Source organism: Gracilinanus agilis, chromosome 3 (genome assembly GCF_016433145.1).
Source record: "Gracilinanus agilis isolate LMUSP501 chromosome 3, AgileGrace, whole genome shotgun sequence".
Lineage (NCBI taxonomy): Eukaryota > Metazoa > Chordata > Mammalia > Didelphimorphia > Didelphidae > Gracilinanus > Gracilinanus agilis.
Window position 1 is genome coordinate 270,550,884 of NC_058132.1, and position 72,089 is coordinate 270,622,972.

Consider the following 72,089-nt stretch of genomic DNA (forward strand, 5'->3'; position numbering starts at 1 on the left):
ATAGAGCTACCGATTGCTGATTGCAGCATGACTTCAGACATGTTATTTAACTTCTCTGGACCTCAATAGCCTCATCTATAAAATGAAGAAATTAATACCTTCAATATCTACCTGGAAGATTATTGTGAGGTTTAAATGAGATACTATATGTGGACTTTTGGGTAAACTTTAAAGGGCCCTGCAATTTTTGCTTATGATTATTATAGCTATCAATTGCCAAATGTTTGATAACTATAGATAAATTCTAGAGAGAGAATAAAGAGGGGAAACAAGAGAGGAAAGAAGGGAGAGGAGAGTGACAGACAGAGACAGAGACAGAAAGAGAGAAAGACATATATTTAAAGACATATGTATATATCTTTCTTTCTGTCTTTTTATGTCTTTATAAAGACATATATATGTATATAAGTCTCTCTCTCGCCCTCTCTCTCCATATATACATATATATATTACATATATATGTGTGTGTGTGTGTGTGTGTGTGTGTGTGTGTATACACACACACCCACAGAGAAATCTTAGTTAACACTGGAGTGATTACTATGTACCAGGTTCTGTGCTATGTTCCAGGGCCAGAAAGAAAGGCAAAAACCATGGTCCTGACCCTCAAAGAGCCTACGTTCTGATGGAGTAGTCAGTGCAAACAACAATATCCATACAAGGTGTATACAATGTAAATGTGAGATCATCTCATAGGGAAGGTGCTGGCAGAAGGAAGTTAGGGGTGCAATTTTTTTTTTTGTAAAAGGTGGAATTTGAACTGTTTTGGAGAAAACTAGGGAAACCCGGAGGCATAGGTGAGGTGCAGAGGAGCATGTTGGCCTGGAGTAGATAGGAAAAGTTTTACAGAAGAGGAGAGATATGAATGGGATCGTGAGTGATGCATAGGATTTGAATAGGAAGAAGTCGGGGATGTGAATGCCATCAGAAAGGGAGAACAGTTGATATGCATGACAAGATGGTAGCAGCTACTGTCAGAAGTACAAAAGAACACCCTGGCTTTGCTCTAAATCTCCCTGCGTGCAGCAGTTAAAAGGAGGATGAGCCTGGGTTTCTGGGTTTGTTTTAGCTGATTATTAAATTGTGATGGTCAAGTTGGGATCTTTAGAAGCAGAGAGACTAAAAAAATGAGGTGAAACCTCTTTTATCAGTGGTACTAAAGGTCACTTTAATTGACTCTGATGAGTTGGGTAACTCTCCTTTGGTGGCTGTGTTTTCTCCTGTGTCACATTGTCCCTGGGAAAATCTTGGACAGTGGATTGTATTGCGATCTTTTAGCGTTCTTCAGTATAGAATATGCCAAATTCCTAGGCAGGGATTTCTGCATCACTAGGTCAGATACAGGAACATGCTTGATAATATCTTGTTTAATCCTTCCTGTTTTGGGGTGTGCCAATAGCAGAGGGAACAGAACTCTTGAAGCTAGTGGTTATGAGATCATGACAGGGTGAACAGTCTGGGTAACTAGAACAATATGAATGCTATCACAGAGGTGAGAAATCTAGATGTATTGAGGACAATGCATCAGGTGGTTTGGGCAAGGCAAAGGGTTTAGAAAAATTAAGTGATTGGAAATAAGCCTGGAAGGTTCCACACTTTGGAGAGCCCTGAATGTCAGTCTCTATCTTGTTAGGACATGATTGGGTAGAGGTAAGACCACTGGATTCCTATATTGGCTCTGCTGCTTTCTAACCCTAATGGGCAAATCATTTGACCTTTTCAGATTTCAGATTCCTCCACTACAAAATTAGAGAGGCGAATCAGATGCCCTATAATGCCATTTCTAGCTCTAGATCTATGGTCTTATTCTAATCAAGGACCATGGAGGGTTACTTAAACATCCTCCAGCCTTCTTTATATATCTGGGATCATTTCTGTGTCTTCTTTGAAGTTTGTATTTTGTAAAAAATAATCAGGGAAAGTACACAAAAGTACTAAGGAAAGCGGGACAAGGAATATCAGAACATCAGTGAAGCTGCTTCTGACTCATTACTGAACTGAAGACAAGCCAATAGTGTATCTTGCACAGGAAAAAAACCCTTGATGGGTGCTTTGTCCTCCAGGACATCATCATCTAAATACACTACCCTATTCACTGTCTATTGTGTGCATAGTGCTGGTCTGGGTGTTTGTTTTTTCTTATGGTTAGCTGCACACTGTGCCTGCCATCAATCATCTGTAATAGGTGTGCCACTTAATTGCAAGCTCACAAGATCTCCTGAAATCACCTTGCCACATGCATTATTTTTCTGTTCTTTCCACAGGTGATGGTGAACTGACTTTGTTGATACTAAGGAAACAGCTGATGGCCGTACATTCTTTTGTTTTTGTCTCCTAATTTTAAAGGAGATGATGATTTTCACATTTAGGAATACATGCTGGCCTTGAGAGATTTATTATATAGATCTCTTTAGAGTGATTATCTGTCTTCCCGTGCCCTTTTCCTGCATTTTCAGTCTTCTTACTCCTCTTACACCTTATCTTCTCCTCTTCTCTACCATCCAGTGACCCTGATCTGCTTGCTTTTCCTCTTTATCCCTTGACTGAATTTTCATTAGCTGTCTCCTTTATTTTTTTCTTATTCCATGTGAACTCTATTGGTCATTTATTAGTCTGAGAGTGCAATGTTTCATAATGGGTAGAGAGGCAGCTTTGGAACTAGGAAAACCTGGGTTCCAGTGCTGTCTCTGACAGCTACTTGCTATGTGACTCACTTCCCTTTTTGTTGCTCTGGATGACTCTCTGATGCTAAGTAGCAGAGGCGACCCAGACTGGCATTTGTTAGGGGGAATTTTCTCATCCAGTAGTTTCCAATATCAAGGAAATTTCAGATCCATCCCTAACTTCCATCTATATCATGGCTTCCATGAATGGTATTATTTGCCATCTGGGGGAATCTTTTGTTAATTCTTAACTATAATCTCAGCCACAGGTGCTAGGATTTGCCAAAGTTTGGTAACTGACACTGAGCATCCTGACTCCTCCAGGGTTTGTGTGAAGCAAATAAGCAGAACATTTACTACAAGAGAGCAGATAATATAAAAAAATTATAAGCCAATAACATTCATTAGCAAGCACAATGAATATGGGATTTAAAATAAGTAAATCCCCAGATGAAGAACAAAACTAATTACTGAATAACGACTCACATCTGTATTAAATCATTCCCTTAAAACTGCTTTTATTTAAAGTATAGATAGCCCTGTCAGCCAGTGTCATTCAGTCACTGACTGTCACCTACTTGACAGGCTTCTGACAAGATCCAGAGGGTCAGTTACACTCACTGCCATTCTGTTTTCCTTTCAACCTAAGTTAAGGGTTTATTAACTTAGCAGCACTGAAGATATTTCTTTCAGTTGCAATCAGGCTCTATAGAGCCTGGAGTATTCCATTCTGTAAATTTCCTCACAGACCACTTTCAAACTGTCATCTCCTTTAGCATCCTCATTCAGAATGTATATACTCAGTCTGATTGCTATTTAACCTAGTTAAGATTTCCTTAGCTTAACTAGGCTACAGATATATAATTTTTTTTTAGTGGAGCATTACTCAACAAGTTTGTCTTGATACACAGAGTTGTCCTCACTTTGCTAGGAATTTCTGGATTTTCCTCCAAGGCTCTTGTCAACTTGTCCTGTCCCTATGTTTAATGCCTCCTTTAGAGACAGTATTAGCATCATTCAATAAGATTAAAATGATTACCTTGGTGAACAGTCTATTAACTGAATTCCTTTTCCCTAAACTATTTCCCCTAAAAACTAAATTTTCCTAAACGAAAATTGGCATCATTTAGATTTAGATTTGTTTCAGGTCTTTTGTGCTTTGTTAGACAAAGCTTAAAAATTGCATTCCAAACTTCACATCTGAAAACCAATCCTCCCCCTGTAAGAGCACACTAACATAAAACCAAATTTCCCAATTAAAATCATAAATATACTGGTGTGAAAGATAGTATGATTTGACCTGCATCCTTCTGACTCCAACTGTTCTTTCTCTGGAGGTGGGTAGCATTCCCTGTTATAAATCCTTCAGAAGTGTCCCAGATCCAGTATTGCACTTCTGAGAGTAGAGTGGTAGGATTCTTGATGACATTTAGGAACATTGTCTACTTTCCACAATAGACATACAACTGGAGAGAGACTGAGGTTTCAGTGCTTTAGGTTTTTCTGCTCCAGGCACTTTCAGGGGCAACTGTCATTTTCACCTACATTTTACTCTACTAAATCTCAGAATAATTTCCTCTCACTACAATATCTAGGCAGGTTTGATTCAACTTACTCTGGTCCTCTTCCCATTTCTTGGTTCCATGATATGTTCTAGTAAAAGCTTCAATGTAACCAACCTCTATTTGGATTATTAGGATATTGTACAAAGTAAAACCTGTGCCTTCTTTGTCTTCTTTATGCCACAGCCTCACTTTCTCACTCCTAAACGGACATATAGGAACTCAAATTCATTTTGAGGAAGCAGACTACTTAATACACTCAAATTGAAATTAAAGTTAGTGGTTAACTTCCCTTATTTAAAAACAAAAACCCTCCTTAAGTAACAAATCAGTTTTGTGTTAGGGGGACTGTAGGGAGCAAAATAAAAGATGTAGTCCATAAGAGGGACTCCATAGTCTATTCAAGTTCATTTCAAGGGACAATTTTTATTTTTTTGAGAAAATAGGGAGGACAATCTACAAATTTAAAGCCAGAATAAAATGTTTTTGTTTCAGATGGAAAATCATAGGGAACAAAACTAGAGTAAAATTCTAATTCATCAACATATAAAATGAGTGTGAATAATTAATTGTGTTAACCTCAATGCCTAGTAAGATAATTGAAGGCAGAATGTGATCCTTCAAGGCAGACTGTGATACTCCATAGTTCAGCTAAGATCAGGGGCAAATACAAGGACTGAAAAAAAGTGTGCCTGATCAGTAGAAATAATATAAGAGAAATAAGAGAATATATTTGCACAGAATGTTAGCTAATTACTTTGGTTCTGAGAATATTCTTTTACATTTATTTAAAGAAAATTAATCTGAGTGATATTTCTGCTTCTAATGTCTATTAAGAACTGGCCATGTCAATTCAAAGTTATATTTTGTCAAAAGAAAGGTAGCATGTTTTGATAGTGACACGGCCTGTAAATCAGGAAGACCTGACTTCTTGCTCTACTTCTGACACATGCTGACTATATGATTCAGGGCAAATTATTTAATTCCGCAGTGTCCCCATGCAAAGAAGAATGCAAGTTAAAGAAGAGTTGCTTATGTGGAGAGGTTGAGGAAGTTTCTCCATAAGCTTCTGTAAAGTTTAATATGATTTAAGAAGTTGGGTTATGTTTCTGAGTTGAAAGAACACTTACCAGAACAGAAGTAAGTTGCTGTTGCTAGTTAATGTTAGGAAGGTCTGAAGAATTCCATTTAGTGGCTATTTGTGCAAAGTGTTGGCACATGACAAGCAACTTAAAAAAAAAGTTCCAATGATATGTCTCATATATAGTGATAAACAACTCTGAAGGCCTTAAAGAAGTGCATCTTAAGCATATCTTAATTAGCTACTTATATATTAGATTATCCATATTAGATAATAATAAACAATCTAGACTTCAAATGTATTTACTCATTCATTCAACATTTATCAGGCATCAAAAGAAGATATGAGACACTGTCTTAGGTGAGGAGGAATCCATTAATATAAATAAGATGTGGTTCTGTCCTCAAGGAACTTATAATAATTGTTATGACTTTTCTTCTTTTCACATTTTCTTTCATTTCATTTTGGGAAGAAGTTTTAGATTACAGATCTAAAGATGAAAGAGATTTTAGAGGCCATTCAAATCTATTAATTTCACAGATGAAGAAATTCAGACCCAGTGATGCTTAGTGACTTGCCATCACTGGGATTCCAACTCAAGTTCTTTGCCTCCAATTCCATCACTCTTGTCATTATGTCAGGAGTCCTGCCCTCCAGGTTCTAAAAGTTCTGAGGATTATGGAATTTCTTGGGTTGAAAATTCTAGCAAATTTATAATTGTGTTTATATATGAAAGGAAAATTTATGGTCAATAAACAGCTCATTTTTTTCCAGTGGCTAAACTGAGATAATTTTCTGCTCACCAAAATAACATATAATAGTTCCCAATTTATGAATGTTGTATTCCAAAAGATCACAAAATTATATTTAATTTAAAAAGCAATATCAACTAATGCTACTCTAACATGAATAATGTGTGGTCTCCTCTCATACTACTTTGCAACATAAATATAACATTAAATTTACTATCATTATTGATAAATGTAAAAAATATAACATATTTAAAAACCTTTGTTACTTCAGTTATTTAGTCATTTCATATGTGTGTTCATGAAGGCAGAAATAAATAGCTTTAGAACAATCACTTTGTGGGGAAAAGAAGTCCCAATTGAATGACGGTTGAAAGATGGTAAAAGCCAAGTGAAGTCAGTAAGTGCTTGGGAAGAGGGCACTCTGAAATAAGAATGTGGTTCCAAAAGAGGAGTTGAGAAGATGCTTAATAGATTTTACTTATTTCAAAATTTGACTTAGGGGTAACTATACATCTAGTAAAAGGAAAGAACCACTGTTTCCTATTCCTCTATTTTGTCATACAAGGTTCCAACTCTTAGCAATGAAAACTCAAGCTAAAATATATATATATTTTAACATTTAATATTTATTTTTTAGAAAAGTTAACATGGTTACATGGCTCATGCTCTTACTTTCCCCTTTACCCCTCCTTCACCCCTCCCCCATAGCTGATGCGCATTTCCACTGGTTTTAACATGTGTCATTGATCAAGACCTATTTTCATATTATTGATAGTTGCATTGGTGTGGTAGTTTTGTGTCTACATCCCCAATCATGTCCGCCTCAACCCATGTGTTGAAGCAGTTGTTTTTCATCTGTGTTTTCTCTCCTGTAGTCCTTCCTCTGAATGTGGGTAGCATTCTTTACCATAAATCCCTCAGAATTGTCCTGGGTCATTGCATTGCTGCTAGTACAGAAGTCCATTACATTCGATTTTACCACAGTGTATTGGTCTCTGTGTACAATGTTCTTCTTCTGCTTCTTTCACTCTGCATCAATTCCTGGATGTCTTTCCAGTTCACATGGAATTCCTCCAGTTTATTATTCCTTTGAGCACAATAGTATTCCATCGCCAGCATATACCACAATTTGTTCAGCCGTTCCCCAATTGAAGGGCATACCCTCATTTGTAAAAATATTTTTTCCTTATATGTCAGTTACATTTTTGTGTGCTAGTGGGAAAGTAGGATTTTACAAAGTAAACTTTTGGAATACAACTTATTCTCAAAATGTTAGGAAACAAACTTATTTATGCAATTTTCCAGGAGCAACTAAACTATATGCTAGCCTGTACTTTCCACCATCATTATTATATGAAGAAAAGTTGAGGGATATCTTATTTGGTTAAACAACAGTGAAAATTCAGGGATTCTGAATTCTAGTCTTCTATAAATATGTACCAAAGCATGAGAGAATTCAATTGCCCTTAAGGCAGTGTGTGGTTATCCAGGTGGTAACATATTGGAAGGGAGTGATACTTGAGGTTTGATCTCTGGAGATTTTCAGAAAGAAAATGGGCAATGATTTGTCTTAAATGGTTTAGAGATCCATTAGCCTAAAGGCAGACGCTGAATTAGATAGCTTTTCAGGAGCATTCTACTCTGCTGATTCTATGATCAAGCTTCCAAAAAGCTTGAGAAAAGCAATTTAATCTCTGATAGCCTCATTTTCCATGTTTTTGTGAAAGAAATACAAAGTTTTGAAATGTTTAACTGTCACAATGACAATAACACCTCATTCTCCAATCTGATGATAGCTGCCCTCAGACTTCATGAATGATGTATTTTGAAACACTCTAATGAAACAATTTACTGTTATTTCCACATTGTAACATACTATATTATAGTTAACAAAAGTCCTACTCTGATATCTCGTTAAGACATGGAATTGACCCTGGTCTTCTGAAGGCTAAATGAGAGGAGTTCAAGTTCTGGCAGATTCTACCAAGCTAGAAAGCCTTCAAGTTCTAAAGGCAAAATATTGTTTTCTATAAATTCTACCTACCAGTTCCTAATTTTGCCCTCTGGTCAAAGAATTCTAATCTCTTTTCCACATGCGAAAACTTCAAATAATTTAAAGCTGCTAAAATATGGCTTTCCAAGTCTTCTCGTCTCCAGCTGAAACATTTCTAGATACATCAATTACTCTTTATACCCTCAAGTTGTCTCACCCTCCCGGTGACTGTTTTTTGGATATGCTCCAGTTTGTGAATGCCCCTTTTAATATGCCACTCTTGGAACTTAGTCCAATACTCTAGATATATTCTTTTAAGGGTAATGTATGCTAAGACTATCAGATCCTTCATTCTGGATCCTGCAATTATATTAATGTAGTATAACATTCTACTAGCATTCTTAACTGCTACTTAAGAAGGAACAGTGGCAAAACCCATGAATTTGTAGTGAGAATACCTGACTTCAAATCCCATTTTTGCCTGTGTAACCCTGGTCTCTATAGGTTTTAGTTTCCTCCCCCATAACACAAGGAGGCAAAACTAGATGACTGATGAGGATCCCTCAAGCTCTAAATCTATGATTACAGTGCTAACACATTTTGTACTTGTTCACTAAAATCCCTTCGTCTTTTGCTCAGCTGATTTCTAACCATGTATGTCTCATCCTATATTTGGGCAGTTGCTTTTATTTCATATTCAAGTGCTAGTCAACTTCTAATATTCATTTTGACATCTAAGTGATCTGGATTTCTTAAAGGCTGTAACAGTGGAGTTGTGAGTAATTTTCCATGTCTATTCTGGAAGGTTTTGCTAAAATGGAAAGGCTTTGAGTATGGGTCTTGTAACAGACTGTGACTAGTGTCTGAGGATTAGCCTTTCTTATTACAGAGAGATTTATACTACTAGCAAGTGATGAATTCTTTGACTATGGAAATTTATGGAACAGGTGCGTACAACTTTTGATTTAATCATTGAAAGGAACTCCTGGTTAGGAAACCCCCTCTTCCAATGGACATTGACAACTTTTCTCCAATTTACATTTTTAGAGATTTAACTGAGATATTGAGAGTTAACTTGCTTGTCCAGCATCACATCTCCAGTATGTGTGTTAGGTGGGTTTGAACCCAGGTTTTTCTTATTCTAAGACCAGCTCTCTATCTATGATTATATTCTTGAAGCAGATAAAAATACAGCATGCTTTTTAATTTTTGTGGTACTCTTCATCAGTATAAGGGACAATGTACTATTCAGACTTAAAGTGGAAAAAGTAGTCTTTATAGATGGTAAAAAAGTCTTTCAAATTCCCCTTTTTGGTGAATAATAATGTACTCATTCCATTTGAGTTCTGGAATATCTCTTTGGAACTTAAAGTCACATAATTCAAGGATGTCTATATGCCCTCAAAAGAAATTACTCCACCTAACATACAGAGGAAGAATAGATGAAGAATACACATTGCCCAGATTATTAGTGTCATTAGAAATGGCTGAGAATCTTTATTTATTTTAACATTTAATAATACTTATTTTTTAGAAAAGTTAACATGGTTACATGGTTCATGCTCTTACTTTCCCTTTCACTCCCCCTTCACTCCCCCTCCCAGCCAATGCACATTTCCACTGGTTTTAACATATGTCATTGATCCAGACCTATTTCCAAATTGTTGAGAGTTGCATTGGTGTGGTAGTTTCAAGTCTACATCCCCAATCATGTCCGCCTCAACCTATGTGTTCCTGTAGTTCTTCCTCTAAATGTGGGTAATTTTCCAGTTTTTTGCCACCACATAAACCACGGCTATAAATATTTTCATACAAGTCTGTTTATCTATGATCTCTTTGGGGTACAAACCCAGCAATGGTATGGCTGGATCAAAGGGCAGGCATTCTTTTATAGCCCTTTGAGCATAGTTCCAAATTGCCTTCCAGAATGGTTGGATCAGTTCACAACTCCACCAGAAATGCATTAATGTCTCAATTTGGCTACATCCCCTCCAACATTCATTACTATCCCCTTCTATCATTTTAGCAAATCTTTTAGGTGTGAGGTGATATCTCAGATTTGTTTGGATTTGCATTTCTCTAATTATTAGAGATTTAGAACACTTTCTCATGTGTGTGTTGATACTTTTGATATCTTTATCTGAAAATTGCCTATTCATGTCCCTTGCCCATTTATCAATTGGGGAATGGCTTGATTTTTTCATACATTTGATTTAGCTCCTTGTATATTTGAGTAATTAGACCCCTGTCAGAGTTTTTTGTTATAAAGATTTTTTTCCCAATTTGTTGTTTCCCTTCTGATTTTGGCTGCATTGTTTTTGTTTGTACAAAAGCTTTTTAGTTTGATATAATCAAAATCATTTATTTTACATTTTGTAATTTTCTCTAACTCTTGTTTGGTTTTAAAATCTCCTTTCCCAGAGATCTGACAAGTATACTATTCTGTGTTTGTTTGACTTATTTATAGTTTCCCTCTTTATATTCAAGTCATTCACCCATTCTGAATTTATCTTGGTGTAGGGTGTGAGATGTTGATCTAAACCTAATCTCTATCATATTGTTTTCCAAATTTCCCAGCACTTTTTGTCAAATAGCAAATAAAAACTCATAACAAAAAAATGACAAATGTAAAAAAAAAGAAATGGATGAGAAAACTATTAAGTACACATACCTTGGAAAGACAATATAGATGGTCAAAGAGATGGCTTTCTAATTGACTCAGAAGAGAATGGGCAGGAACACTTATGGAAAAGTGTGCCATGTTTTTGATGATATCAAAATTTTCTCTGCTGCTAAAGCAATTTATATTTTAATATCAACATTGTCTTAATGATGTTGTATGGCTATACATTATGGAATACCATAATCTTAGAAGAAGTAAAACTGTAGATGACCATAAGGGCAATAGGAAAACCTATGGTAGGTCTATATAGTCTGCTGTATATTACCAAAAATCACATTCACATAAGAAAAGTCTTATTAAGATTACACTGAAACCATGCATGAAAGAAAAAGGAGGCTGGTTATGAAGTGAGAGTGAGAGAAAATGTATGGGCAACCTCAATGTTGCAAGAGTATTCATAAAAGTTTAAAAGTCAAAGAAGATTTTTCTTTAATTCTTTGAGTAAATAAGGAATATTTATGGAAGACCAGAGACAAGAGTTAATTTCACATACTAAGAAAAAATAAGCGAGTTTTGATCTCTATCAAGAAAGCAGCAATTTCATAGCTCCCTTTAAGATCCAAAAGAAGTATTGAATAATTATTAATTCTTCATTAATTCTTCATCTTCCCAAACGGATTATGAGGCTTTGAGGCAAGATTGTTAGTTTTCTTCATACTTTGCATGATGCTATGTATGCAATAGGTGTTTAATAAATATTTGACAAATACTCTATATGAATAGCAGGATATACATTCCTTTTTTTCCATTCACTTTTATCTGTCCAAATCATTAGCTTAATAATATATTTGAATAATTTGCAATGATTACTTGTCCTACAATGTTTTCCCATCTATTTTAGTTCTTATTGGTTTCTTAGTTCTCTGTGACAGTGATTTTTTTTTTCTGGATGTACCATAAAAGTAAACTTGTCCCTCCTAGAGGTGTTAAAACAGATCAGAAAGAAAGAATGTTCCATGACAAGAAAACAATAAGTTCATTTGTATGCACTGAAAACATGATCATAGCTTATGAAGTAAAGGTGAAGATGAGCTTCAAGGGAATAACAATGAGTTATTGAGCATATCTGTCAAAGAATAAAGGAAACGTTTTCTCAAAACTCGGGAATCTATTGAAATTTTAACACTGACTTTTTCTTTAGCCTATTCAACCACACTTGGTTATTTTAGACCTTTATATATGAATATGTGGCAAAGGTTTACTGTCTCCGTACTAGTCATCAACCTAATCTCTCAATATTTAGTGTTACTACTTAGCTAGAGTCTTGATGATTTTACCTTAGGTTTTAGGTCACATATCTACTCAGCATGCTCCTGAGATGAAGTAAGGGGATAATCATTTGCAAAGGCTGAAAAGATATTCTCTGTTTTTAACAAAACCTTAATTGATTATTATAATTTTAGTCATTGAAACCTGACATATGTATAGTAACAGAAAAAGATCTAGTGAAAACTAGTGGTTAAAGTAATACAAAAAATAGTTCTTCTGAAGAAAGATGAAAAAATTAGAGTTTTTTCAGTTCATTAGATATCTCTTTTCAAATACTCTAAGAACTTTAATGGGAAGGCTGCTGACCAGTTAGGTTCTATTGAAAACCCAACAAAATATCCAGGATGCCTAAATTAAAACAGGTGATACTTTAAAATTTTACATTAGAGATAAATCTCTTAATTTTGAAGGTGATAAGAACATAGAATAGGCCTCAGAAGAAGATTTTTGAAGCATCTCAACCATATGATTTTTTTTAAGTTTCCATCCTCTCACGGTTATGGAATAGAGAAATTGAGATAACTTTGTTTTTCAGTTGTTTCAGTCATGTCTAACCCTTTGTCATTTGATTTGGGGTTTTCTTGGCAAAGATACTAAAGTGGGTTCCCATTTCCTTCTCTGTTTCATTTTATAGATAAGGAAACTGAGGCAAAGAGTTAAGTGGCTTGCTTAGAGTTACATGGCTAATAGGTATCTGAGGCCAGATTTGATCTCAGATCTTCCTGAGTCTAATCTTGGCTCTTTATCCAGTGTGCTATCTAGCTGCACCTTGAGATAACTTAGGCTAAAATTAATATTCACTTCTCAGTTCTTCGAAGCATCCAAGGTCTGTGGTCCTCTGAACTAAGGTGATTTAACTTGTATCTTTTTAGTATTAGATTATAGAACATCCAAGAAATCTTTTTTTCAGATGGGAAATTGATTCCATTCCTCTCCTCCTACTTCTTGTTGAGGCTGCAAATAGAGACTGAAATTCTCTCTTAGGAACATCTTGATACCTTTTTCTTTTACACTGAAGTTTTAACTTCTGTATAAGAGAGTAGATGGTTTCTTTCCAGTGAAAGATCTTTAACAATAGAGTAGAAATATTTCCTCACTGAAGTGCCAGAAATTGTAGTCTTTGGAAGTTCACCTCTACTATTTTCCCTCACTTTTCATTCTTCTCTTAACCAATAATTTAGTATGTTCTGTTATTTGGTGTTTTGCTAGTTCTAGAAATGTTTCCAAGTTTTAGCATTTTATTTGCCACAAATCCTTACTAAGTACTCTGCCACAGACCCACCATTGGAAAACATCCCTTTTTAGGGTGGAGTTTGGCACATACTGATCCATGCACGGCAACAGGATGTGACAATTTAGGGCAGAAAAACAATAGTATATATTGTATTACAATGGCCTTTGACATGATAGAAGGAATTTAAAGGGGCCAAATGCAATTTGACCAGCTGGTATTTCCCCAATCAGTGTTGGCATCAGTTTTCCTGATATACTACCATCATGTGTAAATACTACAAATGATTAGGAATTTGGTTTTATTTTATTTTATTTTTTCAAAATATGATATTCACCAAGTCTTTCAGTTCCTTGTTCTATGCAAAAGGTTTGGAAAAATGCAAATTATATAATGACCAAATAATTAAGAATTTTTCTTTATCTCTTTGATATTTACTGGGAATCATTCACATACACATCATAAACCAAGGCATGCTAGAGACAACACTTCTCTCTTTGACATAAAGCATTATCTTTTGAATTTCTTTCTCTAGTTTCTCAAGGAAACCTCCTGATATTATCATAGTTTGGTGAATTATACTGATGTGCCTTGAATGTGATTCTGTGTGTGTGTGTGTATATATATATATATATATATACATATATATATATGTGTGTGTGTGTGTATGTTTGTAGGCATATATTTTGGATACATGTGTACATGCTCACACATTCTGCATGTGTATGTATAAATGTACATGTCTATGTATGTGTGTTCATGTGTATAATGAGTGGAGTGGAATTGAATTGCCAAACTATCTCTATCTTGTCTGGCTTTGGCACATATGAAGTATTTTAAATAACTTGACTTTGAAAGTCTTTGATGAAACCATTGGATTCTGGGCTTTCATTGCCCTGTCTAAGACTGCAAATCTCTGCCACTTGTCAGCTCGTAGAGATTTAAGACAGCAAGTTTTCCTTTTCTTTACCTTTCAGTCATATAGTCACATCTTCTATCATAACCTCAGCTTCAAACTCTTTCCAAATATATGCTCATCCACCTTCATTAAAGTACTTTATCCTCCCGTTATCTTCATTTGACAGAAAGGAAAACTATAGCTGAGAGCATCATTGACTTTCCGAGAGAGGTAATAATTATGACAATCTGGCACTGGACTCAAACAGCTTTCTCCATAAATTAGAACATATTCTACTTTCAGCAACACTTTTTTCTCCATCTAGAAATTCATTAGTTGAAGATTTGGCAAAGTGTTATTAGACATGTACAATGATTTGTTTCAGTGACTCTCTAGTGTATTATTTATTTCAAAAGCTGCCTCTTTGTAGGAGCCAGGTAGAAATGGTTCAAAGTTTACTTCAATAGCTTTTACTATTCTCCCTCCCCCCTGTCATCTGCCACCCGTTCATTTCCTCAATCAGAAAGTCTTAAGATACTATTTAGAAGGAACTGTATTTTTAAATCTGATTCTAGGATATGTCCAATGCTTTGTGATTCTCTGTCAGGAGGTTAGTATGTTGGTTTACAATTGTACCTCCTTGAAAATTTACTTGTCCTAGACAAGGTTGCTGATGTCACTGGAAGGAGTTCACATCCTGGGAGAGGTTTACAATTGAAACTAAGGTAGATCTGATTTAGCCCTGAGGCAGAAAAACTGGATAAAGCAGTTTTTTTTTTTTAACCTTCCTCTTTACAGAGTGTGTGGTTTGTGCAATAGCTACTGCTTGACAAATAGGGAAGTGTCAATGGCAAATTCAGCTTTACTCTAAGGGCATGGTGTGTCCACATTTCTTAACTTAGTGGCACCAAAATCCTGGAATGTTTTCCTCCTAATGGAATAATTGAACACTGTAAACACTCCCAAGGTCAAAAATCTAAATGTATGTATGTTTTTTTTCCCACAGCAAAAATCCATTTTTGGTATTCACCAAGACAACTCAGAGAATCAACTCTATGAAAAAGAACACATTCTAAGAAGCACTTTGTGTGTATATTTAATATCACCCGTTATGCAATAATTGTTTGTGGATTAATTCCATATTTGGGATGAAAGCCTAGATTCATCTTTTATGGGCATGTGCTTAGCTATCTCCTTATATGAAAGTCATATTTCTCTTGCCACAGTAACATGGCAAATGGAGGCAGTTATTCAGGCAATTCAAGCAAAATTCTTTTACTTTTCATCAGTTATTTAAGGTAACCCAGACACTGGTGATTATCTGCATTGTCCAAATAACTCCCTCATTCTCTGTTTTCTTTTTCTGGATAGTATCATGTTGAAACTATTGTTTGTCAGCATATGTAATTACTCCTTTTTTTTTTTTATTGTCACACTTGGCTTATTTGGTGTAAACAAGATCCCCAACCTGATAAAAGAGAGTTGAATATGTCCGGTGCCTGTTTAGGAATGGAGAGGTGTGCATTTTCCTTGTCAGTCCATCTGATGCAATTACAGAGTGACTTATAATCTCAAATTGACATATCCTTTTAGTGAATACAAATGCTCAGTCAATACCTCTGGGTTTTCCACCACTTCAGTTCTAAATTCTGTCTTACTTTTCCCTTTCAGGCAGTGCCTTCTTTTGCCTTCCCCACCTTTTAGCTTTATGTAAATTGTGTGTGCATAATGGAGAGAAGTGGTTTCCATGGAGCTGAACAAATAGAGGTCATATTTATAAGGAACTCTTCTGCTGTAGGGGTACATGGGTGAACTTACTCATCATTTTAATTTTTCTTTTTTATAAGTCCAACTGAAACCACAAAAGTTTAACTCCTTGTGAAGTAGTCCTCTTCTCACAGACATACACGATAAGACGATTTGCCGCAGAGATACATTTGAATTTTGTGGGGAAAAAAATTACAGCCAGAAGACCTTCTTTATCAGCATATTTGCACCACTGAATAGCTGAGCGACCTTGAATACACCATACTTAACTTCTTTATGTTATCAGTTTTTAATCAATAATGTTACTTGTCTGCTCAGCCTCCTTTTAACCTTAACCTCTTTTCACTAGCTTCTATTCATTTCTTCATGCCAATGAACATTTTTTGGAACACCCACTATGACTAAGGCACTATGCTAGCTGCTGGAGGGAATTTTAGGGCAAGGTTTTTCCTTGAAGGAACATACAATTCAGTAGCAACTTTACAGAAATATTATAAGTGCAATCTCTAGGATAAATGAGATAACTTAAAAATTCCTTCAAACTTCTTGGAAGAAAAGTACTCTACAAATTATTGATGGACAAGATAGATTAAAGTCCACCTTTAAAAGTGATATCCTTTGGAGTATTTAGTTTAGAGATTTTGTTATGAGAGCATCTTTATCTCCCAAAGCAAATTCTGTTTAAGCATGGCTATATATTTACATCTGCTACAGAAATCTTAGAGAAAAAATCAAGGTAGGGGTGTTATTCACTCAAAAATATGTAGTATTCATTTTGTGATTCAAATTTAGATACCATGCAATAGAGAAGCTCAATGTTACTGGGTCCTTCCACCTTTTCACATAGTAGTACCTCTGACTGTATCATGGGATTCATCTCTTTTATTTTATTCAATTCAACAGCCCTTTATAGAGTGCCTGCGGCATTGTGCTAGGCACTGGAGGAGATGCAAAGTTTAGATACAATGCATGTCCAGACCTCATGAAATATACATTCTAGTAGCCATTTATTCATTTAGTAAATTATTTAACACTTGTTGTGGTCCTGGGTTCAAATGTGGCCTCAGACATTTCCTAATTGTGTGACCCTGAGCAAATCACTTAGTCCCCATTGCTTAACCCTTACTGCTCTTAGAAAATATATAGTATTGATTCTAAGAGATGAAAGTAAGAGGAAAAAAAAACCCAAACTAACTACTTACTGTGTGTCAGGCATGCTGTTAGATGCTAGGGAGGTACAAAGTTTAGGTAAGACATAGTTCCTGCCCTTGTGGAGCTTACAGTCTAGTGGGTGAGAAAAAAAGTAATACTATCTAACATATATCTGTATATATAAATTTATATAATTATATCACTTTTGGTTTTACAAAGCACTTTTCTTATAACATTACTGGGAGGGAGGTAGACGTATTATTGGCTTTTGAAATTTAAAGAAAACTAGGACCAGAAAAATGGCTTGCCTCTGGTCACAAGAACTCATAAATGTCAATGTCTCCTGATTCCAAGTTCAGCACTTTCCCCCCAAATATAAATATACTAATTTCAATAACCATTATTCTAAATAATACATGATAACTGTATAGGAAAGATCCACATATAGGGAACTATGTAACATTTGAGTTGAAGGAAGATCATTTCCAAGTGGGAGAGACTGGGAAAGCTTCATGGAGTAGGAAGAATTTGAGTTGGTCCTTAAAAGATGGGGTAGTATTTTCAAAGGAAGAAGCACGAAGATCATTTGACAACAAAGGAACAAAGAAAAGAAAGTGTGAGGATATATATTTTTTGATGGAGATGATAATCTAATTTAACTAGATTTTAGAATGTGTGGAGGAGAGTAGTAGGAGATAAAGCTGGAGCGTGACAAAAAATTGTGAAAGGCTTTGGATCCTGGGATTGAGTTAGAGCTTTATTCAGTAGGCAATAGAAAGCTATAGAAGAATTTTGAGCAGAGGAGTGACATTAAGATTTATCAATCCTGACTTGTTCATCTCTATTGGCTTATTTTAGTCTAGTTATCTTGCTGAAAAGATTCCCTTCTTTATGTTTCTTTCCCATTCGTTAGAAAGTCTTTGTGAGGTGGTAGTGGTGGTTTGGGAATGATGGAAGTGATGTTCCTACTCTTCTTTTCTCCAAAGGGATACTCAGAATGCTATTATTAAAAATAGATAAATTGATTCCTTTCTCTTGCCCTCTCTCTTTCTTATATATCCTCAACAGCCAATCCTCACAGCATTATAGGTATTATCTAAGTAATTGTCACAATCATTTGGTGGTGTAATTGTAACAGGCAGTATGACAGTGTAATGTAACAAGCAGAAATGGTCCTTCCACTCATCGACATGGAAACCAGGACCCCAAAAGATCAAATGATTTTGCTAAGGGCATATGATGAGCTGGGAATAGATCTAGGATCTTCTAGTGTTAAGTTCTAATTAGTCTAGACAGACATTTATCAGGTAACTAACTAAAATCAACAAACTAAGATGGCTTTGCTTCCCTCACTCTGATCTTTTCATCCCACACTGTATTACCAAAAGGCTAAAGGAGAAATAATTTTAGTGTCCTTTGGGGAATTTGACTTAGCAGTACTATAAAGAAGAAGCCACTGGTGTAAGTTTTGTGAGCTCATCAGTCCTTAGAGTAAGAGTAGTAAGGAAAAAAGAGTCTTATTTCAATTCAAGAGAGAAGAACAACAGATTTATTTTAACTACTGATTTCAATAAGCCAATAACTTGTTGAAAAATCTATTCTTTTTGGCTAAAAACAATTCTGTAGCATAAATTCTGAGATCTTCCTTTTGTACCCATCATTCTCCCTCACAAAACTTTCCCACATCAGGGGTGGACAGATGAACCAAACCTTTAGACTATTTTGATGTGTATAATGGAGGCTACAAATTTTTCATGGTCCATAGGCAGTATTGGGTAGAACTAGCTCCATTCCCTTCCCTTTTTTGGATATTTCAGTGAGTTGGTCCATGTAACTGAAATGAAATGACTCAGTTGCTCTTGGGGAAAGAGGGAATTTAGGGAAAAATGAGGGTGCTACCTTTGAATGTAACAGTTGGAAGTACTGATGTGAATGAAAGACACACCATCTGGGTACTTGGGGAAGAAAAGGAACAAATAACAATGCCACCAGTTACCTTATGACTACAAGGAATTGTAGACAAGATACATTATTGTAAAGTGTAAGAGGAAAGAGTTTTTATAGCCCCAAAGAACTCTTATATGTGAAGCCTGAAGCTGGGATGACCCTGTTAAAAATGAAATTTTTTTGAGCTATAAGCATAACTGGAAGATTCTTCTCTTAAGGGACAAAGTTGTTGGAAGAACTGGTCCCTTGGGAAAGGGAATGATCACCATCTGCTGGAAGCTTCTTAGGTTAACAGACAAGGTTAATGAAGGGACTAGTTATTCAGAGTTAAGAGTAACTTTAGAAGCCAGAGTTATTTACAAGAAGCAGTGATGGGGACTAGCAACTTTGTGTGAATAAAGGTTGTAGTAGTTGTATGTGAAAGCTGTCCCAAATGAGAAATGTTGCAAAGACAGCGGGGAAAGTATTATGGAAGAACAAAGAGATTGATTCCATTCTGCTGAATAGCTATCTAGAAAGATACTGTAAGTTGCTGAATTTGTACAAGTTTCTTGGGGATAGTGAGAAATTGATAACTTGGCATATATAATTACTTTTTGGAACTCAAATATGAGTCCAATATGTTCCCATTACTTTATAAGTAAAACTACTTTTTTTTGAGCCTTGTAAGCCTGTGAGCTTATAAAAATGGAGATGATGACCCCTGTGGGGGGGAAGGAGGGTTAGATGATGATGTCCTACATAAGTGACATCAAATTTGAATAGAAATGGATTCCTGAGAACTGCATATTGACTCAGAGAACCACAAATTAATATTATCTCTGTTGTGGGGGAACCTCCCTAGGGACCTGGGAGTTTGTGGCTATTATGTGACATCCTTTTCTAGATCAACTGGGTGAGATTCTGAGCCCCACAAGTAGTAAATTTACAAAATATACCTTCTGACCTATGCTACTTGAGCAAGATGATTCAAGTATTTTAAATGGAAGACGGTTAAAAGTCAGTTTCAGGTTTTCTTGTAAAGCTGTAGTGGCATTCTTTGTTAATCCATTCCTACAGGACAGTAAGAATTGGAAAACTTTTGAAAGGAACTTCGACCCGATAGCCGGATAATTCTCAAACTATCACTGAAAGATGTCACTAGTAGTAGAGTTGTGTTCATATATTTCTGTGGTAAAGTGTTTTAGAAACTATGTTCTTCTGGGATTAGAAAGTTTTGCCTTAGGAATTCCTCACCTAAATATTTCGTGCTTGAATTTCTTTTTTAAAAATCCTTACCTTCCATCTTAGAATCAATATTGTGTACTGATTCCAAGGCAGAAGACTGGTAAGTGCTAGGTGATGGAGGTTAAGTGACTTGCCCAAAGGAGATGTCTGAATCCAGATTTGAACCCAGGATGTCCTGTCTCTACGTCTGGTTCTCAAGCCACTGAGTCACTTAGGTGCCATTCCCCCAAACTCTCAACTTCAATCTAAGCCTTTTTTTCTGTTGGTGGTAAAACAAAGAAATGCTGTTCATTGTTGTTCCCATTATTCCTTCAATTTCTTGAATTTTGTTAATGAGCCTCTTTTCTGTCTTTTCAATATGGTGGATATAATAGTTTAGATGATGAGGTCCTTGAGGGGAGATTAGCAGATTTTATGTGGTTTTAGACTTTTTGGCATGTAGTAGATTAATATGAAGTGATGTCCCAACTCATCAAGGCAAACATTAAGAGGAAAAGTCCTTGCCTTGTGGCAATTTCTCTTAATTTTTAAAAATCACTGCATAGCTCTCATTGCTCAATGGAGGCTTGGTAAAAATAAAGCGAGACTGCATTAACTCACCCAAAAAGTACCGATTGCATTTTCTTGCTTGCCACTGATGAGGTGTTCATTATTACACTGTATTCAGTTTAGTGGCACTATATTTTGAAGAGGTTATGAACATCTTTGGGGAAGGGCAAGTAGGCAAAGGTCTGCAAGGGAAGACTTTATGAATGATCAAAGATTGGGTTCAGGTTCTGAATATATGATCTTTTAGAAAAGGTTAAATGCAGTTGACCAGGCAGGCAGGGTTTTCAAAAACTTAAGTCTTGGCAAAATTCTACAGGTTGGAATTTACAAGCCCCTTAGTAATGCTCATAGAATGTGAGAGCTGGAAGTGACCCTAGAAATCATTGTCCAAAGGTTTTTAACCTTTTTTGTGCAATGAAGTCCTTTGGAAACCATCTGATGAAGCCTATGGACCCCTTTTCAGAATAATGTTTTTAAATATATAAAATAAAATATATAGGATCACAAATGAAACCAATTTCTAATGAAATAAAGATACATCTTTTTCCATTCAAGGCCAATCGATATCTCTCCATATGGGACTCAAGTTAAGAACCCTCAATTTAGTATGACATTTAGACAAATGAAATCCAGAGAGCTGACATTACAGAATGAGCATTAGAATCCAGTGTTCCTTGACTCTGATTCCAGTGTTGTTTCCATGACATAACTCTTCTGATCCTTCTTGTCTCCCAACTATCTAGAGTAGACATTCCTCCATGTTCTACTATTTTCATTATTAAAATTATATATGTAAAAGGCTTTGCAAACCTTATAATACTGTATCAATGCTATAGATAGAACAGTAGCATCATCACTAGATTAAAAGAACAAATATTTCACTCCATAGCAGTAATTTGATACTTTTCAGAGATCTCGCAAGGATCTTAATCATAACGTACATAGTACTTTACCTTTTCTACATATTTTCACATCCAGTTTAATTGGAGTCTCACAGCTAATCCCCTCAATAGGCAGAATAATTATTGTTAGCCCCATTTTATAGATGAGAAAACTGAGATCTAATAAGGAGCAGAGCCAGGGCTAGCACCTAGGTCTTACAGTTTAAAATACATATACTTTCACTTGTTAATTTTTTTGGGGGGGGGCTTGGGGTCCAGTGAGAGCAGGGGAAGAGGGTAGGCAGCTTCCTCAGAAGTCGCTGTGGTGGTTAGGAGCTCCTTGCGGGACATGCCTTCAGATGCTGCTGTTGGTCGTGAGGATTTCCAATGAACAGCATGGTATAATGCAGCTAAGTGGCACAAGGGATAGAGGCTAGACCTGGAATTAGAACGAATTCAGTCTTAGCTATTTACTAGTGATGTGACTCTGGAAAACTCACTTAACTTCTTTCCCCCTCCCCCAATTTTTAATTAGTTTTTCCCCAAGTACATGTAAGTACAACTTTTGATAATAGTTTTCTGATATTTTATTCTCTCTCTCCTCCTCCCCCATGAGGTTATATATGTGCTACACATGTGCAATACAAATGCAATGCATGTTTCCATATTTCTCATGTTGTGAAAGAAGACATTGCTCCTGTAAGAGGAAAACTCATGAAGAAAATACAGTAAAAAATTATATGCTTCGATCTGCATTCAATTCCATCAGCTCTTTCTATGGCAGTCTTTTTTTGTCATGAGTCTCTTGGAGTTATCTTGGATCGTTGCATGGTTGATGATAGTTAAGTCACCCACAACTGAATTTCTATGCCTTAGTTTCTTCTTTCATAACCTGGAGATGGTCATAGCAGCTAGCTTCTATGATCGTTATGAAGATCGAATGAAATATTCTTCGTAAGTGCTTCGTAAACCTTAGAGTCCTATATAAATACTAGCTATTACTATTAATTACAACAAGAACAAGAACAAGAACAAGAACAACAACAACTACTACTACTACTACTACTAGTAGTACTACTACTACTACTACTACTACTACTACTACTACTACTACCACCACCATCACTCTTATTCCTACTTTAAGGCATGTGAAGTGGTACTTGTAAATGCATATAAATGGCCTGTTCTGGTTGTGCTCAGGTTCAGTCCAGGATAATGGGCTCTTGAGTCTACCATTCTGAGCCGTGGAATGAATCAAGTTAAAGTACTAGGTAAGGTTGAGAGCTAGATAGATGATCATTTATTTCTTTTCACGTGTATCTTTATTCTTAAGTTATTGCCTGGCACGCAGTAGGCATATAAATTCCTAAATAAAATTTTCTTGATTAAGGTCACAGGCACACTATGACTCTGGGGTAGTGGAAAGATCACTGTACTGGAGTCATGAGATCAGGATTCTTTTTTTAACTCAGCCACTAAACTATATGAATGGTGGCAAGACATGCCAAATCCCTGGCCATCAGCTGGTTCATTTGTATAAGAAGGAAAGTGGTCTGGAATTAAAAGATTCTTAACCCCATGTTTAGGAAATTATTTTAAAAATATTTTGATAATTATTATGTAAGTGGTTTCCTTTGTTTTCTTATGTGTTTTATTTTGTGCATTTAAAACATCATTTGTTCTAAGAAGGTGTCCAAAGATTTGAGCTGATTGTCAAAAATGGTTCTAAATGAGCTTGACTGTACCACTCATTGCATGATCTTGGAAATGTCTTTGGACTTCACTTTCCACAAGTGTCAAATAGGAAAGTTGGACTTCATGATTTTTAATGTCTCTTCCAGGTCTAAATCTGTGATCCTGTAATCTCTAGCTCCCTTTCTAGTTCTTAAATTCTTTGCACTTATTGTCATGACTAGATAAAAGGTATATGAACACTTTTTTTGGAAAATAGTCATCTTTTCAGAGAATCTCAGCATTGAAAGAGATGTTAGAGGTGATATAATACAAATCCTTCATTTATAGATGATGAAATGGAAACCCAGAAAGATTAAATGATCTACCCCACATCACACAGGTAGTATAAATCAGGGTCAGAATTTGAACCTGAGTCCTCTGACTCCAAATGCAGCCATATCACCACTATCTCAAGGCTGCCTTTATGATCCCTATGGCTATTAAAGGAACCCTGTGAAGATTCATTGTAAACTGCTAGAGGGAAGAATTAACTGAGCCATTTAGCCAGGAAGCAGTAACCTCCTGGAAAACATTACTTAGAAGATAGGTTAAAAAAGCTTTAGATTTTTTCAATTTGCTTGGTCTAGGAAGAGTTTTATATCTCAGTACTAAGGAACAGAGATTTAAATTATTTCATCACCAAGGTACTTCTGAGGGTGGGGAAAAGTGCATGCTGTAATGGGGGTATAATGGTAAGCACAGACCTCACATACAATAATTAGGATTTGTACTGTGCTTCATGGATGCAAAGTGCTTTCTAATAAATATCTCTTTCAATTTTCACAAGAATCCTATGAGTTTCTAGGTAGACTTTTTTTTTTTATAATTTTCATTTGTAGATGAATAAATGGATACTCAGAAATTTGTTATCTAGATAAGTTTTGGTAGGTAGGAGGGATGGGGAAGTATAATGGGCTTAGGTGTTTGTGTGGGGGTCACATTAGAGAGAGTTGGAGAAGAGGAAGTGAATTTGAAATTGGGTTGTGTTCCAAAGAAAAGTTTAGATGGGCCATAAATAGGAGGCAAAGCTCAGCTCCAGCCTCTACTGCTAACCAGGCACTCCACCTCCTGGTCTGAAACCCTCAATAGGATTGGTGAGACTTCTCTATATTTATCCCAGACTCAGATCCAGACTGATCCTGCTACTTGGACACTCTTTATGCCTTGGTGGATTACAGACCTTTCCCTAAGCCTCTCTTATCTCCCTCTTCTCACCTCTTCCCCAGACCCCTTTATAATTCTAGCTCTGGAAACAATAATCCAATCAATTCTACCATTACTAAAAGGTCAATAAATTTTTCTCTGGCTCCACACACCAACCCCGTGATTTCCCAGGGCAAAACCCCCTTCCCTTGTACCACTCTCTTATGTTTATTATCTTCTGTTATTAGAATATAAACTCCTTGATGGCAAGGCCTTTCTTGTTTTTTGAATGTGAATCTCCAGTGCTTATCACAATGCCTAGCACATAATAATTGTTTAATAAATGTTCATTCATTCATAAGTTTGTCTAGGTCCTGCCTTTTGAAAGCATTTTTGTGGTTTGTCAATTTTTTGAATTTCTCAGTAAGGTTGTGTGAAGGAGTCATTCAAAGGAATTATAATAATAATAATAATAATTTTTTAAGGTATGACTACTACAACAGCGAAACAAGGAACTATAGGAGATTTTGAAAATCTCTTTTTCCCCTATGTTGCTATCTGTCTTATTCTGAGATGCTAATTCCACTTTTCTATAGAAAACCCCCAGGCATCTAGCTAGATCAATAGATATGCCATTGATCAAGCATGAGAGGCCTGAAATTAGGAAGACTCATCTTCCTTAGTTGAAATTTGGCCTCAGATACTTACTAGCTGTGTGGCTTTGGACAAGTCACTTAATCCTGTTTATCTTAGTTTTCTCATCTGTAAAAATGAGCTGGAGGAAGGAAGTGACAAAATATCCCAATATCTTTACAAGAAAACCCCAAAGATGTTCATGAAGAGTGGGAATGACTGAAGATCAATGGAGACCCTTTCCTCAACCATCTCACTTCTCCTATAAGTCTTTGATTTACAAGAAAAGTTGGATCTCTGACTATAAAATATTCATTTTGAGAGTCAAATCATAGCTCTGCAGCATAGTAACTTTTCTTATACTAAGATATTTCTCTGTAAAACATCCTGGAAATTTCCTTTTAAACCTGACTGTATAAGAATGTCAAGAGTTTACTGTTTCTCAATATTATGAACGACTTTCAACTCTAAAGAAAGAGTTGAAAAATAACAGGAACTTTAATTTTTTTTTTAGTGGGGAAAAAAAGGAAATACAAATAGGGGCCAAACCATGTCACATTTACAGAGGAGCAGACTATAGAAGATTAAAAAATGAGTTTTAATTGTGAAGACTGTAGGAGTTACTACTCTGCCATTACTGGTAATGTATCTTGCAGCAAGTCTAGAGTTATAGAGGACTGGATTTATAGGATATACGAGCAAGATGAAATTAGTTGCTGAGTATGGATCTAGTACAACTTTGCTTGAGTCTCCTTGGATTGAATTATCTCTATGTTGATGATTCTTAAATCTACTTATCCAGCCTTGACCTCTCTGTTGTGTTCCAGTCTTGCATCTCCAACTACCTATTGGATATCTCAAACTGGATGTCAATTCAACATATCCAAAATTTAATTTGCTATCTTTCCACCCAAACCATACTTCCCCTACTTTCCTATTACTGTTGAGAGTATAACCATTGATTTAGTCATCTAGACTCACAACCTAGGTGTCATTTTTGACTCCCAATATGTTACCAAGGCTTGTTGATTTTACCATTGTAACATCATCTTTCATATACTCCTCCTTCTCTCCTCTTTACTACACTAACCTGGTGTAGGCCCTATTACTTCATGCTGGCATATTGCAATAGCCTAATGGTTGGTCTACTTGCCATGAATCTCTTCCTCTTCTATTAAAGGGTCAAACTGATCTTTCTAAACTACAGGATGAATCATGCCACACCTCCCAACTCAGTAAACTATACTGACTCCCCATCATATCTATAATCAAATATAAAATTCTCTGTGTTCAGCATTCCAAACCATTCATATTCTTCTTTCCCCTGACTTTTCAGGATTCTCATATACTATTCCCTCCCACCCCTCTACATATTTTATGATCTAATGATTTTTGTTCCTTGAACAATGCATTCCATATCTCAACTCAAAGACATTTTCCCTGGAAATTTTCTAGGCCTGGAATGATCTCCCTCCTCCAACCCACTTCTTGGTTTCCCAGGATTCCTTCAAGTCTCAGCTAAAATCCAACCTTCTTCAAGAAGCTTTTCCAAGTCCCTTTTAATTCTAGCACCTCCCTCTTTTGTTTATTGCTAATTTTTATTCTCTATACAGCTTGCTTATACATAGTTGTTTGCATGTTGTCATCCTCATGAGATTATGAATTCCTCAAGGACAGGAACTTATTTTATCTTTCTTTGTATTCCCAGTCTCAAACATGGTGCCTGGCACACAGTAAACCCTTAACAAATATTTATTGGTTGACTGAAAACTGAAGACCATGTAGGTTAAGTGACTTACCCAGTATCATAGCTAATTAATGGTGGAGCCAGGATTAGATTACATGTTCTCTAACTAACTTATTAATTGGTTAAAGAGGCACAAAATATTTAATAAAACAACACCTGGAAAAACAGAACTGACCTAATGGCAAAAAAAGGCACAAATTCACTGAAGAAAAGAATGTCTTAAAAATAAGAATTGGTTAAATGGGAAAAGAGGTACCAAAGCTCACTGAAGAAAATGATTCTTTAAAAATTAGAATTGTGAAAGTGGACACTAATGACTCCATGAGACATCAAGAAACAATGAAAAAATAGAAAAAAATGTGAAATATCCTCATTTTAAAACAACTGACTTGCAAATATAGTCTGAGGAGAGAAAATTTAAGAATTATTGGATTACTTTAAAACTATGACAAAAAAAAAGGAGCCTAGAAATCATATTTAAAACAAATGACAGATAAAAATTGCCCCAATGTCATAGATCTAGAGGGTAAAATAGAATTGAAAGAGTCCACCAATTTCATACTAAAAGAGATCCCAAGATGAAAATTCCCAAGAATGTTAGAGCCACATTTCAGAGTCCCCCCATCAAGAAGAAAATATTGCAAGCAGTCAGAAAGTTTCGTTCAAATATTATAAAGCCATACTCAGGATCACATAATATTTAGAGGGTCTGGAATATGATATTTCAGAAGGTTACAATGATATTTCAGAAGACAAAGGAGCTAATAACTAGCTCAGTAAAACTAAGTAGAAACTTTTAGGGGAAAAAAGAGATATAATAAATTAGAGGACCTTCAAACATATCTGATGAAATGACCAGAATTGAATAGAAAACTCAAGAGAAGCATGAAAAAGCAAATGAAAGAATAATTACAAGGGACCCAATAAAGTTAAAATATTTACATTCCTATAAGAGAAATTGATACATGTACCTCCTGAGAACTTTATCATTATTAGGACAGTTAGAAGAAGTCTACATATGCGGCAAGAGATAGAAAGAGAAATTTCATTTAAAGTAATCCTAAACAAAATAAAATACCTGGGAATCTTCTTGCCAAGATAAACACAGGAATTATATAAACACAATTACAAAACATTTCACACAAATAAAGTCAGATATAAACAACTGGAAAAATATTAATTGCTCAAGGGTAGGCTGAGCTAATATAATAAAAATGACAATTCTATCTAAATTAATTTACTTACTCAGTGTCATACCAATCTAATACATAATTATTTTATAGAATCAGAAAAAATAACATCAAAATTAATCCAGAAAAAAAAAGTTAAGAATATTAAGGGAATTAATGAAAAAATATGTAAAGGAAGGTGGTCTAGCAGAACCAGATCTCAATATCTATACAATATACAATCTATATTATATAATATATATATATATATATATATATATATATATATATATACTGTATACAGTTCTCTATACTTTAAAGCAATATCATCAAAATAATCTGGTACTGGCAAGAAATAGAATGGTGGATGAATGGAGTAGATTAGGTATATAATACACAGGGGCAAATGACATTAGCAATCTGGTTATTTGATAAACCCATAGACTCTAGCTTTTGGGGACAGAACTCACCCTTTAACAAAAATTGCTGGGAAAACTGGAAAATGGAATGGCAGAAACTAGGTATAGACAAATTCAGAGGTGAGAAGTGGATCCCACAGACACTGTCCCTTGGGCAGTGCTAGGCAATTTGGAAGATGTGATTGGGCCCTGTGATGAGGGGAAGGGACAGGAAGTGCCATGGAAAAAGGACTATAAAAAGTCCAGAACTTCATGTCTTCAGGACTTCTCCTTTGGACTTCTTTGGAGGATGACTCCTTGGACTCTTCTCCTTTGAACTTCTTGGGACTTCTGGTTTGAAGAGATTTCTGCCTTGGTGGCCCTGCTGTAATAATTAGATTGTCTACACTGCCCATCTTTAGATTTAATCACCAAAGGTGAGAACACCTCTAATTCTGGGAAGTCCATAACCCAAGTGTGCTAGAGTCAACTGACTGCCCCCTAGGCAGTACTATGAGAATTATCTATTGTGATTGGACATGCAAATTAGGAAGGAGGAACAGGAAGTGACTCATAAGTGACCCCTTTAAAAGGAGAAGGTTCTCAGTTAGTGAGGGGCTTCAGTGGAAGATAGCATCTGGTGAGGACCTCTTCTGGTTCATGGGGAGTGTTGGAATGCTGAGACTCTGGTGGGACCTCTGACTTCTTCCCTTTGGATTGTCATGTGGGTAAGTTAGGCTGATTCTCTCTCTCTCTTCCCTTGGCATTTCTGGAGGCTCTACCCTCAGGGAGGCCTCTCTTGCCTCTCTAATTGTAAAAGGTCTTGTGGCTAAAAACCTTATTTAATTAACCTCTGTGCCCCTCTGCTGGGCCTCTAAATTCTTACCTGGTCTGGGCCAGAGTTTCTCTCTCTCAATTTCCCTACCTTCAACTTTCCTAATTGTAAATAAATCACCATAAAAGTCAATTTTGACTTGAGGTTATTCCTTAATTGGGGAAATTTCTCCTGGTAACCACCTTTTAATATATTGAACCCACAAAAACCCCTTTTCACCCTTACACTGCCAGGAGGCTCTTTCTGCTCATTGGAGCTTCAGTGGAACACTCCCTTCAGTGTGAGTTCAGTGTAGAGACTCTTTTCCTTGGATCCTGTATCAGTTTGCTGGTGAGTGACTCAGACTTTCACTTGGAGATTGGAACTTTCATTGGATCAGCCCTTAGGGTAGGGTAGGCAACTTCTACCTCTTTACCTCCTACATTTCATACTTCAACTCTTTTTCTTCCTCGTTATAAATAAAAGCTGCTAATAGTTTTTTTTCTGGCTTATGGATAATATTTTGAATTTGGTGACCACAACATTTATTTAATCAAAACCCCAATTTAACCTTACAAAGGAAAATAACAAACTAGCAAAATTTTTTGTTGCAAATTTCTCTCATAAAGGTCTAATTTGTCAAATTATAGAGAAGGAAGTAAAATTGATAAGAATACAAGTCATTTCCCAATTGATAAAACAAGCAATTTTCAGATGAAGAAATCAAAGTTATAATTAATCACATGAGAAAATGTTCTAAATCCCCCTTGATTAGAGAAATGCAAATCAAAATAACTGTGAAGTAACACTGTATGCCTATCAGATTGGCCAATATGACAGTAAAGGATGAATGTTGGAGGGGATATGACACAAATGGGACTCTAATGCATTGTTAGTGGAGTTGCGAAATGATCCAATCTTTCTGTAGGGAAATTTTGAACTATGCTCAAAGGGCTATAAAACTGTGCATACCTTTTAATCCTGTAGTACCACTTCTGGGTCTGTATCCCAAAGAGATAATAAAAAAGGGAAAAGGACCTGCTTGTATAAAAATATTTATAGCAGCTCTTTTTGTGGGGGTAAGGAATTAGAAATTGAGCGAGTGTCCATTAATTGGAAAATGGCTGAATAAATAATGATATATGTTGGTGATGGAACACTATTGTGTTATAAGACTGATTTCAGAAAAAAAAAACTTGGGAGATCTACTTGAATTGATGCACAGTGAAATAAGTAGAACCAGGAGAATGTTGTATACAGTAACAGCAATATTGTGGAATGACCAATTGTGAAAGACTTAGCTTATTCTAAGCAATACAATGTTCTGAGACAATTCTTAAGGACTTATCACAAAAAAATGCTATCCACTTCTAGATAAAGAACTAATGAAGTCAGATGCAGATCAAAGCATACTATCTTCTACATATGCTTATTCATGGTTTTATTTTGGGGTTTTGGTCTTATGAGTATTCTCTTACAACAATGACCAATATGGAAGTATGTTTTGTATGATAATGCATGTGCCATCCAGATAAAAGGAGAGAGGGAGACAATTTGGATTTTATAATTTTGGAAAATGTCATATTGAAAATTGTTATTACATGTAATTGGGAAAATAAAATATATTCGAATGAAAAAAGAAGGCTACTTAGAAGGTAAGGGCATGAATTGGAAATATTGGAATGATCTAAAAAAATATGGGTAAGAAAGAGGGATGCACTGAGAGAAGAGTGTAGGAAGAGATAGAATGGAAAAAATTTTCTCATATAAAAGTGGCTTGCAAGGAGGAGCTTTTATATTGGAGTGGAAAATGAGGGAGTGAGTGGCAGGAAATGCCTGAACCTCACTCTCACTGGAATTATTTCAAAGAAGGAAGGATGTACATTCACACAATTACTTGGGTATAGAAATCTATATTATTCAATAGGAAAATAGGAGGGGAAGGGGATGAGAGACAAGGGGGATAATTAAAAAGGGAGGCAGATAAAAGGAAATGGTAGTCAGAAGCAAAACAGATTTTTGAGAAGGAATAGAAAAAGAGAAAGAAGGATAAATAGGAAAATAGAATGGTGGGAAATATATACTTAGTAAAAATTACTGTGAGTTCTGAGGGGATATTTACCCATAAAATGGAAGCAGGTAGAAGAATGATTAGAAACCAGAATCCAACAATGATTTGTATAACTTGAAACAGAAAGATGTATGTAGAATTAAAATAAAGTACTGGAGCAGAATCTATTATGCTGAAGTGGAATTAAAGAAGGCAGGAGTAGCAATCATGACTTCAGAAAATGCAAAAGCAAAAACAGACCTAATTAAAAGAGATAACTGGGTAAACTACATTTTGCTGAAAATTACCATAGGCATTGTAATAATGTTAACATGTTTTAATAGCAAATTTCTTGGAAAAAATCCCATTTCTCAAATATATAGGGAACTGAGTCAAATTTATAAAAATAAGAGCCATTTCCTAATTGACAAATGGTTAGAAGATATGAACAGGCAGTTTTCATAAGAGAAATCAAAGTTCTCTATAATTATATGAAAAAAATGTTCTAAATCATTATTGATTAGAGAAAGGCAAATTAAAACAATGCTGAGGGACTAATTGACCCCTATCAGAAATGACAAATCTTGGTAGTGGGGATGAGGTATATTAATGGACTGCTAGTGAAGTAGTTAACTAGTCCAATCATTCCGGAAAACAATTTTTAACTACCCCCAAGGGCTATAACTCTGTGCATACTCTTAGAATACCTATCCTAGTTTCATACCCCAAAGAAATAAAAGAAAAAGAAAAATACTTATGTGCAAAATTATTTGTAGCAGCTTTTTTGTGAAGGTACAGAATTGGAAATTGAGAGAATGGATACTTATCAACTGAGGACTGACTAAATAAGTTGTGGCATATGATTGTGATGAACCACTATTGTGCTATAAGAAATAATGAGAGGGATGACTTCAGAAAAATAAGGCAGGAGTATATGATCTGATGCGAATGAGGTGAGAAAATTGGGGGTCATTGTCCTTCCTTCCTTCCCTCCCTCTTCATCTTCTTCTTTCCCTTTTTTTCTTTCTTTCCTTCCTTCCTTCCTTCCTTTCTTCCTTCCTTCCTTCCTTCCTTCCTTCCTTCCTTCCTGCTGAAAAATAGGTGGCTCTTGCTTAAGATGGAAAAATGACCATTTTATTTTGAGGAAAATTATTTTTAATTTTAGTTATTTTTTCATTAAAATTTTAATTAATTTTTAAAGTTAAAGAACATCTATTGAAGACAAGATGTAAGGTGCATAATAGAAAAATGAACATAATTTCCTTCTATTCAGACAATGAAATGGACAGATTTGTCTACTACTCTCACAGCTGTTTTATCAGTCAAGGACTTGGGAAATATGAAGAAGGGTGTTCCAAGAGAGGCAACACTGTATACAGTATGGAAAGTTGGCCTTGACATAAAAAAATAACTAGGTTCAAATTTTACTTCTGACATGTGCTGTTTGCATGACTCTAGAAAAGTCATTTAACTTCATAGTGTGCCTGGTGACTGCTTAGACTATCAGTCTGTCATAGAGCAGGAACCCATATGCTTTGGTAAAGAGAGTTCCTCCCTGGGAATTCTCTATATCAAAGAAATCATAGATCAGTTCCCATTTCTTTTCCACTTTTAAAGAAAGAACAACAAAAACAAAAGTGTGTGTGAACCCCAGTATTCCCCTGAGTGGCACACTTGTAGTATACACAAATGAGTATAGTTCATAGAGCTAATGTTACCAGTCTCTGAAAACACAGCAGATTCACATTTAGCCTTTTGCATGTTTTTAAACATCCATTTGGTTGGCCTGCCAGGATTAAGGAAAGGGAAGAGAGAAATATGTGACCCAGGACTCCTGAAATGCTACAAATCTTTCTTAAGACAGTTACTAGGATGACCTCAATGACTTTTGTAATCCTATATGATGCAAAACTGTTCCCAGGAGGCTTCTCCTTATGAAATGGTCTCTTCATTTTTTATGTATTTACTAATATATTTATAACTTGAAAGTATCAGAGTAGACAATCTTACTGAAATATACCATCACATCTGTATCACTACTCTTGACCGCTTTTCCTCCTCTTTCCTAACTTAAAGATATTATTTAATATTGTTTATTTTCTGGAAATTTATTCTCTCAACCCTAATAAAAATGAGAGAAATCTAGTATTGAGACCCAATCTTCAAAACCTCATGAAAGCCTAATCCTGTTTTATCAAGCCATTGGATTCTGCCCCTGGGATCCAAGCTCTGACAGTTGAGCTCTTGTCTACTCTTCCTAACACCTGGCTTCTCCATTCCTTCTTGGCCATATTTTGATGCTGGCACTCTAACCACTATCTTCAGCCCCTTCCCATTATATTTTTGGATTCTGACCCTGGAAATCTACTGCTAACATTCCTGCTTTAATTATGCATTGTCTTTTCTCATTAGAATGTAAGTTCCTTGGAGAAAAGATCTATCTTGCTTTTTTTGTATTTATACAAATACAGTATATAAATAATTTATGTGTATAACATATTTATGTTGCTGCTGTTCAGTCTTGTTGACTCTCCATGAACCCATGGACCATTCTGTCCGTGGAGTTTTCTTGACAAAGATATTGGCCATTTCTTCTCCACAGGTTAAGTGACTTGCTCAGAATCACAGAGCTAGTAAGTGTCTGAGTTCAGATTTGAAGTCACTGATTCCAGACCCAGTGCTTTATTTATTGAGTCATCTAGTTTGCCCCTTATACATCCATACATACTTATATATATGTATGTATCAGGTAGCTAGGTTTTACAGTTTTAGAGAACTAAACTTGGAGTTAGGAAGGCCCAAGTTTGGATTTTACCTTAGATACTTACTGGCTGTGTAGCCATAGACAAGTCATTTAGCCTTTCTGAGGCTCAGTTTACCCATCTGTAAAATGGAGACAATAATTGCATCTACTTCATGAGGTCATTATGAGGACAAAGTAAGATAACATTTTTATAAACCATATATAAATTATTATTATTATTATTATTATTTTATCACTAAGGCTTAGCATAGTGCCTGCCACATAGTCATTTAACAAGTTCTCTATGTCTCTCTTTCTATATATATATTTATTTATAGTCCACTGTTGTTATTCATAACAAAAATACCAAAAATCTTACCTTGTGAGATTGTTGTAAGTATTCTTAGGTGCCAAGTATTGCTATTATTTTTTATTACAACAATGGCCTGTCATTTTTCTAAGCAAAGCATTGAATTACTAGGATTTAATGTGGTAGTTGGTGTTGTAGTAGATGCTTTACTCTCATTTGGAATGATCATTGGTAGGATACTAGCAATGAACCATTGCTTTGGTGAGGTTCTCCAGGCTTTGAAGAATTGAAGTTCAGTGTCACCTTCAGGGCAATGGAGAAGTGTATCGTGGGTGCAGATCGGCTGCATTGTCTTACAAATGAGTAATTATGAAGAAGAAATGTAGTAAAAGTGTAGAAAACTATGACTAGAAAAAAAAAGATAGACTGGACACATTGGGAGAGGGATGAACAACTGTGTCTATGCGATGGCACTAAAGACTATAAAGAAAGCTTCCAACACATTTGTTAGATCCTCTGTTATAGATTTATGGGAGTCTGTAATGGGCAGCGAGGTACCTCAGTGGCTAAGGAGCTGGACATAGGGAGTCAGGAAGACCCAACTTCAAATCTGGCCTCGGATATTTATTAGCTGTGTGTCTTTGGGTAAGTCACTTACTCTCCGTTTGCCTTCATCCACTAGAGAAGGAAATGGCAAAAAACAAGTATTTCTGCCAAGAAAATGCTATGGACAGTACTGGTGTACTATGGTCCATGGGGAAGAGTAGGACTGAAAGACTGAACATCAACAATGACACATGGACAAGCTACACAGACATCACTGTGTTATCTACATCCCTAAAGGGAGTATGCATGTTGATGAGCTCATAGATTTATTTGAGCATCCAAATGAGCATCCAAATACCTTAAGCCTGATTATTACTAACATTCTCATTTCACAAGAAAATGGAGAGAACGTTAAGTTCTAAGTCACCAACTGAATCTCACTTATTCAGTGCATGTCTCTTGTCTATAGGATCTTATCTACTGTGGAGGTGGGTGGTGAAGGACTGCAAAATACTACTTTTCTACTTGTGATGGGCAAATTTATCATTTGGGCTCAGTGAATAGTGCTGCTGTATCTTCAGAAGTCACCACTGAGTCTTTGATCTTTCCAGTCCTGGATTACATGAAAACACAAACGTGAAAAGACAAATAAATGTATTCATAACTGGACTTTGAAAACATATCTTATAGCATAAAAGACTTGTTCTTTTAGGGTGGTGAACATCATCTCTAGGATTATAGTAGCATAATATGGATCAGGAAGAACTTCAGAAGGTATCTTGTCACAGAATCATAAAATCGTAGAGTTTGAGATGGAAATAATCTGAGAGACTGAGACCAAATCCCTCATTAAAGGTGACAAACCTGAAACCCAAGGAAGGTAAGGGACTAACCCAAGGTTATATAGGTAGTAAGAATCAGAGCTAGAATTTGAAGGTAGATTTTGAAAGGAAAGGACCTTCATTCTTTTTACTTGGCATTGACTGTTTTTGTCTTGGTGGCTGTAGTTTTTTAGTCCTTCTATATTTTCTACTAGGAGCTAAGTGGTACAAGTTGACAAAGTGCTGGGCCAGGAGTTAGGAAGACATGAGTTTAAATTTGACCTCAGATACTTGGGTAAGTCAATTAACTTGGCCTAGGCAAGTTTTGTTTGTCTTGGGTTATCTCAACTGTAAAATGGAGATAATAATAGCCTACATCTCAGGGTTGTTGTGAAGATTAAATAAGATAATATTTATTAAATACATAGTCCATAATGAGTATTTAATTAATGCTTATTTCCTTCTTTCTTCTTTCTTCTTTTTTCCTTTTTTCCTTCTTTCTTCCTTTCTTCTCTTTCTTCCCTCCCTCCTTTCCCTCTCTTCCTTCCTTCCTTCCTTCCTTCCTTCCTTCCTTCCTTCCTTCCTTCCTTCCTTCCTTCCTTCCTTCCTATAGGTTAGCTAGTATCTCATCAAGCATAGACTGTGTTTAAAATCATTAGTCAATTGACAAATATTGTATTAAGCACTTACTATGTGCCAGGCCTGTGCTAAGTGCTGAGAATGAAAAAAAAAAAAAAAAGAAAGTTCCTACTCTCAAGGAGCTCACAGTCTAAAAAGGGAAGAAACATACAATTATATATAAACAAGATATATACAGGATAAACTGGAAATAATCAATAAAGGGAAGGCAGTAGAATTAAGGGGATTAAGAAAAGCTTGCTCTTTCATAGCTGCAGGATAAACTTTTCAGTTGTTTAGTCTTGAGAATTTGAAGTAAAACCTCTCAGTAACTTGATCATTCTGACTCCGTTTTAGTCTCTTATCAGGAAACATGCAGCAGTCAATTCTATAGTCTAGTTAAACAAATTTAAATGATGGGTGTGGATTTGGTTTCCTAGCTTGGAACTTCTGATGATCAAGTTCTAAATTAGTCAACTTGCATTTCTCAAACTTGATTGATTCCAGAGGTGGGGCACTCCAATCAAAATTTTTTTGATTGGTGATCTCTTCAAAAATTTCACTATATAAGTGAGGTCAAACTATCAACACTTTATTATGACTCTTTAGTACTCTAATGGATTCAAGATTTCATTTCTCCAATGATGTAGATTGTAATCAGCCACTCCCTGAAGGATGCTATAGGGAAAAGAATAATGTACTATATAGATCATGGTGTTTAAAAAAGAGGCACTCAGAGTGAACTTAGAGGGCAGGGATATATCTTGTGTGCTATTTTCTTGTTTCAGATTTTGGGTGCTTTCTGTTTTGCCTTTATTGCCTCTCCTTCATTGCTCTTTATGTATTGATTTTTTGCTATTACTCTGCTTTTCCTTCCTCAGCTAGCTCTTCATTCCTTCTATTCTTTTCCCTAAACTTTTCATTTTCACAATATCAATTGTTTCAGGTTTAGAATGTCTCATAAAGTAAGTGCCTGGAACTCTGAAGAAGAAAAGTGCCCAAGAAATCTAATTTTTAAAAAATTTGATATAGATTGTTAGATTGTATAATCTAACTCGATTAGTTAGATTATGCACTATTTAGCAGAGTTAAGTTTTTAAAAGGAAAAAAAAGTTAGTGCAGGTTTTACATGTTTGTTAAATTAGTTTTCAGTGGCAGAAGATGTACTTACAACTTCATTTAAAGCAACTCTTTTTTTGGCAAACATTTATCTCTCTCTTCCCCTCGCCCCCCAAATGCGCTTCCATCGAATGACTTAAAACAGCAAAAAATGAAATTCTTCTTACCATTATGCATATTCAAGTAAAACAAATTTTCATATTAGCCCTATATAATGATTATTCCCTTCCCTTCCCCTTCTCCTAAATGCCATTTTGAATTTTTAAGTCCACCTTGAAGGAGGTGAGTAGTTTCTTTCATCTTCAGTCCTTTGAATTTAGGGCTTATCATTGCATTGATTAGCCTTCTAAAGTCTTTCAGTTATTTTTTTCTTTATAACATTGCCATCATTGTATAAATTGTTCTCTAGTTCTGATCACTTCATTCTGTATCAGTTCACAGACATCGTCACATTTTCCTTTGATACTGTCCATTTCATCATTTCTTATGGTAATAAAGGAGAGGCAGTAAAGGCAAAAGAGAAAGCATACTTTTTGATCCAGCATTACCACTGCTAGGTCTAGGACCAAAAAGAGATCAAAGAAAGAGAAAATAGAATCATATGTACAAAAATAGTTATAACAGGTCTTTCTCTAGTAGCCCCAAACTAGAAACTGAGAGAGTGCCTACCTAACAAATTATAACACATGAATATAATGAAATATTATTTTGCTATACAATCTCTTTTTGGTCATAGCCCTTGTGACTTTGGCAGGAGGCAAAGTTCCATATTTCATATTTAAAAAACATAAGCTCTAGCTTTCCATTTTTACCTGAGGCTTAACTCACCTATAACTAAATGAAGGCCTTAGGAAATCTGAAAGGTATACCATGAAATGACTTGAGAAAGATCCCTTAATCAGTAAAGATGTTTGTGGTGAATTTTGAATCACCTTTGAATGTGATGGTTATTAAACAAATAGAATTGAAAAAAAAGTTTGTTTTTTTAGTTTAACATAGGGCATCATTTACAAGACTCTTTAAAATAGAGAAGAAAAATCGTTTGTTCTTCGCACATGACTGAGGCTAAACTAGCAGGAGATGTCACAAATTTGGAGTGGATTTTAATAAATAGACTCTTTTTCAAAGTTTTCCCAATGAGAAGTTTAAAATGGAAGTAAAAAAGACACTTAGGCTGCCTTTCTCTCCACCTGAATTTAGTTACCAATGATAGAAGACACTCCACAAAGTCGTTTTGTTTTCAGTTGTGGTTGAATCAGAGGTACCCACCTTCCTCAGAAATTAATGGGGGCTTTCAATCTTGCTGGCAGTGCCGCTTTATCATTCATATGACTAAACAGACAATCAATTTAGCAGCAATGTATGGGAATGAAGGGAATGAACAAATAAGCTATGAATGATGAGAACAGAAAAATCAAAACCCCCTCCCTTATTCTTTTTTAATGGCTAATACCAACAGGGACAAGACCAGTAAAAAGAGGTTAATGAATTGCAAAGATCCTTTAGAAAGTGATTGACTAGTATTGAAGCTCAGTCAAATCAGTCATAAATATTTACTTTTATTAGCAACAGTGGATTGCCTGTTATTTTCAATTGATTTTTAAAGGTGGCAAAAAAATCTACTACTGTGACTTTTATCAAGTGTTCCCATTTTGTCAATATTTTTGTCTTCCTAACAATTCCAGAAAATATGTGACGTCCTTTAGCACCTATATTTCAAAGACATTTTAAAGTCCAAATTCCAAATAATTACAATTGGAAAGTTAACACGAGGCTCACTATATCATTAAGAATAATTACAATCTTTTTATTTTGACATTTGTTCAAAGTGATGTGATGTGTGGCAACAATTATGGGATCAGTGTTTTCAATAATCCATATTAAGCTAACATTGACTCGCTAACCTGCAGCTGTGTTATTTGTTTTGCCAGTTGAGAATGAGCCATAATAGAAACCTCTATTTTTTAAAATGTCCTGCCAATGTAGCAGATAGTAAGAAGAACTACAAGCATTAACAAGGCAGCATCTTTCCTATTTATGGATAGTAGTGCACAACAATTGCTGCTTACTTCTTCATATAAAATGCTATTTTATTTGGTTTAAATCCAATTTCATTTTCCCCCTGAAACTTGCTGTCTAGACAATCTAAAGATGGAAATCGCTTTTAACCTGGTGTTTGTAATACTAAGATCCAATAATTCAATTCAAAGGAACATAACAAAAGGAATTTCCTACAGATAACAACAAAGAGTTAACATTTCCCAGGGCAGACAAGTTTCCAATTCAATTAGTTTTAATGAACCTTCTGCTCACTGGTTACTGAACTAGAAAGAACAGCAATAAATGCCCAGAGGAAAGAGAGAGAGGATATTAAAGGAGGGTTAGTGTATAGTATATAAATTTCCAAGTTGACTAAAAGAGTAGCCTTGATATAGTTTTGGAAACGAAAGCCACAGAAACAGATCTGTCTTCTGGGCTTGGCACAGAGTGGCAATGACCAGAGCTGAATGGGACACATGATAGTGCAATCTCTATGGATTGTACCCTCTGTCTTTAATTAGCTATTACATTTCCTTTAAGAAGAGAGGACCATTTTCCATGAGGAAGATAGAAAACTGAGCTTCTAAGTATAATTAGCAACCAACCTAGATTTGTTAATTAATGTCTGTTGTCCAGCTTTTTTTTTTCTCCTAAAGAAAACTTAGGGAGGACTATATATTTCTTCTCTCCTCTTCAGTTTTGCACAGCTAAAATTGCATGTATCAATTCTATAGAAAACAATCCAAGCTTGGAAAAGCATGAGAGAAACTATTGCCTATGGAGATATATGATATTCAAATACATGAAAATGAATTGCAATCTAAAATTGTAATGTATTTCACATTTTGCTGATATTTGCAACAGCAGGGGCATTTAACACCTGCCCTATAGAGCACTGCAAACTTTGCATCTGAGTACAAGTCACATTTTGGTTAAACATGACTACCCACACAGGTACTTTTATATTGCTATACTAATCTATTTCAATTAAATATTTGAAATGAAAAAATAACAGGATGCATCAAAAGGCTCAGACCTTATAATTGTTTCAAGGAAGCTTCATCTAGTTTAGGAATTTTTTTCCCTTTGCCTTTGCTATTTATCCAACTTCTGGATTTTTAGTTATATTTTTTCATTCTGTCACATCTTTATTATGCTGACCTAACCCTCTTTTACCTCCCCCCATCTCTAACCTTGTTTACCTTCCAATATGTTTTAAAGTTTAGAAAAAAAAATTTAATGTGAGCAGTATTAAATTCATTGCCAAAATTGAACCTCCTTTCTCTCCATTGCTTATTTGCATGGCAGTGATCTAAACAGCATCAGAAGTGGTCATTTTTCTCCTTGTAAGTGGTATAAAGGATGCTAAATCTGCTCCAACAATAGCTTACAGTTCGCTTCATGCAGCATTTATCCACAAGAATCCTACTTATTAATGTGGTTGCAAAATTGATCAGGCAACAAGAGTTTTTCCAACGTTCTTATTCCTTACAACAGATATTTCTTTGGGTTTGAGATCAAGCTTGTTAATTTTCTATGATTGTGGATTTTGAGAATACAGTTTCTAGAATAATTTTTCAAGAAAGACTGAATTTAAGTCTAAAATCATATGCTGGATTTAAAAAACAGACCGGTGAGGAAATAGAGACACATTTTAAAAATCAAGTTTTAATTTAATGGGAAAATTCTAAGCCTTGTGTTACCTTTTGTTAACTTTTAAAGGATGCAGTTAACTCATCAACCTCAATCTGAGAAAGGATCCAATCTGTTTCTTAAACATATGCACTCATTTGTTCAGATAAATTAGTGGCATAATTATACTTTAAGTATAGATATTTTCCTGACAATAGGTATTAAAATTCACATTTTTTTTTCAGTTTTCTATTTTCCCCAAGTACTGTTATTTTTTTGCTCAGTTCCTAGTAAAGGGAGATTGCTTTATGTAGACAGGAAAAAAAAGGTTGAAAATAGTAGAAAATATGTTACATTACATTCTCAGATGGATCTTTGGTCCTGCAAATATCTTTCTCCTAGCCAAGTAAAAACTCATTACAAGTAATCCTATAATACACATAGCATCTTTCTCTAAAAAAATTCAACAGAAAACTCCAAACATGGACAGGACTAACTTCTTTGGAAATATAAATATTCATGTTTATCAAAAGAGGTTAGGAACAAGACTGGAGAATGAGCATTTTTTCTCAGGCAGCCATGTTTGACTTTACCCAAACCATAGTTTACCTAAATCATTGAGTTTATGTTGAGGAGGCTATATCTTTAGTCTTACGTTTAAAATGGCTTCCTCCAACAAGAGATGGAGCATGAGATATTCAGATTCTTACACTGAGTCCAAGTGTCCTTGATGAAATCTAGGAAGAAGGGAAAATTCCTTCTCAAATGACTATTGGAACACTTAGTGAGACTATGCATGTTTGAATAGACTCAAAATTTGAGAGAAAAAGCTGTATTCTTTCAAAGTTGTTGCTTTATGATGGTATTGATGGATTGTCTTTTCATAGCAGTGGAGTGCCCTCCATCCCCAAAAGAACAAGGCAAAAAGGTAAAGAGAAAAGGAAAAGATAGCTTACTACATTTAATTGGAAAAGAAGAACAGAAAAGTGTGCCTGGGTTATACTGGCTCCCATTTTTCTTAAATAGCAGCTAAAACTCTAGAACTTTGCCTCTGAGGTATTACAAGAACTTTGTCAAGTAGCACATGAGAAAATAGAGCCCACAGCCATATAGTAAGCAAAAAAATTCTGTTTGAGTATTGACATGACAGTTTTTGAAAGTTCAAGCAGAAAACCAATTATAATGAGCACTGGAAAGCCCGGAGCCCTGCTGTTCAATAAATAAAAAGTACAACAAACTATTTTCCAAAAAGGTTCTAGAGAGTTTCTTCTTGTCCCACTACTTACAATATGATTACATAAATAGTCTCTATTTGCTGTTGAATTGCCAGGCAGCTGTATTAAAGTACAAATCAAATCAAGTCAGGATTAGAAAGTAAAAGAGCATGGTTTAAAGTAATCTATCCCCCAGGAACTGTGCTCAGATTCATCAAACAGAGCTTAAAGTACAGTATATCTTATACCCTTGTGTTTCCATGCTGCATTGCTGTAAAACCAGTTATTATTTTTGATATCCAGAGAATGTTGCTTGTCGTTGAAGAAGGCTCACTTGCTTATTTAAAAGTACTATACACCGTAGCTGCCACTTATTATTACTTCTTTTGGTTAAGATTCATGGGAAGGGCATCCATACTAAAGACTAGCAGCCTTTTTATTGATCATTTCATATCTGCCTTGGCTGAACTGCCATGAATATTTCTTACACAAAAAGAAAGACTAATTTATTCTTGATTTTCTAGTGATACACAGTTGTGATTACATTAAAAAAAAAAAAAAACACCCTAGGAGTCCTTGGATGCTATTGGTTAAATAGAGTAATACGTACACCTGCCCTTTCAGAGCCAGCTCTGGCCAGATATATTAAAGTCATGTGTGTGGGGGTGGTGGTAGAGACAAGAGTCGGATTCAACAATTTTGAATCATAATCACTTGGGAAATAAATAATACATGCTATGTAATTTTTAAAGCCCTCGTTGCCAGGGTTTATTTTCTGACCCAATCGCAATCTGTACCATTTGGTGGCAGTTTTAGCACAATTTATAATTGTATGTATTTATTCACCAACAACTACTACTTTCTCTAGTTACTGTCCCATTAAAGTAACTTGGTTTTAACTGCAGATGTAGAATAGGTATCTGATCCCATGCCTTCTATTAGCCAGTAGCTACACATCTGTTTTCAGATGTTATGGCTGCAGTAGTCATGTTTCTCCATGCTTATCTCCAAAGGGCAAAACTGTACCCAGTGAAGATCTCTGGGTATTGATTTATAGTGATAAATACATGTTATTTTGCGAACCTGAGAGGAGAACTAGGTGAAAGTGAGAAGGAAACAGGCAATATGTCCTTTAATAAGGCAGCACAATTATCTTTTCTCATCCCTGAGCTAGGGGAGTAACAGATGAGGATCGCCATCCCTTAACATTTCTCATACAACTGGCTCTCCTTGCAAACTGTACATATGAAGTGAGGCTCCTGGGAAAGGAGCAACCAGAATTCTCCCTGGGTTACTGGAGACAAGGGCACCTCTCCTTTGCAATTTGAGGCCTTCAAGCCCAATTTTGAGCTTCAATCCTTGCAGGCTGTTAATCTAATTACCCTGAAGTGGGTAACCTTTATGTAGTACAAGATGGCAGCAGGGTGGCTCTGGCGGATGGGAGGAGAGACCTATGGTCATGGGGCTACACTTGGAGGTTAGCAGATGCTGAGCTTGTCCACATGAAGACAGGATGCCTTTCTGTATGGTAAAGGAGTGTGGGATGGGTGGTAGGGGAGAGGAGCAAATGACCCTTTCCTTTTTATCTCCTTCTTCCAGGGATCCTATGAAAAGGGTGAAGCTTTAATTTTTTTTTTTTTTAAATTCTCATTCCCTCTGAACTGACAATGATGGCTAAGGACCCTGTGAAGTTTTCAAGGCTGTAAATGCAGGCCAAGATATTCATTCTACAGAGCTTTGTCTGTGGGGTCAAGCAAGCTCTCAGGAGCATTTGAGGGTGGACACTGACTTCAAGAAATGGAATTGTAGGATCAGACTGGCTGAGCACTGGGAAGATTCTTAACAATTTTTGAAAATCTTTTAATGAAGTATTGATTTTATCAAGCACATCAAACTAAAGGCAAATGTACCATGGTGTCATGATTTAAAAAAAAACAATATATTACAGGTAAACTAAGATAAATGAGTTAAGTGCTCAGTTTGTGGTACAAATTGAAACCATACATCACCACCTTTCATTAGGTTGCATTACGGGCTAGTGTACAGAATATAGGAGGGGATTGAATAGTGAAAGAAAATGAGTGGGTAGCTTTCCCTGGGAACAATTGATAATATTTTTTTAAGGTAAATAACAATCTCATATCCATAAAAGAAGTTATTATTATTTTTTTAGAGTGAATTGTGGTTGGGTTAATCAGGAACACCAGAGCACCCATGAAATTGCCCCTTCCCAGATCTGGCATGAAGAAATGAAGGGATCTGTGTTAATTTTAAACCTTCCTTTGATTGGGTGAACCTGTCTCCGTTTTGTATGACACTGTTGCCACAGGTCATTGCCTGGTGCGGTGTACCATGAAACAAACAAATAGAAAAAGGCACCTTCTGCCACTTTAAGTTTCACTGCCATCTGACTACAACCCTTGTGGTTCAGAATGATGAAAAGCAGGGGCTTGGAAAAAAAAATCTTCCTATGGTTAGATTGGGAAAAATGAGTATGATTATCACATGTGCTGGTAAGGGCAGGATAGACAGCTGAAGTCATCTCAAAACTCAAGAGAAAAGGAGAAGACAAGAGGTCACAATTATATTCTAGTATCACACTCCCTTTCACAGAGATCTGATATATTCAGTTTGTTCTTGTATGGTGCTTAGGGAAGTTCTAATTAAGGGAAGAAAGAATTTTGACACATGTGAAGCAGAGATCAATATTTAGCACTATAATCAGCAATTCCTGATGGTTTGACAATGTCACTATACACATTGTAACTATCCATTATTCTCTCAGAGAAGGGAGCCAGGCAGAGGCTAACAGGCTTACTGCAAGCTATCATGAATCACATAAAGCAGTACTTCATTCGCTTCTATTTGTCTTGCTTTTCATCTTCATTCATCCTTATAAAGAAGGCTGTACTGCCACCAACCTTGAAACGCCACCACATCTCTGAACAGCAAGGAAAAGAAAAACACTTATTAAAAATGTCTGCTTGCAAAAACACAATCGCTGCTTTCAAAAGGAAGAGTTTACCTGTGGAAAGCACACCTTCTGAGTATTATCCAGGTGTAACCTAAAGGAATTACTTTAATCACTGGGAAAAAAAAAGGATTCAGACGTATTGAGGAAGAGGAGATATACCATGTGATAGATTCCATCAATAAGGCTACCCTAAGCAAACTAAACAGGACCTAGAACATAACAAAAATATAGTTTTTTTTTCTACTTAAACTAAATGGCCTTTTTGGTGTAACAAAGGCGATCATGCCACAGCTGAGCTGTGTCTGTTAATCCAAAGCAAGCCGCTAGGTTTCTGGGTTGGTTCTGGTGGGCACACAGTGAACAAATATTAAGCTTTGCAGCTGCTTTTAAACTTTCTTGCGTGGAAGTAGTTGGCCAAGTTGGGTGGTTAGCTTTTCTTCTCACAAGGAAGATGTCTGGAAATTATCTTGAAATATGAGCTGAGAAAGAAAAAAAAATCACTTTATGTCAATAGGATATTAAAGTTGCGGCCAAAAATATATATTGTCACCAGACAACTTTTGCATGTATTGTAAACATGTAGTTTTATGACGCAGTTTTGTTTCTGATTAATTATGTGTTACTTGAGCAATGATTACTTTTACCTGCTTCAATCCAATGCTAAAACAGTACCAAACCAGACCTTTAAAATATTTCCCTTTTGTTTTAAGAGTAACCAAGTTGTGCAGGCTCTCTCTGAATAATTAGAAAACATCATCTCTAGCACTTTTTTAAATACTTGAAGCCTGCCCCATTCAGACTCACTTTCCCTTAAAAAACTTACTCACCAAGAAAGTGATATCAAGTATAATTTTGTATACTTTCCCATTTCATACATTGGTTGGAGAATGTGTACCTGGATAACTTAAAGAAATAAACACTCTGTAAAATGTGATGGAATAATTTGAGTCTAATTTACATAAAGGACATTATTTCCAACATTTCTCATAACATTATCAGGAGTGCAGCATGCATTGTATTTCTGTAGGTGGAAGTGAAAGACCTGATGTCGGGCATTTCAAACTGTCAGCTGATTCTCACTGCTCTATTGCTGTTTAAGTGAGATGCTGACACAGAGACTCAGATACTGACTATCCCAAGTAGCACTAATTAAGGACTGTCCAACTGTGCTTTCTGGTGAGCAGTTTGCTCTAGTGGGTGACAGGAAACAGCCTGAGATCTGTCTGCAGAATGACATAACAAAGAAGTTTAAAAAAAAAAAAAGCAACACAGATAGGGTGTGTTGGAATAAAAAGGCCTAAAAGAGACCCAACTTTCCTATTTTGTTGCTATGAAAGTATAATTTTAGATTAAGAGCTGAAATTTGCTAAGTCACAGCTTTTTATGGTAAGTTTATTAGGGTTCCTCTTATTAGGATTAGTCGTATTTATATGAGAGGAATGTGAATTAATGGGGAACTTGGGGACCAAGCATTCCTTTTATTCAAAAGGTTATCAATAAATCTCTTTTTAAAAATGGTGGTCAAATGTTGTCATTAGTTTGTAATGACATTATTTTCTAAGTTGCAGAATTTAGCATAAAAAGCAAAGAAGCTATGAGAATGGTTCCCTTGGGTACAACTATGGCATGTAGGAGCCAATTTATTAGAAGCTTGTTGATTAAGAAAGTGCTATCTAAAAAAAAAAACGAGAGAGAGAGAGAGAGAGAGAGAGAGAGAGAGAGAGAGAGAGAGAGAGAAGTGGGAGGGGGTGGGGGGAGACAGACAGACAGAGAGTATGTGAGAGAGACAGAGAGAGAAAAAGAGAGTGACAGAGACAGAGTATGTGAGACAGAGGAAGACAGAGGGAGAAGAGAGAGAGAGAGAGAGAGAGAGAGAGAGAGAGAGAGAGAGAGAGAGAGAGAGAGAAACATATGTAAAACTAGACCCAAAGAAACAGTCAGAAACAATAGCCTTAAGTTCCTAGTCCATTTTGGTTAAAAGCACCAGTGAACTTGAATCTGAGAATCCCCACCCCCTTTAAAGAACCCCATGTAAGACCTTGAGAAAAATGTACATAAATGAGCAAAGTACTCCCCATGGTATTATATCATTACTAGGAAGGCCCCTCTGCAGGATAATAATGCAGCCTGGATGTTAGGATGAACCCAAATGGAAAAAAACATTTCTAGAGTGTCTTAAATATATTATGCTGCATTATAATGAAGGCATCATCATCATCATCATCCTCATCCTCATCATCATCTGATGGGATTTAAGAGATAATTCCAAGCACAGAGAGGATTTCCTGCCAGCTCTAAGCTATAACGCCTCCTGCTTGCTAGTGTGTTTGAGAAATTCTGTCTGGCCCACTACTGTCCTTTTACAATGGTTTCATTTAATTGTAATCCAAAGATCAAAGGTCTGTAACTCTTTAACCAAATTCCAATGTCTGCCAAATTCAATAGCTGTCATTCTTTTAGAAAAAGGCAGTGTAATATGTGCGTCCTGATCTAATTTTATAGAAAAAGACACAATTTACATACTGTTTATTTAGTTAAGTCCCTAAAATCAATACCTTTGTCTGTACCTCTTTTGTTTAAAATACATCATGACATTGCAAACGGCAATATAAATGAATTTTTCTAAACCACACGCGTTGTTAATGTTTTTCTATTGCACATTTTTAAAAGAAACGTTGGAATCATAGCATTTTTATAGATCAACCTAAATGTATTTTAATATTGGATTACTAAAGAATGTTAAGTTTTACATTTCTAAAATTATAAATTTTGTTTGAAAAGGTCAGTCATTTGCCCAAGACACATTTACCAACTAGAGAACATATTTCAAACTATTGAAATATAAGGGGGGAAAGTGATCATGTTCAATGTTAGGGAAAAAAGTAATTTAAAAAAATGTTTTTCAGTAACAAAGAGAAAAACGGAGCAGCCCAGGGCAATGGTCCCTTCAAGAAAAGTTTCAGTATGCAACCGAAGTACTCTAAAGAGGGAAAACCCACTTTGCACAGAGAAGGAAGAAATTCATTCAGATAATTCTTATGTATATTAAAATGTAATTCATTATGTCTAAAAGAGGAATAAACTCAGTTTTATTTTTGTTATTGTATTCAATTATATATGTTTGTGGATATCCCTGCTGGTGGTATAGTATTTTAGTGAAATGTGAAGTAAATGAATATCTTCAGAACACATTTTCCAGCTTTGTTTGAGCCCAGCTATTTTTGTAAGGGTTTTGCATTTTTAATGATGTGTGGCTTTTAGAGTTTGATTAGCTCTATAGAATAATATTCTTCCTTCATTGTCTCTGGCATGTAACCATAATTAGTTAGAACTGATGTAGGTCTGGATCTAGCTGTGGAGTCCTCCATGGGTTAGAGGTGGTGACCACATTACAACGAGCATTTAAACATGCATATATGCAGACTTTCAGAGACTCCAGCCCTCATACTCTGGGGTGGGGAGGTTGCTAAATTTTCCTGCATATGAAGAAGGGAACACTAATAAGAACAGTGAGAAAGCTGTTTTGTATGGTTCCCAGTTGTATTTCTATTACAATAGTTCCTCCCCAACTGCCACCGCTAAGTTTATTTTACTCTTGGGTAGAACTCTCTTGAATAAAGTCCACCCTTTCTAGTTCTATAGAATTTGATTTAGCCTACTAGGACTCAGCACCCTTTCTGGATGCAAAGATTTGGTATATTTATGTATTTTGCTTTTTCTCCAAGAGATCTTTTGCCTAGATATGTTTTTCTAGGACTCTCCTCAAGTAACAATAATTGCTAAAATTATTATATTTTATTATTTATTAACATAATACTTTAAAAAATATAGCATGTTAAGGTTTGCAAAGCACCTTTACATATGTTATTTTTTTTTTGACCATGAATACCAAGAAACATAAATCTTAAGCAATATTCTAAGGGTACAATAGCTTCCTGCTATGCTAGAGGGTCTTTAGGAAAGGGAAGATGAAGAACTCAGGATCTCTGGCAGGAATGAGCTACCAAGGTTTACTTTGTAGAGTGCTTTTTCAGGCTCTGGAAGTTAAACTTACATGACTACTCCATGGCAATTCCCTGTCTAGTCTTGCAGAAGCCAATGTTGTGACGTGTCTCCTTGAGTCTGGGTATAATTTAATAGAGGTTAATTTTGTATCTTAAAGAGAGGGTTTCTTTGGGTAGATGAGAACCTTGCTGTTTTTGAATATTTGTTTCTTCTTGTTTCTCTTGCCATTGGCTATTTATTCCTTTAGTTTGGGGGATTTGATTAGCTGAGATTCAGGTAAGACATGAGCTTTGGAGTTTCTGAATGGCCAATTTTGAAAGTCCTGCCTTTGTTATTGACTCTTTTGTTATTATGTCATGATTTTATAATCTTTAATCAACATGAATTTTTATGTCTTTTGCTTGATTCTCATTGCATCCAGTCCTGAAAACCTGGTACATAAATCTTCTTGACAAAATCCCAAGTATTGGTTGAAAGGAAGGCTTACACCCTTTTATTGTGCTTGTTTCAAGTGACAAGTTGTAGGGCTTTCTTAAATTTGACAGACCTTTCCTTCCCACTCCACTTCTGAGAAGAAGATATCATGCACTGAAGTCTTGTATTTATGATAATTAAAAAAAATTTCCTCATCGTGTTAAAAAAAAAAGACAACCCAAAACTCTTACTTTCTGTCTTAGAATTGATGAACTGATACTAAGTACAAGGTAGAAGAGCAGTTAGGACTAGGCAATCGGGGTTAAGTGAATTGCCCAGGGTCACAAAGCTAGTGTCTGAGGTCAAATTTGAACCTAGGACCTCCTGTCTCTAGGCCTGGTTCTCTATCTATTGAGCCACCCACCTGGCCTTCTATCATTGTTTTAACATATGAAATAAGTGACAGTAGCTGTATGATTTTCCTCGCTGATATAGATGGTGGTCTTTAATTTTGTGAAGCTATATGATGACTCCATCACACAAGGCATTCAAAGGATCATAGATTTTCTGATTAGAAGTGATTCCAGTGGCTGTCTACTCTAGTCTGTATGTGAAAAACAGTTCCTTCTATATCATACCTGATTTCTGCTTCTCCAGCCTTTACTTGAAGAATTTTAATAATGGGGAAACTTCTCCTAACTCCTGAGGTGGCTCATTTCCCAGCCCTACAGCTACTTTCTTGTGCCTTGGCTTCTGTATCCATGTCTTTGTACCTTTTCTCTCTCTCCTTTATGCCTACGATGCTCTCCCTCTTCATGCAACCTCTGGAAATCACTGGCTCCTGGCTAGGCTCAGCACAAGGGCCATCTCTTTTAGAGGAGATGACTCCATCTTCCTCTACATGTTAGCTTCTGTTTAAATCATTTTCTTTACTTTGTTTGTATTCTGTATGTACTTATCTGTAATCAAGTTGTAGCTTAAGGTTAGGGACCTCCTAACTTTGGCATTTGTATTGCAGGGCATAACACATTTCCTGGCACATTAGGTGGTTAATGCAGGTTTACTAATAGGATAGTTATAATTATTAGGGAATTTCCCCCAGTATATCAAGCTTGACTTTGCCCCTTTGCATCTTCCAGTCATTGCTCCTAGACCTGTTCTGGAACCAAATACATCAATTCTAATAAATTTTCAAGGTGATAATGCATCAAATTCTTTAAAAAATTTTAAACTTTATATTGTCCCTCATTGTTGTGAGAACAAACTCATACATAATTAACCCTCCTCCCCCACAAATAAAACCATAAATATGCTGATGTGGAAGATGACTCCAACAGTTCTTTCTCTGGAGGTGGATAGCATTCCCCATCATAAGTCTTTCAGGATTATCCCCGATCAGTGCATTGCTGAGAGTTGCCAAGTTTTCACAGATAATAATCATGGCCCAATATTGCTGTTATTGTGTACAATATTTTCCCAGTTCTGTTTATTTCACTCTGCACCGGTTCCTGCAGATCTTTCCACCTTTTTCTGAAGTCATTTTGCTTATCATTTCTTATAGCACGATAGCATTCCATCACCAACATGTACCATAATTTGTTCAGCCATTTCCCAATTGATGGACATCCCCTCAATTTCCAATTCTTTCATGTATCAGATTCTTAAATATGGCTACCATGTCTTCTCTACACCTACCTTCTCCAGGCTAACCATCTCTATCTCCTTCAACTGATACTAATATTGTATGAACCCAAATACCTTCAACAACTTGGTTGTCTTAGTATGGGCTCTCTCTAGGTTATCAGTGTTTTTCCTAAATGTATTATTGACCAGGATACTTAGGAAAGAAAGAATTCCTAATGAATCTTTATCCGTGGAAGTCACTTGGATATTATTTTATAGATATGGATATTGAGGCACAGTTGTCAAATGATTTTTTTCAATGTCACATGGAAGTTAAACTCAGGTGTTCTTACCTTAACTGTAAGGCTATATTCACTACACCACACTCCTGTGGTGTCTAATGTCTTTCTTTTTATTCCTTTTTTTAACCTTCAGGGATCCATGTTCCTTTTATTGGACATGTTAGCACAGTTCCCTGATTTTTTTCATGGCTTAATTGGTGAATTAGCTCTTACTGCTTGTTCTGGGACCAATCTATCAGATGAGTTTGGAACAGACCTCTCTGCTCCCAGGTGGCCATGGGAAATGGAAGCACTAATATCATTTAAAATATTTTTTCTTTGAAAATTACTTTCCCTCTTAATTATGCAAACATAGCCTATTTTTTTCTCTCACGTTGATATAATGCCATCGTTAATTGGCACCTCTGCTCATGTATGGTGTGGTCAGTGGAACATTTAAAAAATCAGTGTTGCTGAGCTAGGTAGAGTATTCACTGTGAATCATTCTGTTTAAAATGGACTTTTGTCAGTGTGAAGTCACATTTTTCTCAGGTTGGGATAAGGAAAAGCAGAAACATTACTTCAATTGCTTACTTGCCCTTGCTTAGTATGGCAAAATATCTCTTCTAAGGAATTGAGAGGCTTCTTGTTATATGGTATAAGAGTGATGAAAAAACCCAAGGTATTAGATATCACGATTGCTGATATATCAATTAAGGATATATTATTTTGTCACTAAAAGATAGGACTTGCTTTTTAGAACCTTGATTCTTATACCATGGAGCTAATACTAATGTTTATTAGCTTTCAGTATGATTGTCCTTTGCCTCCAGAATCACTTCTCTGTACCAAAGTCCAGTTGGTAGAGAAATAAGATGACCTGGATGATGGGTACCATCTTCACACACAGCTGTGTGGCGCAGTGACTGAGATGGTTGGGCACAGGGAAGAGATGATTAATAAGAAGCTATTTACATAGCTGATCTAAATACTAAGTTCTGTGTTTTTTCTCCTTTATGTGCAAATAGCAAGATTTTCTTGGGGAAAATATTTAATCACCAAGCAATTGTGAAATAACATAAAGGAGAATTTTGTGATGCTTCAGGAGAGAAACAAGCAAGTTTTCAATAAACTACAATGGAACTGAAAGATTCAAAATCAACCTACCCAAGTTATGGAGAAACTACTCCTAGAAGTTGGTGAGTTATCTTCTTGTATCCATATGCTCTGTGTCATTCAAGAACCTGAGTTTCAGAAGGTTAGGGTTTCAGGGATTATTTTTCTATGAGAATAAGGAGCTCTGGCGGATTGCTTCTTCTTCCATGGCATTAGATCACAGAAGAGTTCCCTCCCCTCTCGTCTCCTTGGCTTTCCACCTCCAGGAGGCCCAATATTTGCTTCAACAGGAAAACTGTAGCCTCTAAAGTTGTGTGATTTAAACTCCAGTTCCCTCTATTAGGCAACTTCAACCTCTCTTCCAACTAAGCAAACAATTTTCTTCTAAGGACTGGGTGAAAAAGGACACTCTGATTGCTTTTCCACCAAGCTTATCACTGGGACTGGTCTGACCCACCCACTTGAGCCATTTTGGAGCCACTTTGAGCCATTACTCCTTTGTAATACGTGACATTTGATGGTGAGTGAATACATTTAAAATACAGGAATTACCATACTGAATCAGCCCCAGGGGCCATCTAGGCTACTATTATGTTGCCAGTGTAGGCCTCAAGAGACATATGGGGCTTTATAGATTTTTGTTGAATTTAATTGAAGTGAAGATTCTCCCTTTATTTCCTTATGTCCTCTCACTCTAGTCATTTTAAGTCTTTCTATAGATGTTTCTTAACCTTCGTGACATAAGCCAACTAAATAAATCTGGATAGAATCAGGGGTTCTTGACTTGGGGTCCCAGGACTCCCAAGGATCCTATGGAGAGATTTTAGGAGGACGTTAATCTCAGTGTTGGAAGTGATCTCAGAGGTTGCCAAATCCAGCCTCTCCTTGAGCTAGGTGGAATCTTTTCTATGCTGTCTCCGACAAGAGGCCATCTAGCCTCTGCTTAAAGACTTCATTGGGAGCTTACTGATAATTTAAGGAGCCAATTACATTTTGGAATGGCCTTACTTTTTTTTGTAAGTTTTTTCTTATATCAAGCTAAACTTGGCCTCTTTGATACCTCCAGCAATTGTACCTCAATTGTGCCCCTTGATGCCAAACAAAATAAATCTCTTGCTTTCCACATGACAGGCATTCAAATCACAATCTGCCTAAATATCTTTTTTTACTACAAACTAAAACTCTACTTCCTGCAACTGGTCCTCTGTCCGGTTTCTAGACCCTATATCTCCTTTTTATTTTTCTAGGTAAATAACAGTTTGTCAACATTAAAAAAGAAACAAACAAAAGTTTAAAAACCTGTTCTCAGGGAGCTTATATTTTATGATCTATTTATGTCTCTTTTGTTTATCTCTATCAAGTGGACCTTCATTACAGAGGAGATAACAATGTTTGGAGATTTTGTTCTCTTCTGCAGATTTGTCTCTCTTAGATTTGTCTATCTGCATAATTAAATAAGTTCTGGGTCTGATAATCAAGGAGTACTCTAGGAATGCTGCTATTTATTCAGATACAGATACAGATAGGCCAATTTATCCTTATCCCTTTTTTAAAATTTAAATTAGGTTCTTATTATTGATACAAAGTTCTTTATAGCTTCTTAGTTCTATGATGACAAAAAAAGCTTTCAGTAGAGAAAGAATTCTCAAATCAAAGTTGCTTTTTTAAGTTGCCTAACCTGATTACATCCCCTTCTTCCTTTTTATCTATATGCTTATCTCCCACAAAGAACTCTAATAACTTGCCAAACCTGACTTCCCAATATTGAAACCTTGCTGTCCATTCCCAGTCAAGCTATTTTATTTCAATTTTGTTGAATTTTAAATCAAGCATTTTTGATTCCTTAATCTGGAATCCATTTGCATTTCTAGTTAGCCCTTTTGGGCTCCACAAATACCTTTTATCTGGGACTGGACTGGTTGCTCTTGGTTGAGGTAGGCTTTTTATATGCAAATGATATGATTTAGAACCAAGGCTCTCATGTAGAACTTAAGTGAGTGATGAAATGAGGAAGAAAATTCCTCCTTCCCATTTTTCACCTTGGAATAAAAGGAAGGGAATAGTGGATAGAATTTGTCAAAGGGAAAATAGGCACTTGAGAAGGAGGCCTGGATCCCCTATTCCAGCCAGAGATGTTCCATCCTCCTATTCATGCTCTAGGATATGGGTCCTGAAATCCTTAGAGATCCAATATGGCATAAATCCTGGGAGGGAAGACATGGTAGATTGCTTCGAGTATTTGCTATGGATGTCATGTGAAAAGATGGGCAACTAGATGACACAGTGGATAAAGTGCTGGACTTGAAGTCAGGAAGACTCATTTTCCCGAGTTCAAATCTGGCTTCAGATACTTACTGAGTGACTCTGCAATTCATTTAACTCTGTTTGCTTCAGTTCCTCCAGTTAAAATGAACTGGAGAAGGAAATGGTAAAACACTCTAGAACCTTTGCTAAAGAAAATTCCAAACGAAGTCATTAAGAATCAGACACGATTGAAACAATTGAACAAAAATGTGAAAAGAGGGCTAGATTGTTTTGTATATATTTGTGTGTATATGTGTATATATATTAATTATATATGTACATATATACTATGCATATATAATGCACATACTACATATATATATGTAGAAGTTATAAGGACACGATTTTCAACTTGTTATAAAGAAAGACTTCCTACTAATTAAGATTATCCAAAAATAAAATGGGTTTTTGAAATAGCAGTTTCATCTTCATTGTAAATCTGTAAGTAGATGTTGGATGACTCCAATTGGATATATTACTGAAGGGATGTTTGGGTAGGTATAAATTAGAGTTGATTCCTCCTGAAATTTCTTTCAGTTCTAAGATTCTGTAACTAGCAATTGGATACATTATTGAAGGGACGTTTGGGTAGGTGTAAGTTAGAGTTGATTACTCCTGAAATTTCTTCCAATTCCAAGATTCTGTGATGTCCATTTTAGAGGCAGGTGGTTCAGAATAAATTTAAGTGAATACGATAGTTTGGTTGAACCAGCAAACCATTTCCTCTTTCTGGTCCAGTCCTCATAAACAAAATGAGGAGCTTGGATTAGCTTAAATCTAAGGTCCCTTTCAAGGAAGTAGCTGTCTCTTAGGCAGATATGGATTAGTTGTGTGTCCCTGGCCATCTGGCTCTTCAATTCAACTAGGCAGTGGGGGTTTTGTCTTTTCTTAGCTACTTCACTCCTTAGGAGTCCCCTCCAGTGTTTAGTTAATCACTGGGCTTGCTCCCCTGACCCTGAACCCTCCTGGAGTTGGTTTGCCTTGTGACCCAGTTTATTGTACAGAGGCGCTTCTCATCTCAGCCCAACACGTTCCTAATGGTGGTAAGGGATTAAGCACTTATGTAGCACCAGAGAACCAAGCATTGCATGAAGAGCTGTTATTATCCTCATTTTACATTTGAGGAAACCGAAACAAACAGAGGTTAAGTGACTTGCCCAGAGTCACACAGCTAGTAAGTGTCTGAGGCTGGATTTGAACATTTCTCTAGCCACTGAGTCACCTTAGCTGCTTTTCCTCTGGCCAACTTGTGAGCTATGCCCTTTTCATATATTTACCCTATTTTTTCACATGTGGATAAATAATGCTCACTTCCATCATAATCAGTGCAATAAAGAGTTGACCGCATTTTTAAAAGCAACCAGAAAAGGACTTCATAGAACAACGAAAGAGGGGGAAAAGGACCACGCAAAGTCAAACACGTGTTACCTGAAGAGGTTCTGGATTCTTGTCCTTTGGAGTCTTTCAAGAAAAAAGATTCCTATTCATTGAAGCTAATTTGAGGGCAGACTGGTGAGCCCATGGAATTTGGAGCGCATTATCTCCTAATGCCCCTTTGGCCTTTTCTGCAGATGCTACTGCTGTGCCTGGGGATGTTGACAATGCCCCGCAGATCTGCATATGGAGGTATAACTGAAAAGACTCACCCAACTAATACTGAATGTTTTTTTTTTTTCTTTCTCTGGGTTGGAGCAACTCAATGAAGGGCCTCTCATTGTTTACTCCTCTGTCTATTTAACTTGTGGTTGGTCTGGAGCTTTTTGCTTAAGAAAGAACTGCCCTGTTTCCCATGGCTTTCTGCCAAGCCAGTCCCTGCTGCTGCTGTTTTCCAGAAGTTCAGTCTCTGTCACACTGTTTGAAGCTGTTCTTCCGTGCATTTCAAAGCATCTCCTTCTACATTCCCTGCTTGCGGTTGCATTCCATGTTTGCCATGCAGCAGCTGCTTTGGTGCTCTTTGATCATCCAATCCCTACTCAGAGTTTTATTTAAAGATGTAGACCTTGGCATCACAGAAATGAAAGAGGCTTTAGAGATAATTTTGACCAATGCCTTCATTTTAGGGGAAGTGATTTTCTTGAGATCATATGGCTAGTTAGTAAGTTTCTTGTGGGTAGTGATTGCTTTATTAATTTTTTTTCTTAAGTGCCCAGCACAGTGCTGGACACATAGCAGGTGCTTAATAAATATTCATTCATTCATTCATTCATTCATTCATTTATTTATTTATTTATTTATTTACTTATTTATTTATTTATTTGTTTGTTTGTTTGTTTGTTTGTTTGTTTATTTATTTTTATTGAATTAGGCATAGAGCCCATTTTGGTGCTCTTTCCTCCATATCTCTTCTAGAAATGCTGTCCTGTCCTACCATACAATGTTCAATGGACTTACATAGTTAAGCAAGTGCTGTCTGTCTGTCTGTCTGTCTCTCTCTCTTTCCCAGCTGGGTATATTTCTTGGAAAAAGACTAGAGCAAAAAATATTTTAGCTACTACATATATATGTAGAAGTTATAAAGACACAATTTTAGACTCATTATAAAGCCTTCTTTTGTGGTAGCAAAGAACTAGAAAATGGGGGAGGTTGGGGGAAGAGATGTCATCAATTGGGGAAAGGCCAAACATATTATACCATATGAATACACCATAAGAAATGATGGAAGGTATGGTTTTAAAAAACTTTGTATGAATTGGAAAAGTATTAAATGAGAAGAATCAAGAGAATAATTTATGTGATAATAACAAAAACCACACAAATATGAAAGACTTAAGAACTCTGATCAATGCAATGATTAACTATAATTCCAGAGGACTGAAGATGAAGCATGCTACTTACCTTCTCAAAGAAGGATTCAGGGCACAGCATGAGGTATATTTTTTAGACATGGCAACAAGGGTTTTATTTATTTATTTTTTTGCTTGATTACATTTATGTGATATAAGGAAATACCCTTTTCTTTTTTAATGATAGGTGAAAGGGAGAGAAAAATATTTTCTGGTAATTAAAAAAATTTTAATTAAAAAATAAACATTCAAGAGAAGCTTTTTTTTTTCAGATAATTAGGAAACCACAAATAGTTATGGACAAACATATTACCAACACATCATAAACTTTTAAGTACTATGAAAATGTGAGTTGTTGATATTACTAAATTTAGTAGACTGCTTTTTAAATTACTATCATAGCTAATAAAGATCCTTTGAAAATTACTACATAGGCAATCCTCAACTTGTGAAAAGTTATGTCAATACACCAACACTGGATCTGGCATCTCATTAAAAGACATTTCTTTTATTGGTTTGGATTGCAACCTATTTAGAAATCTTAATCCTAGATGATTTTAAACTATTTTCCTTCAAAGGTACCCTATGAAGGATCCATTCCAAGTATGAAAGGACTTATTTGCAATAATTTTAAATTTCATGGTTATCATGGAAGTCTGCATCATCCATATATATTACCCTTTGTTCACTTTACATGACAGACTTTCTTTTCTGATCATAAAATTCATTTATGATATCTTATAATCCTACATCATGTATTTAGGTCATTACTAAAAAGATGTTGAAGCCTTTTGCCTATCATGCATCTGTTTCTCCACTATCTTTGGATGAAGGAACATCTTTAAGACTTTACCATTTTTAAGGAATCCCTCTTCCACTGGACACTTTCTGACAATAATCAGTACCTTTGGTGAACTTCCTTGTCCATACTTTATATCTGTTTGCATTAAAAAAAATCAGAGGATAAGCAAAGTTATTTATCCCTATTGTTGCATTTATTAAGGAACTAGTGTGATTTTAGACATTTAATAAAAATGAAATGATTTTTATAAATTTTTTTTTAAATTTATTTTATAAATTATGTGACTCCTTGTTGAAGAGGGGCAGGACCTTTAATCCCAAGAACATTTAAAGATGACCCTAATAGTTTATTTTCCTATGTAAGTGAAATTCTGACCACCCTCTCCTCTCCTCTCTCACCATAACTAACATATAATAAACACACAGGAATCTTGTATCACCTGTCCAATTCACTATGATTGTAAAGATATGGTCTGCTGTAGAAAATCTTTTGCAAAAGCTTTTTTCTTTCATATACTTTCATATACTTTCATCAAAAATATCTTCAAAATTCAAATAGAAATTTCTTAGGAGGATTTTATGAGATGATAAGGAGGTTGGCAGTTACTAATATTCTTAGTGATCTATTTTTTTGGTATTAATATTGTCCTTTAATTTTTCCTATGATTTTGGTATATCTACATTTCTGAGATACATTGTAGAACTATCCATCAATGCTTTCAAGGTTCTCTTGATTCCAGAAGAATTTTCTCTATATTTGGTCTGTTCTTGCTATTTGGCCAGATGCCTTCTTATTTGCTATCTCCATTTTTTGTTTTGTAGTTCAGGGAAATGAACTATTAGGGTCATCCTTAAATGTTCTTGGGATGCTGTCATTAAAAATGGTCTCATGACATATTCCCTGTAAATTTATTTTTCCCTTCCACCATTTCTCAGTATTTATGAAAGATCATCTTTTCTGGTTACATTTTGTAAAATTTTAAATTCATATTAATAACAAATTTATATAGCTCTTTATTGTTTGAAAAATAATAAACACAAACATATATGTATATAAATCTATCTATCTATCTATCTATCTATCTATCTATCTATCTATCTGTCATCTATCTACCTACATAGTGTATCAAAAGTATTGGTGAGATTTTAGTCTTTAATAACTTTAGAAGTGGAAATCATATAAATGCACAAAAATGTTACTTGAAAGTTTAGTTATTTAAATTTCTTTATCTTATTTAGTTTTATGAATTTTAAGTGATAAATTTTAATTATAATTTTAATGAGACGAGGCACCTTGTTATTAGGCATTGTTTGTATGTTTCCAGATGATGCATTCTCACATTCATAGACTGATAGAGAAAAATCTTTTTGCTAGCCACTTCAGTCACTTGATTATCTCCTGTAGGCTTTTTTCTTGGGAAATCACATCAAAACCATAACTTATCATCAAAAACTTATTCTTTGGATAGTCTTAAGACCACAATTGTAAATGCAAACTTTTTGGTCACTGAGGAGCAACTAATAAAAATTTTTACAAAGTTCATCAATTGACTAATGATGTATATAATGTGAGATGGTTGATATGTTAAATTTTAATAAGAAAAAATATTTTGAAATTTTGAAATTAAAATAATTAACTTTTCAAATATTAACTATTGTAAATTTGTAGTGTTTATACTTCTAAAGTCATTAAAGTTTAAAACCATACTAATTCTTTTAATACACTTCATATATATTATACACACATATATATGAGTATGCATATATGTGTGTATATATATATATATATATATATGGTTACACACACACACACATATATAAAATGTATTTTCTAAAATTTTATCTCCACAAAGACTTTGTGCTACCATCTTCAGTTTATAGTTGAGGAAATAGAAACTAAGCAAGATTAAATGTTTTGCCCAATATCACAAAAAAAAAAATTTCCAGCAAGATGAATCCAGAATTTTTGAAACTAAGATCAATACTTTACCTTCTATGATATACAACTTTAGATAAGGTACAAGGACAGTGACTAGGCATAAACATCCTTAGACAAATCAGGCTTACATCCTTTGGCTGCCATTACTTTCTTTTTAGCTTCCTTATTTTGTCAAATGATATTTGTTTATCCTATATAAAAGAATCTTGATATGTCTATTTCAGTATCTTCCTCCATTTTCAATCTTTTATTTTTAAATTTTAATTTATTTAATTTATTAGTTTATTCAAATAAGTTAGGTTATAGCTGTTTTTCTTTTTGCTTAACATATCTCGTTTAAATTTTTTTCTAATATGGTATCAATTTGAATCTTTTTTCTATCTAACTGACTGATTGAATATAGACAAATCATTAAAAATTACTCCAAAATTAGTAAAGAATAATTTTATGAGTATTAATATATAGCCAGTTTCATTTTTATGGTAGTAGTTATGGCTTTCTTTCCAACTTTTTTTCTGGGAGAAAGCAGTAATATTATTCTGACAGAACAAGCCTATCATGATAGCCATTAGAAGTTAAACAAATATCATTTGACAAAATAAGAAATCTAAGAAGAGAGTAATGGTAGCCAAAGGTTCAACTACTTTGGACTATAAACACGATTTGTCTAGGGATGTCTATGTCTAGTCATTATCCTTGTACCTGATATAAAGCAGTAAAGTATAGCAAATAACGAATCAAAAAGTTCTGGGTTCGTCTTGTTTGAGTCACTTACTGGCTTTATGAAACTAGGCAAGGCACTTAATCTTTCTTAGTTTCAGTTTCGTCATCAGCAAAATGAAGGTGATACCATAAAGTTGTTGTGGAAATCACATTTTAGAAGATATATGTATATGTAAATATATGTATGTATTTAGGTTCCTGTATATGTATATATTTTAGAATAGATAAATAAATATGTATGTATTTAAAATATGTATTTTCTAAAATTTGATCTTAAGACATCTTACATCATATATATATATACATACATATATACACACATACATGCATGTGTATATTGTAGAAGATAAATAAATACTGCTGAGAAGCAATTATCTGAGCTCAAACTGGCATTTTATTGTAGAAGTTATAAAACATAAAATGTCACAGCCCAACTTGCCTTGGGTGGAAGACACAAGATTTGCACTGTTCAAGCCTTTTATAGTCTATACAAAAAAGTCAAATTACACAAACTCCCCCCCAAAGAGAAGGTGAGGTCAGCTGAATGTTTCTTCAGAATGGGAAAACCAATGGAAAGTTTCCTTCTTCTAGAAGATCAGACTGTTTCCTTATCTTTTATGAAAGGGGGAATTATATAGTTCTCCTGTTTCAACATAGTAAGAGCCAAGGTTATTCCATAATTCCAAAGCCAAAAGAAATCCTACTATCTTAAGAAATCTGGATATATTCCAAGATGCTAAAGACATGTGCCAACTCTCTTTGGCAAAGGCATTTTTGGAAAACACTTTAAGGCACTTCAATTCGTTATTTTACTCACAATATATAATTAATATTGCAGATTCTCACACATAATTATTCTATCAATTAATAATTGGGATTATTCCTTATAATATATCACTAAAATACTAGCTATATGATAGGATAACATGCAGAGAATCTACAGCTACTCACAGGCATAAAATAGTGAATGTAAATTGAAGCTATTTAATTAGATTCTATTACAATATACATACATATATATATATATTATCCTCCTCCCGTAATCCTACCTTTCCATTTGTCATGCAATAACAATGTATATGCTAATTTAATATGGAAAGCAATATTTTTTGGTAGAATTTATCTACCTTCTTATCCACTGTAGATATTAGTGCATAAGATGTGATTATCATCATATGTCATTCCATGAAATGTTTTTTGCTGCCTTTAGAATCATGAAGAAACCAACTCCTCTGACCTCTCAGGCTCTCCAGTGAAAACCTGTGAATCTTTCTGGTCTCTTTAGCTCTTCTGATTTCATTTATGATCAGAATGCCATTGTTGGTGTAATACAGTTTCTCTAGTAATGTATTATTGGCTATTGATCACTGGACCATGATCTCATATTTAGAATACCAATTGTTAAGTTACTATTAGTATGGTCTAAAAATTGTGTTGTCCTTAGCTTTCTCTCTGACACTGACACCTTTATTGCAGATGTGGAAGGGAGAGGAAGGGACAATAAGACTTGTCTTTGTTTCAAGGAATGCCATATCCAAAGAATTTATCAGACTCAGCCTGGACTCCGTATGACTAGTTTTTCACCTCAGAAAGTGACATTATATTCATTTAAAAAAAATGTTGGCATTTGTTCTTTGCTGGCATAGGTTTTGCACCATGATAAGGCATAGTAGTATAATTTTAGGGGAAGATATTTTTAGATGGCCTAAAAATGGTGATTTTTAGTGCCCTGTGCATCTTCTCCTGCCATTATACCACTCTTATTCTGACAGTAGAACAGACTGCACAGAATTAAAAAGCATTTTAAAAATTATTAATCATTGAAAGTTATGTACTAATAATTTGTTTTTCTGCTTACTATTTAAACTTCAGAATGCATTTTATTTTGATGTGAAAAATGTTATAAGTGACCCTTAGGTTATAACTGACTAATTGAACTTATAATATAGGCTAAATAACCCAACATCTTCATAGTAGGAAGTACTATCATTTGCTCTGTGTGTATGTGTGCGTGTGTGTGCGTGTGTGTGTGTGTGTGTGTGTGTGTGTGTGTGTGTGGTGTGGTGTGTGAAACTGCATTACCTTTTCAAACTTGGTTGTGAAGGATGCATTTTCCCAACCATGGCACCAAGTCCTATTTTTATTTTAATGGATATGAACCATTCAGAAGTTAGAGATTATATCCAATGGAAATAGTATAGCTCAAAGGGTTTTATGGTGATTGGCAGTCTCTTTTCTATATTTTGGAACCCTAAAACTGGGAAAAGATCCTCATCACACCATAAGGAACAAGATGGACTAAAGGGATGTTTTGGATTGGCATAAATGATCTCCTCACCCTATTTGACAGTTTCCAGTGGTTTCATTTTAGAAATTATAGAAAGGAAGGAATAGAACTGGCTTTACATGCTCTCCTGTCTTATATTTTTTCAGCATTATCTGAGGATGATGATAGCTGATCAAAAATATAGTTACTTGCCTCACAGGTGACATTGATAGAACTGCTCAGGAAGCTGGATATGAAATCTGTGATAGGTCAAGCAGTAAACAGTTATTGAAAGTCCTCTATATTTAGATGTCTAAATCATATACACAAAGGGGTAGGAAGACCCAGTTCCTTCAGAGAAGGGGCTACGATTTCACTGGGGAGAAAGGAATTATGCAAAAAAATAAATGACAACTTCAGAATGAATTTGATAAAAAACTAATGAGTTATTCAAATGATAAACTTATCTTGAGTCCAGAGGAAAAATGATTAAATAGAGGGCTGGGTCTGGCCTCTGAAGGCATAGTCCTAGCAATTTAACCCTTGTAGAAGTGTGATGGTAGATATTAAGTGTTACAACACTACTCACTCCCATCCCTACCACCCAGCAACCATGGCTACTGAAGACTGAGAAAATTAATTTCCACCACCTGAGTCTTTAGTACTATCAAATGGTCAAAAATCAGAAGTTGATATGATTTTATTAATGGAAATAACATTAGAGAAGATAAATTATTTGCTTTGCTGCTGTACCCTAATGACAATTTTCTTCACAGACTATTTCGCTTTTTCATTTGTATACTCAGTAATTGTGTGTAGTAAGTCTTCAATAAATGCATTTTCATTCGATTTATTCTTTCATTTAGTATGGTGATATATGTATGTATATGTACGTATACACACACACACACACATATATATGTATATATATAGTCAGTAAGCATTTATTAAGTATCTACTATGTCCTAGGATATGTAATATGCACTGGGAATACAAAGAAAGACAAAAATAGTCTCTGCTTTCAAAGAGCTTACAATCTAATAGGAAGAAAAAAATTCAAACAACTATGGGCAAGCAAGATATATACAAGTTTTATTGAAAATAATCTCAGAAGGAAGGCATTGAAAGTTTCTTGCAGTAGGTGATATTTTAGCTGGAACTTGAAGGAAACCAAAGAAGTCAGGATGCAGAGTTGAGGAGAGAATTCCAGACATGGAGGATCATTAGATCACAGAATATGCAGAAGAGGGTAAGTTGTAAGATGACTGGAAAGAGAGAAGAAAGTCAAATTATAAAAGGCTTAAAAACCAAAAAGTGGATATCATATCTGTATAATTAAATTTTGCACCCCAGATCTCTGTTTTCCAGAATCACCTTTTCATTCTTACGTTTTGTCCTTATGTTTTGGAGATAAAAGTTTCTGGAACCTGTCTTCTCAGTCTCTTCTGCTTTTGCCATCTCATAAAACTGCTCTTTACTCAGGCTTTACTCTTGGCTTTCTATTTCCTCTACTTCAAGTGATTATTAATAAATCTTATAAAATATAATACTTGGAGTTATTGGATATTAATTTTAATCTTACATTTATGATCTTAGAGATAATAGAGTCACATGCTCAGACCTGCCCTTTAGGAAGATCACTTGGAAAGCTGTGTAGGATGAACTGGAATGGTGAGGTACTTGTGTAAAGGAGACTAACCAGGAGACTATTGCAATAGTCTAGTCTTAAAGTGATGAAAATCTGTACCTTCTGTGTCAGAAGAGAGAGGAAAAAGGTTCATAGGAGTTTGTGATCAATAAATTTTCATTGTGAACATTTATTCTTCAGAAATTGTCAGTCATTACAAATCATGACTGATCTACTGTTGATTGTTTATAGTTATTATTTAAATTAAACTTAAAGATGTGTGCATACTTTCCCCCTCAGAGAACCAATTCTTACATAATTACTAGCATATCCATATATTGTTTGATAAATATTTCTTCAGCTCAGTAGGAATTCAATAAAAAATTCAGGGAATTGAGTCATTATGACATGAGGCTTATGTATAGGTGAGTAATAATAAAAATTATAATGATGATAAAATAATAATAGCATTTATATAGTACTTTAATGTTTATAAATTGTTTTACTTCTGTTCTTTCATTTGAACCCCACAGTTTTGTTGGAAAGGAGTATATACAAAAGATATTGTGAGAAATTGAGGATTACATCTGGATTTAAAGCTGTGTGGTGGTGTTCTTGACACTGAGAAAGAAAGTAAGAAGAGGGAGAGCTTTTGGGGAAAGACAAAAAGTCTTGGACTTGGTGAGTTTAAGATGTATAAGGAAAATCCAATTTGAGATCTTCATGAACAGTTGGAGATGTGAGCCTGGAAGTCAGGAGATAGATTACAGTTGGATAAATCAGTCTGTGTATCATGTGCACAGAGATGTTCATTGAATGTTGTGCAGTCATTTTAGTTGCATCATTTTTCCCCATTTGGGGTTTTCTTGGCAAAGATACTGCAGATTGCCATTTCCTTCTTCAGCTCATTTTACAGATGAGGAAAATGAGGCAAATGGGTTTAAGTGACTTGCCCGGAGGTACACAACTTGTAAATGTATAGGGCTGGATTTGATGTGAGGTCTTTCTGACTTCAAACCTGGTGCTTTATCCACTGCTGGACAATTGAACTCGTGGAAGCTAATGAAGATAAGAGGTCCCAGGTCCCAGGAATTGATCATTAACCTAAAGTTAATGAGTATGATCAAGCAAATAAGAATAAGAAGGAATAGTCAGAATGGTAGGAGGAAAACCAGGAGAGAGCAATGTCATGAAAACCTAGAAAGAAGAGAATATCTACAGGGGCAAAGATTGCAGAGGTGTCCAGGGAGAAGGTAAGAAGTATTTATATAGTGCCTACGATGTACCAGGCATTGGACTAAGTGCTTTTTTATGAATATTATCTCATTTCATCTTCATAATAGCCCTAGAAAGTAGATGTTATTATTATCAACCCATTTTATAGTTGATGAAACTGAGACAGAGGTTAAATAACTTACTCTGCATCACACAGCTACTAAGTGTCTGAGGCTAGATTTGAACTCGGGCTTTCTGCCTCCCGAACCAGTACTCTATACATTGTACCACCAGCTTCCTCTTGTCAAGAAGGTAAAGAAAGATAAAGATTAAGAAAAAGCTATTAGGTTTGGTAGATAAGAGATCATTTAACTTGAAGAAAGCAATTTCACCTGAATGATGATGTCAAAAGCAAAATTGTAGAGTTAAGAAGAAGGGAAGTGGAAATGCCACTTGTTGATGGCATTCTCAAGGACTTTTGCTGCAAAAGGGAAGAGTTATATAGGATTGTGGCATGAGGGACGGATCAAATAAGGGTTTTTTGAAGATGGATTCAACATGGACAATTTTTCATGTAGCAGGGAAGCAGACAATAGTCAGGAAATATTGGGGAAAATTTTTTTTCAGTGAAAAAATTCTCAATTAAGGATGAGAGTAGTGAGAGACAAGGGAGGCTTGAGGAGGGATGTAAAAGGATGGATATTGTTATGGAAAGTGGGATAGTGAGTCAAATAGGGAGGTATAAAAGGATAACCTCATCACAGAAAGAGCCCATTTGAGATTATATGACATACATTTGTATTGGTTCCAATGAGCATGGTTCCATGATTTTCTCTAGCTTTGTTCAGCAATGTGAATAGGAGTAAAGGCAGCAGATATATTGTGGAAGCTATACATAATGGTGGAAGAATACAAAGCTAGAAGTTGGCAGGGTAAGTTGGGCAATTGAATGAGAGGGCAAGGACCCAAGATAAGAGGACAGTGTAGACCTGAACTCATTCACCAAGACGTCAATGTAGAGAAGGAAGGAAAGTATAGCCAGTGTAGAGAAGATAGACTGAGAAAACCTGAGGTGCTGAGGGAATGAAAGTTATAATGAAGACAAAGAACAAGTTAGGTAGGGACCATAACGTGGGGGAAATATGGGATAATGAAAGATTATAATCAAAGAAAGGATTAGATAAAAAGTCAAGAGTTTATGAACATAGAAGTGGGACACTTGTGGATGATAACATTGAGGATTGTTGTCATCTTTAGTTTTTTTAAACCTTTAACTTCCCTCTTGGAATTGAAACTGGGTATTGGTTCCAAGGCAGAAGAGTGGTAAGGGCTAGGCAATGGGGGTTAAATGACTTGCCCAGGGTCACACAGCTAGTCTGAGGCCAGATTCGAATCTAGGACCTCCCATTTCTGTGCCTGGCTCTCAATCCACTGAGCCACCTAGCTGCCCCCTCATCATTAGTTTTTGAAGGAGACCAATGGCATCACAATGAGGGATGTCTTGATTTGCTCATGAATTAGATTTAAGTGAGTCAGAGTTACACAAAATCATCAATCTCTTTCTTTTAAAGTCTTCAAAGTCCAGTGACAAGACAAAAGTCAGGAAGACTGGCTATGGCCCAGGATGCAGTGGATAACCTTGGTGTCTTCTATGCTTTTCAGTTACCCTCAACCTGTTTTAGCCATCTCTTGAGATGATTTTACTGGTGTATGGTCACTGTGCATGCCAAAGCTTCTAGGAACCACAGGTGAGAGTTGGGTGATAGGTATACACCAAAGGTGAGCATGCAACATAGATGCTAGTCTTCTCTGAACACTCCATACCTCAACATCGAGGATATAACCATATTGCATATAGCCAAATTAGGGAGAAAGAGTAGCTGAGTTGAAAAACTGAGACGTTAGTGTATTTGAGGGAGTACTAATATGTATATTGGAGTCCCTTTGTAAGAGAATAGAAGTTGGAGAGGAGAGAAAGACTGAGGCAAATCCTGAATACAATGAAAAAGAGAGGAGAGTGCCCTATTGAGTCAAAAATATGGAAAGAATGGACCTTAAAGGAAGATATATTACTGAGTGATAGTGTTGGGAAACCTGGAAATGGTAATGGTAATTGAGTATTTCTATTCCTTCACCCCAAACAGTGAATGGAAGGGTATGAGTGAAAGTGCAGACAGTAATGGAAAGGGAGCCCAAAGAATACTGTCAGTAAGTGGGGGACAGAACTCAAAGGGGTACAAGAAAAAGCCTAGTGATTTGTAAAGTGACTTGTACAAGATGACACAAGTAGCAAGTCAAGGAGTCGGGACTTGAACCCAGATAAATTGAGGAGTGTCTGTATTTTAGCATTCACTACTGATTCATCCTCACAATAACCTATGAAGGTATGTCAGGTAATATTATTCATGTTTGAGAGATGAAACAAAGACCAGTCACTTACTGAGTTAGTATCACTGCTCCTTGACCCAGAGTTAGAACCAAGGTGGAAATCCAAAGCTGAAATTTACCAAAATTTCAAACTTGGTCCTTTTGAAAATCTGTGAATCTGAAAATACACTAAGTCACTCATGATTTGGAGTTTCTAGTGCCATTGTCTCCACCCCCAAATTGATGTTCTACATAACCATATAATAACTCTCCTTTGTTCTAAAATATATTTGTGGGTGAAGCACTAGCATATTTAAGCATCTCTCATTTCCAACTAGTAGGATGTTCTGAATCATGTAAAAGGATTCATCAGATGAATGAACTCCTGTGTTTCTTCCTTTTTGAAACCAGAATTTTAATCCCACTTGGAAAAATATCGAGGAAAGGAGGAGGGGAAGTTGTGTGTGTGTGAGATACAGAAGAAGAGAGACAGAGACAGAGAGACAGAGAGCCTGAGGGAGAGAGACAGAGACAAAGACAGAGACAGACACAGAGACAAAGAGAGAGAAAAGACAAAAAAGACATATATATGTGTATATATATATATATATGTATACACATAGAGAGACAGAGAGACAGAGAGACAGAGAGACAGAGAGAGAGAGAGAGAGAGAGAGAGAGAGAGAGAGAGAGAGAGAGAGAGAGAGAGAGCGCAAAAGAGAAAGGGAAGAGACAAACAGAGACAGAGGGAGATAGTTTTTCAATGTATTTCAGTCTGGTTTCATTCAAAGCAATTTGTTTAACAAATCATGTAGGTCCTTTTGTTTATATTCTGTTTAGTCTATACTCCCCTTCAGTTGTAAGTTTTGTTTCCCCAGAATACATATTTGACTAGGGGTAGGTATACACTTGATATTTTGTAACCTTTTCCCCCTTTAGATGGTGTTGGAATCATGAAAAGACTTTGCTATGTTAGGGTCCGTACTAGCTGTATTGATGCTTGGCTTTGTTCCCCTCTCGAATTCTGTGAAATCACATCACTAGCATGGAGAATCAGTTTTCCAAGGGTGTCTGCTATGGACAAAGAGTACAATATGTTTACATTTGCTGGGGAAAAAATCCCATATATGTATACATATAGGCTCAGGCCTGAGGCTCTGGAGTCGATTACAAAATATTTACCTTGATTAAAGTTTTCCATTGATATTTGATTGCATTTAAGTGGTTTTATTGCTAAAGGTGCTTCTTGAGTGTGAAAACTTAGGATTAGAGGATTTAAGTTTAAATCCTAAATAAAGGGAAAATTAAATGAAAGTCAAGCTATTTCATTTTGTTGTAGTTTGCAGGTGCAATTTCCTTCAACCAACACTCATGCTTCTGGCACCCACAGGACCACCTATACACACATAGGCATGCACATGCACACACAGACACACAGACACACTCCCATACACATATACACACACAGAGATTTTCTTAGAGTTTTGTGAGTGAAAGATATTTCAGTAGAAATTAATTTCATCTAATGCATTTTTGGAGGACTTTTTAGGTCATCATTCTTCCTTGTGCTTGTCTTCAATAGGATTCAATAGCAATAATTATTAAGGGGAACACAGAATATACTTGGAAATATCATTAATAAGATTACCAATAATGATATGTAATTTGCTATGTAGGATCCTATATTAAACTTCGTCTTGGGGAGCAATAAAGGGGGAATTGTGGGTAACCAAAGACAACCTTGTTATAACACTGCTTCCTTAGCCCATACCATGGTCTTACAAGTGTGTACTCTAAGAACATCCTTTTAGACACTATGGTACTTTGAATAATTTTATAGAAGACTTCCTATCTTTTGAAAGTCCTATGATACTTAATATTTTCCTTAGTTTCCCAATGATTCAACTGACTTTCCATTTTTGTGTGATTCTTAGCTTTGATTTTGCTTTAAAAGGTATATATCATGTTAAATTCAGAGATACTTACCATCTGATAGAAAATTTACCTATAAACACTGGTAAATGAAGTAACAAGAAGGTGAAAAATTAAGCAATAGAGATTAAAGGAAATAAGGAAAAAGAGGAAGAAAATTATCAATAGATGAACATAGCAAAATTGAAAAAAAGAAAGAAAATGTGCATGCCTCATAAAAAATGGGAACCAAATATTTTTTATAGGTGAAAGGCTTTTCATATAGGACCATAGATTTATAGAATTGGAATAATAGAATTGGAAAGGACCTCAGGATCCATTCTAGTCTAACATTTTATAGGTGAGGAAACTGTTACTCCCAGAGAATAAGTGACTTGCCTAAGTTTTAACAAGTAGTAAAGATCAGAAGTAGAATTCGATTTGTAAAGATTTTATTTTATCAATTACATGTAATAATAATTTTCTCCATAAGTGTTCTGAAGTTATATAATACAAATTGGCTTCCCTTCCACCCTTTACTCTACTTTCCCAGAGCTGGTAAGCAATTTGAACTGGGTTATACATAAATTATCATGCAAAACATATTTACATATTGTTCATTTTGTAAGATAATACTCATATAAAACCAAAACCCTAAAGTAAAATATAAATAAAATAAAGTGAAAAACTGTATGCTTTGATTTGCATTTCAGCTCCATAGTTCTTTCACTAAGGTGGATAAAAATCTTTGTAATAAGTGCCTCAGAATTGTCCTGGATCATTTTATGACTAAGTCTTTCACAGTTGACCATTCCACTATATTGCTGTTACTCTGTACAATGTTCTCCTGGTTCTGCTCATTTCACTAGGCATCGCTTCATCTAGATCTCTCTGGTTCTTTCTGACATCATCCTGTTCATCTTTTCTTATAGCATAATAGCATTATATCACCATCATATGCCACAATTTGTTCTGTCATTCCCCAATTGATGGAAATCCTCTCCATTTCCAAATTTTTGCTACCATAAAATGAGATGCTATAAATATTTTCACAAAAGTAGGACTTTTCCTTCTTTTTTTTTAATCTCTTTGCAATCCAGACTGAATAGAGGTATTACTGGATCAAAGGATATGCATAGTTTTACAGCCCTTTGGGCATAGTTCCAAACTAACCAATTCACAACTCTACCAACAATGCATTAGTGTCTCAGTTTTGCCAAATTCCTTCCAACATTCATAATTTTCCTTAGAGGTAGAATTTGAAACCATGTCCTCTACTTCAGGGGTCATGAAAACACATCACTTGCCCTCCCCCTTTGTTTGGGGGTAAATTTAGGTGAGGAAAATGGGATAA